General features: G+C 43.0%; 2 protein-coding genes and 1 long non-coding RNA gene across 7 annotated transcripts; all 3 read right to left on the bottom strand.

Annotated features, from left to right (window-relative positions):
* Positions 1–19,782: 19,782 nt before the first annotated feature.
* Positions 19,783–24,786, bottom strand: LOC123111485 (uncharacterized). 5 transcript variants are annotated; one of them, XM_044532284.1, is made up of 7 exons: positions 24,656–24,786; positions 24,437–24,560; positions 23,007–23,075; positions 22,056–22,124; positions 21,453–21,521; positions 21,128–21,196; positions 19,783–20,297 (listed from the first exon to the last, which is right to left on the bottom strand). In XM_044532284.1, exons 1-7 carry the CDS (start codon positions 24,694–24,696, stop codon positions 20,007–20,009), a joined length of 732 nt encoding a protein of 243 aa, XP_044388219.1. In that variant the 5' UTR covers positions 24,697–24,786; the 3' UTR covers positions 19,783–20,006. The 5 variants fall into 5 exon arrangements, with proteins under 5 accessions (XP_044388219.1, XP_044388220.1, XP_044388218.1 ...); XM_044532285.1 differs by lacking the exon at positions 22,056–22,124; XM_044532283.1 differs by lacking the exons at positions 24,437–24,560; positions 24,656–24,786 and adding an exon at positions 23,548–23,741 and having other exon boundaries at positions 21,112–21,196.
* Positions 24,787–28,744: 3,958 nt separating this feature from the next.
* On the bottom strand, positions 28,745–31,134 carry LOC123116010 (uncharacterized). The gene is made up of 4 exons (XR_006456885.1): positions 30,907–31,134; positions 29,663–30,013; positions 29,388–29,506; positions 28,745–29,301 (listed from the first exon to the last, which is right to left on the bottom strand). It is a non-coding gene; the product is annotated as an uncharacterized lncRNA (long non-coding RNA).
* A 1,092-nt stretch (positions 31,135–32,226) lies between these two features.
* On the bottom strand, positions 32,227–40,207 carry LOC123111483 (hydroxypyruvate reductase). The gene is made up of 10 exons (XM_044532282.1): positions 39,929–40,207; positions 37,270–37,403; positions 36,432–36,576; positions 36,194–36,321; positions 35,373–35,444; positions 35,172–35,286; positions 34,988–35,091; positions 34,837–34,878; positions 33,268–33,480; positions 32,227–32,492 (listed from the first exon to the last, which is right to left on the bottom strand). Exons 1-10 carry the CDS (start codon positions 40,041–40,043, stop codon positions 32,424–32,426), a joined length of 1,137 nt encoding a protein of 378 aa, XP_044388217.1. The 5' UTR covers positions 40,044–40,207; the 3' UTR covers positions 32,227–32,423.
* Positions 40,208–72,089: the final 31,882 nt, after the last annotated feature.

Here is a 72,089-nt window from a genome sequence, read left to right as displayed (position 1 = left end):
GCAGCTCAGGAGGCGGTTGCTGCTGCATCTCAGTACGACCCCAGTTACAACTACGGATATCAGCCAGGTGGTCCTTGGTATTAGACCAACTTAGGCCAAAAGCCTAAGCTTGGGGGAGTACGTATTTCTCACCGACTTTACATTCATGTTCACACACTAGTCGTCGGTGCTCACACTCTTTCATTGTATTATCCATGCTAGTTTAAATTTCATTTTTCTCGCTTTCTTCTTGTGTGTTTGTTAAACCTTGAGAAAAAACAAAAAAAATAGTTATTTTAATTTCCATGCTTGTAGTAGTAATTAAATTGAAAACCCAAAAAGATTTCTCGTTCTTCTTTTACTTGTTGGGAGCTTTCCCGTGTAAATAGTTTTATTTTCTTTCCTTTTCTTTGGGGGTCGAGAGTAGAAGACCATATTGAAAATGTTTAGTGGCTCTCATATGCATGATTGTTTATTTAATTAGAGCCCATATTACCTTGTCTTCTCTCTTGAGTTGAATGCTTGCAGATTCCAGCTTAGTCCAATGCATGTGCACTATTATTATTATACACATCATTCGGTCGTGCAAGTGAAAAGCAATAATGACGATATATGATGGACTGATTGAGATGAGAAAAGTTGGTATGAACTCGATCTCTCTTGTTTTTGTAAATATGATGAGTTCATCGTTTCTAGTTCAGCTTATTATGAAGTAAACATATTTGCAATGACATTTAGAGATTGTAGTTGCTTGTGCCATGCTTGATTAGCTATGAGTTATAATGGTTTACCTTGCGTGCCAACATGCTATTAGAATGATTATGATGTGGTATGATGGGATGGTATCCTCCTTTGAATGAATTGAGTGACTCGACTTGGCACATGTTCACGCATGTAGTTGAAACAAATCAACATAGCCTTCATGAGTATTTATGTTCATGGTGGATCATATCCTACTCATGCTTGTATTCGGTGTAAATTAATTTTAAAGCATGTTTATGACTGTTGTCGGTCTCTCAGTTGGTCGCTTCCCAGTCTTTTGCTAGCCTTCACCTGTACTAAGCGGGAATACTGCTTGTGCATCCAAACTCTGTAAACCCCAAAGTTGTTCCATATGAGTCCACCATGCCTTCCTATATGCGGTATTTACCTGCCGTTCAAAGTAAATTTGTATGTGCCAAACTCCAAACCTTCAAATGAAATTCTGTTTTGTATGCTCGAGCAGCTCATGTTACAACTAGGGTTGTCTATATCTTCCATGCTAGGTGGGTTATTCTCAAGAGGAGTGGACTCCGCTCCTCATTCACGAGAAAGGGCCGGTAACCGGGATGCCCAGTCCCATGATCCAAAAAGATCAAAGCAAATCAAAATAATTAAACAAAACTCCCCCAGGGATGTTGTTAGTTGGAGGCACTCGTTGTTTCGAGCAAGCCATGGATTGATGCTTGTTGGTGGTTGGGGGAGTATAAACCTTTACCATTCTGTTTGGGAACTGCCTATGATGCATGTAGTATGGAAGATACAACCATCTCATACTTTTTGCGTTGACAGTGAAAGTATGCCGCTCAAAATGTTATTCAATCTCTATTTTAGAATTGAGCTCTAGCACCTCTACAAATCCATGCTTCCCTCTGCGAAGGGCCTATCTATTTACTTTTATGTTGAGTCATCACCCTTCTTACTAAAAAGCACCCGCTGGAGAGCACACTATCATTTGCATTCATTACTATTGGTTTATATTGGGTATGACTTGACTGGATCTCTTTTACCATGAATTACAATGTTTAGTCAGTCCTTGATCTTTAAAGGTGCTCTGCATTTATGTTTTGCGGTCTCAGAAAGGCTATCGAGATACCATTTTGTTATATTATGTTATGATTGTTTTGAGAAAGTGTTGTCATCTGAGTTTTATTATTATGGCTCGCTAGCTGATTATGCTATTGATATGAGTAATTGTGAGACCTAAGTGTTATTGTGAGTATGGTTAGTTCATAATATTTGCTAAAACCTGAATGATGGCTTTGCATGTTTACAACAAGAGCAAACAGAGTTTGTAAAAGTTTTTCTTTATCACTTTCAGTTTATCAACTGAATTGCTTGAGGACAAGCAAAGGTTTAAGCTTGGGGGAGTTGATACGTCTCCAACATATCTACTTTTCCAAACACTTTTGCCCTTGTTTTGGACTCTAACTTGCATGATTTGAATGAAACTAACCCGGACTGACGCTATTTTCAGCAGAACTGCCATGATGTTGTTTTATGTGTAGAAAACAAAAGTTCTCGGAATGTCCTGAAATCCACGGAGGCACGTTTTGGAAAATATAAAAAATACTGGCGAAAGAATCAAGACCAGGGGGCCCACACCATGTCCATGAGGGTGGGGGCGCGCCCTCCCCCCTGGGCGCGCCCCCCTGTCTCGTGGGCCCCCTGAGGCTCCGCCGACCTCAACTCCAACTCCATATATTCCGTCTCGCGGAGAAAAAAATCAGAGAGAAAGTTTCATCGCGTTTTACGATACGGAGCCGCCGCCAAGCCCTAATCTCTCTCAGGAGGGCTGGTCTGGAGTCCGTTCGGGGCTCCGGAGACGGGGATTCGTCGCCATCGTCGTCATCAACCATCCCCCATCACCAATTTCATGATGCTCACCGCCGTGCGTGAGTAATTCCATCGTAGGCTTGTTGGACGGTGATGGGTTGGATGAGATTTACCATGTAATCAAGTTAATTTTGTTAGGGTTTGATCCCTAGTATCCACTATGTTCTGAGATTGATGTTGCTATGACTTTGCTATGCTTAATGCATGTCACAAGGGCTCGAGTGCCATGATTTTAGGTCTGAACCTATTATGTTTTCATGAATATATGTGTGTTCTTGATCCTATCTTGCAAGTCTATAGTCACCTATTATGTGTTATGAACCGACAACCCCGAGGTGACAATAATCGGGATACTTCTCGGTGATGACCGTAGTTTGAGGAATTCATGTATTCACTATGTGTTAATGCTTTGTTCCGGTTCTCTATTAAAAGGAGGCCTTAATATCCCTTAGTTTCCGCTAGGACCCCGCTGCCACGGGAGGGTAGGAAAAAAAATGTCATGCAAGTTCTTTTCCATAAGCACGTATGACTATTTACGGAATACATGCCTACATTACATTGATTAACTGGAGCTAGTTCTGTGTCACCCTATGTTATAGCTATTACATGAGGAATCGCATCCGACATAATTATCCATCACTAATCCATTGCCTACGAGCTTTTCAGTTCTTCGCTTATTTACTTTTCCATTGCTATTGTTACAATCACTACAAAACCCAAAAACATTACTTTTGCTAACATTACCTTTATTATCATACTACTTTGCTACTAAATACTTTGCTGTAGATACTAAGTTATCCAGGTGTGATTGAATTGACATCTCAACTGCTAATACTCAAGAATATTCTTTGGCTCCCCTTGTGTCCAATCAATAAATTAGGGTTGAATACTTTACCCTCGAAAGCTGTTGCGATCCCCTACACTTGTGGGTTATCAGGACGCGTTGGCCGTGCTTTGGGGCTCGGCAGGCGGCGTCAGTGGGGATGTATCCCGCCACATGGAGCTCCACGATGGTGGCATCGATGACCTTGGAGGCCACCCACCTCCCCTTTAGATCCGCATCGGCCATTGGTGTGGGATGTGGAAGCTTGAGGAAAGATTTTGGCTTGAGAATGGGATTGGGGGTGTGAAGGCTTGGGAGGTTTTGGGCACTGGAGAAGGGGGAGAGCATGGAGAAAATATTCGAAACTCCCTGATCTTTATAAGTCGGTAAAAAGATGAAGTGCCTGATACGTCTCCAACGTATATATAATTTTTTATTGTTCCATGCTATTATATTACCCGTTTTGGATGTTTATGGGCTTTACTTTACACTTTTATATCATTTTTGGGACTAACCTACTAATCGTAGCCCCAGCCCGAATTGTTGTTTTTTTGCCTATTTCAGTATTTCGAAGAAAAGGAATATCAAACGGAGTCCAAATGGAATGAAACCTTCGGGAGTGATCTTTTTGGAACAAACGTGATCTAAAGGACTTGGAGTGGATGTCAAGAAACAAGCGAGGCGGCCACGAGGGTGCCCGGCGCCCCCCCTAGGGCTGGGCGCGCCCCCACCCTCGTTGGCCCCTCGAGCGTCCACCGACCTACTTCTTCCTCCTATATATCCCCATGTACCCCGAAAACATCAGAAGCGACCACGAAAAACTATTTCCACTGCCGTAACCTTCTGTATCCGTGAGATCCCATCTTGGAGCCTTCGCTGGTGCTCCGCCGGAGGGGGAATCGACCACGGAGGGCCTCTACATCATCTCCAAGGCCTCTCCGATGAGTTCTGAGTAGTTTACCATAGACCTTCGGGTCCATAGTTATTAGCTAGATGACTTCTTTTCTCTCTTTGAATCTCAATATAAAGTTCTCCTTGATCTTCTTGGAGATCTATTCGATGTAACTATTTTTGCGGTGTGTTTGTCGAGATCCGATGAATTGTGGGTTTATAATCAAGTTTATCTATGAGAAATATTTGAATCTCCTCTGAATTATTTTATGTGTGATTAAGTTATCTTTGCAAGTCTCTTCGAATTATCAGTTTGGTTTGGCCTACTAGATTGATCTTTCTTGCAATGGGAGAAGTGCTTGGCTTTGGGTTCAATCTTGCGGTGTCCTTTCCCAGTGACAGCAGGGGCAGCAAGGCACGTATTGTATTGTTGCCATCGAGGATAAAAAGATGGGGTTTATATCATATTGCATGAGTTTATCCCTCTACATCATGTCATCTTTCTTAATGCGTTACTCTGTTCTTTATGAACTTAATACTCTAGATGCATGCTGGATAGCGGTCGATATGTGGAGTAATAGTAGTAGATGCAGGCAGGAGTCGGTCTACTTGTCACGGACGTGATGCCTATATACATGATCATGCCTAGATAATCTCATAATTATTCACTTTTCTATCAATTGCTCGACAGTAATTTGTTCACCCATCGTAATACTTATTCTATCTTGAGAGAAGCCACTAGTGAAACCTATGGCCCCGGGGTCTATCTCTTATCATATAAGCTTTCAATCTACTTTTATTTGCATCTTTACTTTTCCAATCTATATCATAAAATACCAAAAATATATTTATCTTATCATATTATCTCTATCAGATCTCACTTTCGCAAGTGGCCGTGAAGGGATTGACAACCCCTTTATTGTGTTGGTTGCGAGTTCTTGTTTGTTTGTGTAGGTGCGTGGGACTTGTGAGGAGCCTCCTACTGGATTGATACCTTGGTTCTCAAAAACTGAGGGAAATACTTACGCTAAAATTGTTGCATCACCCTTTCCTCTTCAAGGAAAACCAACGCAAGCTCAAGACGTAGCAAGAAGGATTTCTGGCGCCGTTGCCGGGGAGGTATTCGCTCAAGTCAAGACATACCAAGTACACATCACAAACTCATCTCCCTCGCATTACATTATTTGCCATTTGCCTTTCGTTTTCCTCTCCCCCACTTCACCCTTGTCGTTTTATTCACTCTCTCTTTCCCAATCTTCTCCTCTCTCTTTCGCTTGCCTTTTGTGTGCTCGTGTGTTAAATCTTTTATCTCGTCGTTATGGCTAGTCCTCTTATCCTTGTTATTACTCCCGAACATGAAATTCTTAATTTTAAGCAAAGGCAGGGAGAAAATCTAAAAGATGCTTGGCATGGAATTTGCAATGCTCAAAATAGATCTACTAGGAAGCTCTCTACTTCCATTCTTCTTTGCAATTTTTATGTAGGCATTACCCCTTGGAATATATGCATTCTTGATACCATTACCGGAGGGAATTTCTTGGATAGCCATACTTTTGATGCTTATAATGCTATGTTAGATTTGTTTGGTCCACCCCCTCTTTTGGTTAATGGAACTATTTTAACTCTAGAACATGTGATGCAAAGGCTTGAAATTATTGAAAATAAAGTTGCCATTGTTGGGTTAATTGAAAATTTGGATAAAAAGATCCACAACCAAATTACCCAATATGGGTCTAGGGTTGGAGTTACTTTTTCCTCCGTGAAAAATACTCCAACTCCCCCTACAAAAACTAACGAATTTATTTATGTTCCTAAGAATAAGGGTGAATCTTCTAGTAAGGAAAATGCGGATCTCAAATCAATAAGTGTTCATCCCAATTGTCTCTCTGTCATTAAGGAACCTTTTGCTACAAATGAATTTCTTGAATTCTTGCCTAAGGGCTTAATCATTGCTAAAAAGGGAGAAACCCCTAAAGATTATAAGTGCTCTGTTGATAAATTGAGTGCTAAAGATGGCACTGCTTAGATCTATTCTCACTTTTATGTCTAGCTAGGGGCGTTAAACGATAGCGCTAGTTGGGAGGCAACCCAATTTTATCTTTGTTTTTGTTTTTGCTTCTGTTTAGTAATAAGTTTTTCATCTACCTTCTGTTTAGATGTGTTTTAATGTTTTAGTTAGTGTTTGTTCCAAGTAGAACCTATAGGATAACCTACGGTGATAGTTAATTTGATTCTGCTGAAAAACAGAAACTTTGCGCGCACGAAAATAATTTTAGTAATTCACAGAAACGTGCTTTTGCGTTGATTATTTTTGCTGTAGATCAATAGACAAATTTCCCAGACTTCCTATTTTTTTAGGATTTTTAGAGTTCCAAAAGTATTCGAGAGTTACAGATTGCTACAGACTATTCTGTTTTTTGACAGATTCTGTTTTTAGTGTGTTGTTTACTTATTTTGATGCATCTATGGCTAGTATTAAGTGGTATGAACCATATAGAAGTTGGAATACAGTAGGTTTAACACCAATATAAATAAAGAGTGATTTCATTATAGTACCTTATGTGTTGGTTTTTCTTTCTTGCACTAACGGAGCTTATGAGATTTCCTGTTGAGTTTTGTGTTGTGAAGTTTTCAAGTTTTGGGTATAGATTTGATGGACTATGGAATAAGGAGTGGCAAGAGCCTAAGCTTGGGGATGTCCATGGCACCCCAAGATATTCAAGGATAACCAAAAGCCTAAGCTTGGGGATGCCCCGGAAGGCATCCCCTCTTTCGTCTTCGTCTATCGGTAACTTTACTTGGAGCTATATTTTTATTTGCCACATGATATGTGTTTTGCTTGGAGAATCTTGTATGATACTAGTCTTTGCGTTTTAGTTTTCCACAATCATCCTTGGTGTACACACCTTTTGGGAGAAACCCACTTGATTAGAATTCATTAGAATACTCTATGTGCTTCACTTATATCTTTTGAGCTAGATAGTTTTGCTCTAATGCTTCACTTATATCTTTTCGAGCATGGCGGTGGCTTAATTTTATAGAAATTGTTGATCTCTCATGCTTCACTTATATCATTTTGAGAGTCTTTTAGAACAGCATGGTATTTGCTATGGTTATAAAATTGGTCCTAGAATGATGGGTATCCAAGTTGGGTATAATAAAAACTATCATAGAAAGTGAATTGGATGCTATGATCAGTTTGATGCTTGATAATTGTTTTGAGATATTAGAGGTGGTAATATTAGAGTCATGCTAGTTGGGTGATTATGAATTTAAAGAATAATTGTGTTGAAGTTTGTGATTCCCGTAGCATGCGCGTATGGTGAACCGCTTTGTGATGAAGTTGGAGCACAATTTTATATTTCCTTAAATCATGATAAATGTTTATTATTCATGCTAGAATTGTATTAACCGGAAACTTGATACATGTGTGGATACATAGACAAAACACCATGTCCCTAGTAAGCCTCTACTAGACTAGCTCGTTAATCAAAGATGGTTAAGTTTTCTAACCATAGACATGTGTTGTCATTTGATAAACAGGATCACATCATTAGGAGAATGATGTGATGGACAACACTCATTCGTTAGCTTAGCATTATGATCGTTCAATTTTATTGATATTGCTTTCTTCATGTCAAATACATATTCCTTCGACTATGAGATTATGCAACTCTTGGATACCGGAGCAATGCCTTGTGTGCTATCAAACGTCAAAACATAATTGGGTGATTATAAAGATGCTCTACAGGTATCTCCGAAGGTGTTTGTTGGGTTGGCATAGATCGATATTAGGATTTGTCACTCCAAGTATCGAAGAGGTATCTCTGGGCCCTCTCGGTAATGTACATCATAAGAAGCCTTGCAAGCAAAGTGATTAATGAGTTAGTTGCGGGATGATGTATTACAGAACGAGTAAAGAGACTTGCCGGTAACGAGACTGAACTAGTTATGAAGATACCACAATCGAATCTCGGGCAAGTAACATACCGATGATAAAGCGAATAATGTATGTTCGACCGATAAAGATCTTCGTAGAATATGTAGGACCAATATGAGCATCCAACTTCAGCTATTGGTTATTGACCAGAGAAGTGTCTTGGTCATGTCTACATAGTTCTCGAACCCATAGGGTCCGCACGTGTAACATTCGATGACGAATTTGTATTATATGAGTTGTGTGATTTGGTGACCTAATGTTGTTCGGAGTCTCGGATGAGATCACGGACATGACGAGGAGTCTCGAAATGGTCGAGAGGTAAAGAATGATATACAGGACGATAGTATTCGGACACCAGAAGTATTTCGAAGGGTACCGGGTACATATCGGGTCACCTGAAGGAGTTCCACCCCCCCCCCCCCCCGGCAAAGATATGGACCTAATGGGCCAAGAGGGGAAACACAAGAGCCAACAGGGGCTGTTGCACCCCCCATATGGGCCGCACCTGAGGAGAAAGGAAAGAGGGAAAGAGAGAAGGAAGGGGAGGGATTCAGCCTCCCCCTTCCTTCTCTCCTCCCTCCTCTTTCCTCCCCCCTCCGGTGAAAAAGGAAAGGGGGCGAATTGGGGAGGAACCCCAAGTAGGATTCGGCCTTATTGGGGCGCCCCCTTGGCTGTTCCCTCTCCCTCCCACCTATATATATGAGGGGGGAGGCACCTAAAAGACACACCAACATCTGTTAGCCGTGTGCAGTGGCCCCCTCCACAGATTACACCCTCGGTCATATTCTTGTGGTGCTTAGGCGAAGCCCTGCACATATCACTTCACCATCACCACGCCGTCATGCTGACGGAACTCATCTACTTCCTCGACACTTTTGCTGGATCAAGAGTTCGAGGGACATCATCGAGTTGAACGTGTGCAGAACTTGGAGGTGTCGTACGTTCGGCACTTGATCGGTCTGAACAAGAAGAAGTTCGACTACATCAACCGCGTTGTCAAAACGCTTCCGCTTTCGGTCTACAAGGGTACATAAACACACTCTCCCCCTCTCGTTGTTATACATCTCCTAGATAGATCTTGCATGAGCGTAGGAATTTTTTTGAAATTGCATGCTACGTTTCCCAGCAAAGCACGGTTTTCTCCTTTTTGAAAAGGCACGCATTTTATTCCTTTTCCGAGAGGCACTACCGTGCCTCTCATGGAGCAAACCCTTGCCTCCACGAGTAGTAAATCTGTGCTACTCGCAGAAGGAAAAAAAGTAAACACATTTTCCCCCTTTTTGGGAGCCATGACCATGCCTCTCACGGAAGCAAATCCGTGCCTCCATGAGAAGTAAACATGTGCCTCTCGCGGAATAAAAAAAAGAAAAGGTTTTTCCCCTTTTCGAGAGGCATGATTGTGCCTCTCCTGGAAGCAAATCCTTGCCTCCACGAGAAGTAAATATGTGCCTCTCGCGGAAGGAAAAAAAGAAAACTTGTTTTTTCCCTTTCCTGGAGGCACGATTATGCCTCTCGCGGAAGCAAATCCGTGCTCCACAAGAAGTAAATATGTGCCTCTCTCGGTAGAAATCCGTGCCTCCACAAGAAGTAAATCTGTGCCTCCTCGCAGAAGAAAAAAAACATGTTTTTTGCGGGGTTTTTTTATTTTTTGTCCAAAACCTAAAAAACCTCGGAAAGCCGGAAAAAAAGCCATCTAAAACCCAAAAACGCATACAGAAAAATAAAATAAAATAAAATCCGTAGGGAGCGTCCAGAGCTCCCAACCCACCCCAAATGACCCTTTAGGCCTCCCGAAGGAGTACTCCTCAATTAGTTGCTCTCGGGGCGCCCCCGTGGAGGTCGGGAGCACCTATTCGTCACCTTCAGCGCCGCAAAGGGGAGTTGGCGCCTACGGTAGCGCCTAGTGGGCGGCCCCATGAAGGCACACGCAGAAAGTATTGTTTTATAGCGTGAAAAACAATCAACAATCAAAAGTGGCTCCATGCGAATCAAAATCGCGCCCTTCCGCTCGTCTTTGAGTTTGCCTAACCGCTACACCTATTGGATGCTAGTGACTCCATACAGTGCCAATTATTTTAAGAACCAGCGTGCCTCGCTGAGATTTTTTAATTCTTTAATGAAAAAATATTGGAAAACATGATTTTTTTTGGAGAAAATAATGTGAACAAATCTGGAAAGTTCAGGAACATGCAAGAAAACGGTGGCCAGTGCAAAAAAAGTTCATGTATTCAAATAGTTCACAACAATAAAAAACAATCATGAGTTAGGAAAAGTTCACGGGTTTAGAAAAACCATCAAACTTTAAATAAAGTTCATTGATTTTGAAAAAGTTCATCGATTTTGAAAAAAAGCATGAATTTGTAAAAAATATCATCGCTTTTGAAAAAAGTTCATAGATTCGAAAAAAAAGTTAACAAATATGAAAAAAATCATCTGTTTTTGAAAAAGTTTGTCAATTTTGAGAATGAGATCACAAAACTGAAAAGAAGTTCATCAAACTTGACAAAAAATCATTGATTTTGAAAAAAGTTCATCGATTTTTAAGAAAACTTCATCAATTTTGAAGTAAAATCACTAACTTGCAAAGATTTAGGAAAAAAGTTCACAAATTTGAAAAAAAAAATCATCGATTTTTGAAAAAGTTCACAAATTTGAAAAAGTCCATCAATTTTGAAAATGTGTTCACGAAATTGAAAAAAAGATCATGGATTTTCAGAAAATGTTTAATTTTTTTCAAGAAACATTGTAACTTAAGTAAAAGAAAAGAGGAAACGCAAAAAAACGGCCAAATAAAACAAAATAATCAGAACAGTAAAAATACGTCATGCTTTTTTTAAAGCTTTACATTTGAAGAATGAGGAGGGGTGGAGTTCGAATCCTCCCATAAGCAGTCCTTTTTTAGGTTGATCTTTAGAAAGAAAAAAAAAGAAAAATGGGCCGAGCCCAGCACGGTGTGTGCGCGCGCCAAGTTGCAAAACATACTGTATCGAGCGCTGAAGGCGCCAAATAGAAATCAACCAAAATCACTAATTGATAAGTGCTCCTTTCGAAGATCACTTCCACCTCCCAGGTTAACAAGTGGTGCGCTCACTTCCACCTCCCAGGTTAACAAGTGGTGCGCTGTATATGTGTCATTTGTCGCAACCTGGGAGTTTTTCCTTTTTTCATGGATCCGTTTATTCAAAACGTTTTATCTCTTAAATCGTGCTCCAAATCTCGAACTGTTTCCATCGTTGGATTCATCGCGTCAGGATCTTCTAAACTAGATCCCATGTTGAAAGGTTTTGACGATTTTTTATCACGAAAAAACCAAACCAAGAGCACATTTCTTTCTCTTCCGAAAGAGGCACGACCGTGTCTCTCACGGAAGCAAATCCATGCCTCTCGCGAAAGAAGAAAAAATTCATTTCCAAGAGGCACATGTCTCTCCGAAAGAAAAAGACGTATTTTTTTTGTTATCGAGAGGCACGGCCATGCCTCTCGCGGAAAAAAAAGAAAACACATTCTTTTCACTTCCAGAGGCACGAGCGTGCATTTCGCGGAAGCAAATCCGTGCCTCTCGCAGAATGGAAAAAAGGCGCCGCGTAAGAAAAAAATGTGTTTTTTCACAGGAAAAAAGAAACATTTTTTCCCAAAAGGTAAGAAAGACCGTTGAAGAACCAAAAAGGCAAAAACATCTAAAAAGCCAAAAACACATGAGAAAAAGTATTTAAAAAAAACAGAGAGAATACCCAGAGCGCGGGGAGACTACCCAACAAGCGCTCCTTAATTAGTTTCTCGGAATCACCGCGGAGGAGTGCCACTGCTCCTACGAACACCAGCCCATTGGCTATTTCCTCATGTTTTGCCCATCCAACCCGCCCAGGCTTCATGCTCCGCCAGACCGCCACTTATGGTGGTGATTGTCTATTAGAGTTGTGTCGAATATTATTTGTACAAGGTAGGTTACAGTTGGACTTAAAGTCGTACGGTGTGTAGACAGGATACTGAGTCATGTCCAAGTAGGACACTTGTATCCTAGACCTCTTATATAATGAGGGAGTAGACACACGATGTAACAAATACCAACATAATAGCACAGTCACACGGGGGAGCCGACCACGTGTGCCGGCGCCCGGGCGGCCAGAGTGTGGTATTGTAGCGGTCTCATGGGGAGGAGCGCCCGTACTCAAGCCCCGGGGATGTAGCCATATCGGTGAACCTCGTTAACAGATCTCGGTGTCGTGCCTCGTGTGTTTGCTTGGTCCTCGGTAGATCAATTGTGCCCCTCGGATTTATTCTAACAAGTGGTATCAGAGCCCACATGCCCGGAATAATTCTTAGTGGACTCACAGGTGGTTGGTCATGCTTGATGGGCCGGAAACACTGGTGTTAGCAGGCCCATGTGTGACCGATGAGCGAGGAGGAGAATGTTGAGTTTAGTCCCACATCGGTTACGGGAGGAGACATAACACTGGACCTCCTATTTGGCGCGTACCGCGCCAAGGAACAGCGAGCGCGCACCCCCGCTTCCCTCGTGGGCCGACCCTTGTGTGGGGGTGGGAAGCACCTTGATTTATTTTCTGTTTTCTGTTTTCACCTTTTCCTTTTTAAAATTAATTCGGAATTTGTCGCACAAAAACATTCGGGTGTTCAAAAAAGGTGCAAATTGTGAAATGTTTCGTGAATTCAAAAATTGCTCATGATTTGGAAAATGTTCTGGAAATGATAAATGCTCAAGGATTCAAAAAAAAAGTTCGATGATTTCCAAAAATGTTCATGATATCACAATAATGATTTTTTTTGTGAATTTTATTGAATATTTTTTAATGAACAAATTTTTATGAGCGTTTTAATAATGATGATCTTTTTTTGTCTTTTATGAACAAATTAATTCGATGAATATTTTTTGAACTTGATGAACAAAATTTTTATTCCAATTTTTTAAAAATAGATGAATAAATCTTAAATTTGATGAACATTTTTTAAATCAATGAACAAATTTTGATATTGATGATTTTTTTTAAATTTGATGAACAAATTTTGAATTTGATGAGATTTTTAAAACCTGATGAACAAAAAATAAATTTGATGAACATTTTTTTGAAATCGATGAATAAAAATTGTTCGTGAATTTGATAAGAAATTTGCGATTTTTTTAAAAAAAGAAAAAGAAGAAAAAGAAGATAAGAAAAGGAAAACATAAAAGAAAAAGAAGAGGAAAAAGAAATAACGGAAGAAAAAACCAGAGAAATGGCCGACACATACATACACCCGCGCTAGGGTGGGTACGCGCTACGTCGCTGGCCGGCGCCCTATGCGCCATATAGGAGCCACCGACATAACACGACTTATAAGGGCAAGGCTGTCCCCTCCTAACAGGCTAGTCTTTCGGGGGGAGAGGGCCCAAAGCCTCCCATAAGTTGATGTTGCTCTCCGGTTGAGCGTGGTGACGCAGATGGGTCGGGACGCTGGTGTTACACCAACTCCACCATGCGACCCCAAACGAACGTCTGTTTTGCCCGGATTCTGTCCGTTTGGGTAGGGCAATGGGTCGTGTCCGGGCCTGTCCTGAGATGCGGCGGCCGTGCGCCCAGCGCGCGGCCGCATCCCTTTGCCCCATCCCGTCAGCCAGGGCCTAAAATGCTCATATTTTCATATCAAAACAAGTTTGCGCGTCCAAATATTAATTGTTTGAAAATTAAAATAGTTTTACAACCGAATCGAAGTTGCCTCTAATAAAAATAGTTTTACAACCAAATCGAAATTGTCTTGAATGAACATAAAATGAACCAATACATCTATTGGTTGCCAATGTGATCCCACACGTGCTCAACCAAGTCATTTTGAAGATCCAAATGAGTGTGCGCCAATCACGCAGCTCACGACGGAACTGGACAAATTGTTCAAACGTGGTCGGTTCTTGGTGCACGGGCTCAACATTGTCACCTTGAAAATCAAATCCTTGGTCGAAGATACTGTCATCACGCTCGTCCTCGACGATCATGTTGTGCATGATCACACAAGCAGTCATCACCTCCCAAAGATTTCTTTCATCCCATGACAGTGCAGGGTTTCGAACGATACTCCATCGGGATTGAAGCACACCAAAAGCACGTTCCACATCCTTTCTAGCACTCTCTTGCATTTGGGCAAATCTCTTTCTCTTCTCACCTTGGGGGTTCGAGATTGTCTTCACAAAAGTTGACCACTGAGGATATATACCATCAGCTAGATGGTATCACTTGTTGTACTGGTGGACGTTGATCTCAAAGTTGACAGGTGGGTAGTGGCCTTCTGCAAGCCTTGCGAAGACTGGAGAACACTGCAGCATGTTGATATCATTGTGAGAAACTGTCATGCCGAAGAAAGAATGCCATATCCAAAGATCCTGCGAAGCCACCGCTTGTAATATGACAGTGCACACTTTGACATGCCCCTTGTACTGGCCCTGCCAAGCAAATGGATAGTTCTTCCACTCCCAATGCATCTATGATGCCAAGCAATGCCTGGAAAGCCTCTAGTTGCATTGGTCGCCAACAATCTCTCTGTATCAGTGGCACTTGGCTGTCTCAAGTACTCAGGGCCAAACACCGCGATCACAGCCTGGCAGAACTTATATATTGACATCAGACATGTCGTCTCACATACTCATCCACCAGATCGCCTGGAATTCCATATGCAAGCATGCGGATGGCCGCGGTGCATTTCTGGTAAAAGGAGAATCCAAGCTTGCCAAGGGCATCCGTCTTGCACTCGAAGTATGGGTCATGAGCAACCACTCCCTTTCGGATACGATTGAGCACATGCCTTGCCATACGAAAACGGCGATGGAATTTATCCGGCTTGAAGAGCGGGGTGTTCGCAAAGTAATCGACATAGAGTAGGGCGTGGCCTCTCTCCCTGTTGCGGTTCAGGTTGGGAGCACGACCAGGGACTGACCACCTGTACCGAGGAAGCTGCCGTTGAATGTGGTCGTGAACCACCAGTGCAGCCACCACAAGATCTTCATCATCCGACGATGAATCGTCCGATGAACAAATGAAGTGGTGGAAGAAAAACTCATCACCACTGTCCATACCTTTGTGGCCAAAGTGTCGAACACCTTGCGATCGTGGTGGCAAAGAGGCCGCGATGATCACCTCGATGCAGGGGTGGTTGGCGGCCGACTATTGGCCGTTCTGGAGCACTCGTCGGAAGCTGCCATGGCCACCGTGGTACGTCGTCTGTGGTCGTATCCATTCTGCCGTCGGCTACGATGGCGACAGCCAAACCTCCTCTGATCGACGGCCTAAACTACGGCGAAAGCGCGGGCGTGGTGGCGGCCATGTCGAGACGTGGTTTGCTATGGACGGCTAGGGGCTGCGTAGAGGAGGCGGCCGGAGAATAGCGGCGGCGCGGTCGGCGGGGCGGAGCGGGAGAGGGGGTAGAGGCGTTGGAATCGAATGGGGCTACTTGTGTCCCCGACACGCGGGCCACGAAGGGACAAGGACGTGCGGCGAGCCCGTCCGCGCGATGTCCGTTTCACCTCAAACTCGACGCATGTTTGGGCCGGGGATGGGTCAAAAACGGACGGAATCCAGACATTTGTCCGTTTGGGGCCGCGCGTTGAGCCGCGCTATTCGTCCGTTCTACCTCAAACAGACGCACCGGAGAAGATGGGGTCGCACGGTGGAGATGGCCTTAGGTCACCTGAGATTGCGCCGCCACTCCTGGGGCTCGCCCGTGTCGGGTGAGCATGTTGGAGCAAAATCAGAGGTGCTGCACACTGGCGCATGAGCTTGCGGGTGCCAGGTCGCAGCTGACCGCAGAGCATGGGCGCGGCTGGAATACATGACCAGGTGGCAGGTGTCGTGCGTGGGAGGGCTCGGGGTCGAGGACGAATGACTCAACCGGCAGGGCGCTGGAGGTTTCGAGGGGCGAGGGAGCTGGGAAGAGGCGAGAGAGAGGGGCACGCCGTGGGCCTGCGAGTAGCTTTGTTGACCATGAACATGTATGTATGATTGTAGTTTTCAGTTCACCCTGTTTCAAAAAAAAAAAAGCTTTCAGTTCCAATGTAAAAAAAAAAAAGGACTGCAATTTGTTCACAATTTGGATACCGCATTTGTTATGACTGCAACTTGTTTACTCGGCACTTGTGGTGGGCGTGGGATTCTGTCTGAATCAGGAATTAGTAGTAACTGCTATTTTACTGAACTGACTTATTCAGTGCTAAGTTTATATAGGCCAGGGACAGCAGAGTTGCAAACTTGCCGGAACCAAAAAAGTTCTCCCAGACAATTTCAGTGCGGTTAACGGCGGGTGTGGATCGCTGGAGCCATACTAAAAAAGGCAATCAACAATGCAGAGCGGTGACGAGGCGCGCCTGAACATCGGGTGTTCAAGTTTTCTGCAGGTTTTCTCTTCGGAGTGAAGCTAACGACAGAAACTAAATGTTAGTGGAGCAGTGAATCGGCAAAACAACGATAAAGCGACCTGGCTGCAACACATATTGCAAAATGTATGTTACGAGGAGCATAATGGAACACAGGTTTACACGAAGAAAATATTAGTGGAGCGGCGAGTCACCAAACCAGCGTCAGTACACGTACAGCAAAGCCATCCAGCCCAGGTTCATCTGAATAAAGAAACCATGCCACGCTGGTTCAGTACCGCAAAGGCGTCCAGACCCATGTTGAGAAAGAAATAAGGCGGAACGAAAGCGTGCCACACATTTTCAGTGTAGCAAAGGTCTTCTGCCCAAGTTCAGGTTCAGACATGAACAACACGAAGTTTGATACTCTCTCCGTCCTAAAATTCTTGTCTTAGATTAGTCTAGATACGGATGTATCTAATATTAAAACATGACTTGATACATCCGTATTTAGACAAATCTAAGACAAGAATTTTAGGCCGGAGGGAGTACAATAATACATACTCCATCCGTAAAGAAATATAAGAGGAAAACGTACCAGCGAACCTGCCCAGAGAAAAACAGGACACTTCCTTCACTAGCTCCCTACAAATATATGACTAGCACATCTCCAGCATTGGCAGCCTTCCTCGCATAGGCTTCAGCATTGGCACATCTGCAGCTAACATAGCTTGCAAAAATGTCTTATGTTGTGGGACAGGGGGAGTAATAAACTGCAAGTGCGTGTACAGGAAACAGCAGAAATGAATGGGAATCTAGAGGGAACTTGAGAAACTTTACACTGTTGGGTTCCGATGGTCATGACGATAGCAACCAATAACACTGTAAGCTTCATCTAATTAAGCTTTGAAGTGGTCCACTCAGAGGAGTATACGTACCGAAAGATCCTCTATGATCTTGAGGATTTTTCATGGTGCGGCATGTGAATCCCCAATCAAGCTCTTCCAGGATCCAAATGGGTGACAAAGAAGTGGCAGTGACGAACGATTCCTCCAATGTTGTAGTCACAACCAACTCCTTCAAGGACAAGACATCCTGTTCTTGCAGCGTCTGTGCAGATGCATGCTCAGCCACATGCTCCTCCATACACCTGAAGTGGAACAAGCAGGCCGGACGATTAGTACAGGAATTTATCTTATTTCAGAAGATGGAGGAGTAATCCACATTATTATCTTGCCATAGGCTGGTTAATGAAAAATACATGCTTTGCTTTCTATTGAAAGAGGTTATTAATAAGACACCAAATCTGGTAAGCAATTGATAGGGTACTTGTACAAGGTAACCAGAGTTGCCGCCAGAAAAGAAAAGAAAGCAGAGCGACACACGAAACTGCACACACGCATGCTGAACCGTGTCCTCTGAAAACTTGTGTTGGTTGCAGTCTGTCCATGAGTGTAACCTGAGTCCCAGACACAAGATGGATCATTTATTCATGTGTTACCAAAAGATTTAAGTGTTAACAAAACTCTACTGAACGCATTGGATCATTCATTCTTTTATCTGTTACCAAAACTCTATTGGAGATCATACAATTGCACTATGCCACTATTAATTGCTATGGCAGACGGCGCAGTGGTAGTTTCTGCAATTTCCTTGTTCTTCTCTAGCTCCATTGCAGAGAACAGAGCTTGCCCCGCTTCTCCCTCAGATATATAGCTCCTTGAACAAGTACTTGAGCGTAGTCCCTGTAATTGTCGCCTTTCGCCCATATTATGAGCAAGAGCAAGATTATGAGAATGCAAGCAACAGCATGGGTTTCCAGTGCATCTTAGTTAGAGAAGGAACACAGATAAGAAACTTAGAGCAACATTAACAGACTTATATGCTTGCAGTCTGCAGCCAATGGACATCTACTAATTTTGGAATATGTACAGGGTTTAAGCATTTATGTTGCATAAGCATATACAATGGCATACAAATGAACAAATATGTGATTTGTGCATGTATCCACTGATGCGGAAAATGGACTTGTGAGAATATGAAACATGGTTGAGACTCAAAAGACACAATAGTGAATATCCAAGCAGTATTTAGTGTTCATATATACCTTGTGCCGTCTAACTGGAAGACCACGTGGAGACATCCAGGTCTTCGCCATGAAGTCCCCTGGTGCTGCTCTCGAAGCCCAGGTACTCAGCGTGAAGGGTTCTCTTGCATATCCTTGCCCAGCCCCTTTACAAGTTCAGACATGTACTTGCAAGTCCTTCACTCGAGGGAGGTTGGAGACCCTCTCCAGGCCTTCACATTTCTCAACTCGAAGGAGCTCAGTGTGCAGTGGGAAGTCCTCCACTGCCTTCAGGTTGTTTGTTCCAATTAATCCAAGCTCCTTCAAGCTGGTGGTGCCCTCCCCGAGCTGGGGAGAGCCTACACATAAATGCTCACTTCAGATAACAAGCATTAGTGGTCTCTGGTGAACAAATCATGAGGGACCATTTCTGTACTTGAACATACAAATCATGTTATGATATATATGAAACTTACTACCTGAAGCTTGTGTAGTATCTCAGCTTTAGGCAATCTTTGAGCTCTAATACCACCAAATGAGGCAGCAGTTGCAATCTTGCAGATTGGTCATCCACTTCAGAAAAAAACTACTACTCCCAGTTGGGCATATCCATGATGAAGAACCATTCAAGTTTAGCAAAAACAAAATGACTCATTGCATATGGAATCACCTTTTCCGCAGCCATCAAATTCAGATCCTACCTTGGTAACTGCATATGCTCCATCAATTCTCAGATACTCAAAGTTGGTACCTCCCCAAGTGGTGAAAGATCAACACATACAGTAAAACTTTTAGGAACAACAGCATCAACGAGGACAAAAAGGTGGTACCAAAACAAGTGGGATACCACAGACCAAACAATTGTGAAATATAAGAAGCAAAAATGTACAGACAACTAAATGTCCCTGAAATAGATAGAGTTCAGCTGATGCTCCTTATTTGTATTTTGAGCATCAGAGAATCAAATATGTCACATTGAAGCAGAGAAATTGCCATTTATGGGTGGAGTCGAATGCCAACAAGAAGCAAAAATATAGAAACAACTAGGCTCACATACTTGCAAAGTGAACTTCAGATTCAGAGACTTAGCTTAATTCCACTTACCAGACCTGAAGACCCATCTTTCTTTTATAAAAGGATTATTATTGACTCAAATGTCGACGAAAGGGATATTATTGACTCAAATGTCGTACTGAGGTAATACAGCCGCAATGAGTACAAAGTGCACACGTACCGATAAAGTAAACGTGGCATGGTTTGACAGAAATACAGAAACATGACCTCACTCCAGGCAAGCACAGTATCAGGTGATAGAGATGCAAGTGTACAATACTTATTATTCTTGCCACAGATGATCATGCAGGCGTCGATTGGTTCTTCCTCACTTCTTGAGCCTGTAGGCAAAGATGCCAACCACGATGCCGAGCACAAGCATAAACACGGACACGTACATGATCTTCCTCCCAGCGGCGCCACGGTTGCGGACGTCATATGCGACCCAGAGTGCGGCCAGCATCTCTGCCACGCCGGCGACGAGGACGATTCCTACACCCACGAGGTACACAGGCCCGTCGCTGCTCGGACGATTGTACACGAGAGCTGCGATGCCTGTCGCGCAGTCAGCAAGACCAGCCAAAGCGGCCAGCTTACAATCGTTGTAGTAGTTGCCATCCTGGACAACAGACCTCACATCATCAGCGCCGCAAATACGGAGGAATGAAATAACAGCGTACAAAACAAACAAGTACTGGTTTTTTTGCGTAAAAAAAATAACCAGAATTCGACTCAATAGTAGCTACACTGTAACCAAATGATATGGAGAAATAATTAAGCATATTTCAACAAATGATAAGTGGAGATAAACATTGATCTATGCATTGACTTGTCTAAGCACTACTACACATAGGGCAATGATATGGAGAAATAATTAAGCATGTTTCAACAAATGATATGTGGAGATAAACATTGATCTATGCATTGACTTGTCTAAGCACTACTACACATAGGGCCATACAAGATCCTTAATCATATAGGATTCCTGAAAACAGATTTTGTGAATACTCATTACAAAAGGTTTTGAGTGGACAGAGGTTTCAGAAAATATCGTTCATAGCGTTTTCGCAGACAAGCTTTTACATTAAACAGTACGAGTTAAGCAGACACGGTAGGTCGACATACTTGGTCTATTACAATTGTTCTTTTGTTTATAATCCGAAAGGAAGGATAATCCAGTCTATCCATTGCAAAGTGTAAAATGGTCATGAACTCTAAGAATTAAGTTCGCCAAAGAGTAATGCACAATAAATGTGCGTCATGTGACACAAAAATCATATCGTCAAATTCATACTCAAAAGCCATTTCCAATTTACAGTTTTTGTGCCACACAACTTACACCTTAGTGGCCTAATTGTTTCTCACACTTAAATGTTAGATTGCGCAAAGACTTTACATTTACCAGTGAAAGGAAATACTATGGAAAGACATACTAGAAAAGGACGACACCTGTGGCCCGGAGTTGTTGTTGGGAACCTGAGGGCTGCCAGTAGCCGGAATAGCCTCATTGTCATAACCCTGCGACAAGTAGCGAAGACAATTAAACAAAGAAAGAACATGGATGCAGTGGTTTGTATAGGGACTACGGAAATTTTGTTTCTGAAAGCTATTTCTAGTTTCCTGTTTTTGTGCCACACACAACTCACACCTTAGTGGCCTAATTGTTTCTCACACTTAAATGTTAGATTGCGCAAAGACTTAACATTTTCCAGTGAAAGGAAATACTATGGAAAGACATACTAATCAGAAAGAGAGAATCAGAAAAGGACGACACCTGTGGCCCGGAGTTGTTGTTGGGAACCTGAGGGCTGCCAGTAGCCGGAATAGCCTCATTGTCATAACCCTGCGACAAGTAGCAAAGACAATTAAACAAAGAAAGAACATGGATGCAGTGGTTTGTATAGGGACTACAGAAATTTTGTTTCTGAAAGCTATTTCTAGTTTCCTGTTTTTGTGCCACACACAACTCACACCTTAGTGGCCTAATTGTTTCTCACACTTAAATGTTAGATTGCGCAAAGACTTAACATTTTCCAGTGAAAGGAATACTATGGAAAGACATACTAATCAGAAAGAGATAATCAGAAAAGGACGACACGGAATAGCCTCATTGTCATAACCCTGCGACAAGTAGCAAAGACAATTAAACAAAGAAAGAACATGGATGCAGTGGTTTGTATAGGGACTACGGAAATTTTGTTTCTGAAAGCTATTTCTAGTTTCCTGTTTTTGTGCCACACACAACTCACACCTTAGTGGCCTAATTGTTTCTCACACTTAAATGTTAGATTGCGCAAAGACTTACCATTTTCCAGTGAAAGGAAATACTATGGAAAGACATACTAATCAGAAAGAGAGAATCAGAAAAGGACGACACCTGTGGCCCGGAGTTGTTGTTTGGAATCTGAGGGCTGCCAGTAGCCGGAATAGCCTCATTGTCATAACCCTGCGACAAGTAGCGAAGACAATTAAACAAAGAAAGAACATGGATGCAGTGGTTTGTATAGGGACTACGGAAATTTTGTTTCTGAAAGCTATTTCTAGTTTCCTGTTTTTGTGCCACATAACTCACACCTTAGTGGCCAAATTGTTTGTCACACTTAAACGTTAGATTGCGCAAACACTGTGGAAAGAGTCTTTGTATTAGCCATATTCCATTTATCGGTACGTTAACTAGGGCCATAGCAAACATATAGCTAAATATTTGTATTAGCCACATTCTGCTTGTCCCTCTACCATCCTTTTCGTCTCGCCTTTCTGCATAAGTCACATTTGGGCTGTCATCACCGCTGCTAAGCTGAAGCCCATTCAGCCCACAAGGGTTCCAGCGGTGGTGCGCAACCCCCCTCTCTTCCCCTTCTCCAGCCGCCACCTTCTTCCTCTCTTCTCTTCTCTTCCCTTCCCCTTCCCAGAGCACGTCCCCAGCTCCTGCTTTCTCTCATTCTGTGTCTCACACCGAGCGCCCATGCATCATTTCTCTGCTTCTCTCCACCCCGAGGGGGCTGCGCCGCCGTGGGAACTGGCCGGCGGCTGCTCGAATCGTGAGCGGGAGAGGAGGAGATGCGCACTGGCTGGAAAATTTTGGCTCTAGTAGGACAAAACTGCATCCCAGTTAATCGCTGTTCACCAAAAATTCGGTCTGACAACCGATTTTTCGGCCTGTCAGACCGATTACCTGCCTGGGCGATTTTCTTAGCCGAATAGGCTCTTTCGCATTGGGCCGCCCTCCGAGACACCATTAACTGGCCAGTTAACTGTTATCTCGGACGATATCTGGAACACCGAAAGACATACTAATCAGAAAGAGAGAATCGGAGAAGGACGGCACCTGTGGCCCGGAGTTGTTGTTGTGAACCTCAGGACTGTCAGTAACCTGAATAGCCACGTGGTCAACACCCTGCGAGAAATAGCAAAGAAAGAGCATGTATGCAGTGAGTTGTATATGGATTACAGAAAATTTGAATCTGCAAGCTATAATATGCGCAAATAAAAGCACTACACAAGTGATTTGTGCATGAGTTTCCTATGACCAGACGACAAATGGCTAAAACCTCAATGCATTAGCCCCCGCCATATATATTGCTCAAGCTATGATTGATGGAAATAAAGTATTTCCTTCACAAAAATTGACAAAACGAGAAGAAGAAAAATCAAGAACGACTAACGTGAGCGAGCATGCGCGGGGAAAAGCGGCGGCAGCCACGAGCACGCGCACGCAGCCTACCGCTCGCCGGAATTGAAGGACAAAGGAGATCACTCGACCGGCAACAGTCGGAAGTGAATTGGCCTCACCTCGTCGGGCTTCCTCTCCTAGGCCAACCACGCCATCGACATCGGGGGGGGGGGGGGGGGGGGGGGGGGGGCGTTACAGCACGCCGTCAGGGTCGACGGATCTGGCCATCACGAACCCGTCTTCACCGGAGTTGATGGTCACGGCGGATCCATGCCCGCCGGACACCTCGGGAGTTCCTCGGGAGGAAGGTGGAGTGGGCGAGAGGCCGTTCCGCGTAGTTCCACCAAATTGAAGAAACGAGTGTGGTCCGGACATTGTTGGAATATATATTCCCTTTCAGAGAACGCGGACCAGGGACGGGTCGGACCGTGACATTTCATACTCTTCTTTTGTTGAGAAAACCGTGACATTTCATTCGGTGACTGAAATCAAACACACGCTTAGATGGCCAACAAGGTGGATCTGATGCTCTGGACATACGGCTGGATGGCGACGCCAGATCCATGCGCATGTCCAACCTGCTAACGCCACGATTTGGCGAGAGACAGCAAGGATCGGCGGAGAAATTCACGAAATTGCTGCGCGACCCAAAATCCCCACCGGTAATTAAAAAACGCCACAGATCTATTTATATTTATATTTTATTTTTTGACCCCAAATCCCCACCGAACCGGACAAGCAGAATGAAGGAGACTCTTTTTTTTTAATGAAAGGAAGCGAGATTCTCTGACTGTTCTGGCCTATCTATTTAGGGGAAAAAGTACTCAAAACGGAAGGCCCAGATTCGACTCTACAGTTCTGTGCGGCCCAAAATTCGTACAGATCTAAACATGGCGGCCCAGATAAGAACCATGAGCGAGCCCAACCGTCTCGCAATCTTTCTTTTTGGAACCTTGTAAAAGAAAAATCTCGCAACCTTTTCGTATACTCATCATCAGAACGCAAAAGTTTGCCTCAAAAAAAAAAATCAGCACGCAAAAGTTTGCTACTAGGGTAGCTTTTTATTTGCTGGAAAAAATATATACCTCCGGGCCGGAGGTGAGCACGGGGTGGCGTCCCTTGGTAGTCTGCCGCGGCATGACGAAGGGAGCAATGGGTGTCTGCTTCCCGGGTTTCTTCATCTCGCCAGTTGGCTCGGACAAGGTACGCCTGCACACGCTCCATCGATCAGGAACTCGGATCCGTGGAGTGGTGAGCTAGCTTCTACAGATAAGAAAGCAGCTAGCTGTTTGTTGGGTGCTTACCGGAGGTTGGTGCCGGTCATGCGCCCCTGCTCCGCCGCCATCGGTCGTGGTGGGAGCTAACAAGTGGAGGCTTTCGGCCGGCGACGAGATTAGTGTAGCGGATCTAGCTGCCTGCTGTGGGCGGTCTGTGGTTCTCTGTCTGGCGAGGATATCGTCCGCGAGAGGTATTTATACTAAGGGGGTTGGCAGCTCAGGATTCGATTTGGTTCGGTACGGGCTCAGCTGCTGTTGTCTTCAACCAAAACAAAGCGAAATCCTCTACTAAAAAACAAAACAACTGAACCCGGAGTACGTTGAGTTTTCTCGTCTAACTTTTGACGAGGACAAAAGCGTGCAATGTCTCTGTTTAACCGTATCCTCCCCGGAAGTTCTCCCCGGGGCTTAATATGTATAAAGTAGCTCCCTTGGATGCCTCTTAAATATCACATACGATCTCGGATGAAGATGATCCCAAAAGAATATTTGTTCGTCTTGACGAAAAGGATAATTTTCCTGTTGCACACTTTTTCATCAGAGGTCATCTTGCGGATGCATTGGGGCGTGCAAAATAGTAAAAGAAAATGTTGTACCTGCACTTTCCACACGCATAGTTTTGGCCCTCGAGGTTGCATATCACCTCGGATGGAGATGGCCCAAACACCGAAATTGCCCGTTTCAACAATATAAAGATTTTTCATGTTGAGTTTTTTTCTTTGAGGTCATCTTAATTATGTTTTCTGCCATGTCAAAAATTGGTGTTGTTGTTTGGTCTATGAAGGGCATAAGCTTATTTATAATAATGCGGATCTCCATAGATAATCTGCTTCAAACGAAAACTAAAAAAGAGGAAGACATGTTGTCTATCGTTCAACAAATAGAGGTGAATATTTCTGGATGTGATCATGTGTTGAGAGACTAAGAAATCAATTATTTTGATTAAGATTCGCCTCCAATTCGATGCGCTAATTTCCCTCCTCTAAAGTCAAGAGAGTGTCTTAATAATAAACTAATAAAATAAATCGTAGTAGTCCAGATGTTGCTTTTTAAAGTCTTCTCCTCTCCGAAGTCATGGGCGGCTGGTTCCGAAATTAATATAGTATGGAGACAATGAAGGTTCGCAAGGTAATATATCTCGCAAAAAAAAAGTTCGTGAGGCAATATATCTCGCAAAAAAAAAAGTTCACAAGACAATATCTAATCTTGATTAGCAGATCATCATTCATCAGATAGATAAATGATATTTAATCGACATTACAGTACTCACTTACTCCTACATATATTTCTACTTATAAAACAATACATAAAAGAACAAATACTGGAACAAGAGCTAGAGTCCCCGGATTACTATCAGGAACTCGGATCTGTGGAGTGGTTACGAGCTTCGCCGGAGGTTGGTGACGGTGATGCGGCCGTCGGAGTCTGGCGAGACCGGCGGACTAGACAGAGAATGGAGCGGATCTGTGCTTGGTCCTGATCCACCAAGTTCTATTTATAGTGGAGGACTGGAGTCCGCAAGTACCTCGACGACGGTTGTACTTTTGCGCGGGCGCACGGCACTTTGACAGTTCGACACGGTTCTAGTAGCAAAACTGATATTTTAGAATTAGATGCGCATATTAGAAAAGAGAGTGCAGGTTGGGTGAGAGGTCCACGTCGCCATGCATATAAAACAACGATACGTGTGCCTCTCGTAGCTGAAATAAAACAGCAATAACATATATATGCCGATGGCGTGCGCGCGTACGGGCGGTGAACCCACAGAGATTTCAGACTGCACTACTTGCAGCTCAACTTTAAGACAAGTCTTGAGATCGACATGAGAAAAAGGAACGTGGCCAGTGCCATTCGGCTACCAATCAGCTGGTGACACGTCCACCTATATCCTGGCACGCACGACCCTCGAGACCGGTCGTGGCCTGGTGTGTCCTTTTCCCAGATCCCGGCCAATGAGTAGCTTTTCAACACGAAATATGTTCGAGACCAAAATCGGCTGCATGCGACGCGACGAGACCGACGTCGACTTCACTTTGTGGCGTTAGCCTACTACTAATAGGTACAGTACTCATTTGTTACGAGTAGGTGAAGAAATGTCTCTTAATTTGGATTTGAAATACCGGCATATATATAGAATGGAGATTTTCCTTCAGATAAAAAATATAAAGAATGGAGATTTTTTTTTGTATATACTACACATGGGGGGAGTATGAAGAAAGATATAAGAAGCCATACAACGATGAAGCTCTGTACAGTCGAATTTCATCAAAACTGTGTACAAAACAAAAGGTAAACAGATGAAATAATAACATCTTCTGTACCTAATGTCTTCTTTAATAAAAAAACTCACTAAATGGCAACAAACGAATGCTTATTTTGTTCATTTTTCAGACATCCCCTGCATCGAATGCTTCAGCCTCTTTATCCTATAAGGCAGCAATTACATCACCAGGATCTTGCCAAAAGTTGACGAAAGAAATGTGAGCAATGCCAACGTCGGCTGAGAATGACATGTACCATAACTAATTAGCGTGGCAGGTTGGAGAGCGGACGTCCTGGACGCAGCGGCATCTGGACGCAGATATCCAGCCGCACGTCCAGGCAAGGTGATCCGCGCAGTAAATGTTTGTTAAAATAGCAAAAGGCAGCATGCATCATTACATACGGGCGAATATGTGCACATCTGACAAAAAGGACCATGCATGCAGGCCGTACTTTTCCTTTTACCACGTGGGACCGACTCTGGATTTACTAAAGTGTGTGGACAATGAAGTCTGGGTTGCGTGTGCGGCGTTGTCGTCCTCCGTCCGCACTAATTATTTGCGTTGGGGCCGCTCGAGGTCTGCTCATGGCGATTCCGGGAGCGACGAAGCCGGCGTCGGGCGCAGGGTGAGTAAAACTCTGCCTTCTTCTTCTCTGCCTGAGGTCGGCGGATGGGCTGTGCTGTTCTTGTTCTCCATATTCTCTCGTCCTTACCAGCTGGCCTGCGTGCCGAATGCGAATCGGCCGGAGCGGCACACACTCTGGTGGTGCGCGAGGTTGCAGAAGCGGGGTATGCCGGTGCTCCCATCCTGCCTGAAGCGCCCGTTGGCGGCGGCACGCCGGAGAGGGGACCAGCGGTTCAAGGGCAGTTCGGAGCCTTGCCAAGACCAAGAGCATGAACAGGCACAACATCACTGTGTTCCTCGCTGCGATGCGTATGTCGTCCATGGCGCCGTCCATCCAGAACATGACGTTGCTTCCCCTCCGGCCACCTAGATGAGTGGGCTTGAGCCAGTCGGTGCTGTCCGGCGACGTGTGCGAGTGATATATCTCTCGTACTGGTTGCAAAGGTCGTCTTCGGCCATGCGCCAGGGAGCGTACATCCTTTGTGTCAGAACGTACTGCCAGGTTGGCCCTTCGAATACGCATAGACGTCGCACGCCGAAAACCAACTTCCAGCTATACTCTTACTAGCACTATATCCTAATACGAATCGCGAAGGGGTGCGCGCCGTCGATGCCCTGCGTGCAGATGCCGCTGCGTCCAGCGCTGCACTTCTCGGCAGGTTGCGGCAACAAACCTGCGCACACCGCAACAGTAAACACCCCACGAGCACCAATCGTAGAGACCGATGCGAGATGAACGCCCCACTGGCTACTGCTTCACCGCCTCGAATCCAAGCAACCAAGAAACCCCCTACCCACACACACCGTCAACAGCTGGGCCAGAGAAGGAAAGACCGTAATACCACCACTGGATGCACACGTAGTAAACCTATAAGGACACACCCAGACACCACCACAGAGCAGAGACCCCACAATGACCAGTCCACACGCAACCAAACAGGCGAACAAACACCCTCAACTAAAACCCCATGGTAAAATAACAACAGCTGTCATGTGGGCATTGGCACAACACAACAGAACAAAGTTACCTCCCAGGACGCTTGGTTTTAGCCAGGTTCGAGGTTCAGAATATAGAGAGCATGGCTGTGCCATACAGATTTTACTAATGTTGAGCAGTACACGGTTATTAACTCATCATTCATATGTATAACACAGGTATATGAACATCTATTTCACAGTATGTGATGATTTCTCACGCAGTGAACACCACCCCTCCAGACCTTACCCGGCATTCAATTGTATGTTTAAACTTTCAAATTGTGCTTTCAGCTGGATGGTGATGAACTTTCATCAAAGGGAACTTTTAAAAAACTGAAACTACTCACTCCTGTCCTTCAAGTAGGGAGTTCAGTTTTGAAAGTTTCAGCCCTCTACCATTACATGCCAGAGTAGCCTACCTACAACCCGGCATGTGCCAAATTACACCAAGATTTCCATCGTCCTAGAAGGTACAATCAGACGATAAGTAGCACTCTAGCACAATATGAGCAGCATACCTCAAAATCTGCCCCAATTCTACACGGTCTACAAGCAAGCGAGAGAGCTCAAACAGGAGGCCCAAAGAGAGTACCGATCAAATTAGAGGATGAGCATGTCGACAAAGTATGCATACCCTATGCCCTAGGGACGAGCACTTGATCAGGGAAAGTGACAGCAGAGTACAAGACGAGTTGGCTGCGTCCTGAGCCACCATCTCCAGCTTCTCAACCCGAGGAAGCAGGACACAACTCTGCAATCCTCGCTTCTCTAGCCTTGTTGGGGTTGGAACTTCAGCTTACCAGTAAACTGGTAACCAGAGTAAGGCCCTTTTCGTTAGAAAACATGAAAAACTTAGAAATAGAAAAAAACATAGAGACAGTATGAAACCGTACCGCAGAAGAACATGCCAATACCAGGTACAGAAATCTCAGCTTCAAACTGCAATAGACATCTAAATATAGATTTAGAGCCATTCGCCTTTTAACTGGTTCATTTGATTATCTTGTGTGGCCTACATCATAGAAGCATGTGCCTGCTTAACTCCTTTTAAATATAATCAATTGCAAGTGTGCACAGAAAACAGGATAAATGGATGAATGGAAATCTAGAGAACTTGAAAAACTAACATTGTTGGATCACAATTGGTCATGACGATAGCAATCATTACCATTGTAAGCTTCATCTAAGTTTTGAAATGGTCCACCCAAATGAGGATATGAGCGCAAAGATCCTCTATGATCCTCAAGATGTTTCAATGGTGTGAAATGTGAATCCCAATGACCCAATCAAGCTCTTGCAGAGCAGCAAGAGCCCATATGAATGACGAGGAAAGGCAGCGCCATGATCATGGTGAGATCTCAATGGTGTCCAGCGGAGAGGACGAGGAAGTGGCAGTGATGGACAATGGCTCGTACAATTCAATCGATATTGTAGTTCGAGCAACTCCTTTAAGCGCAAGACATCCTGTTCTTGCAGCGTCTGTGCAGATGCAGGGTCAGCCACATGCTCCTCCTTGCACCTGAAGTGGAACAAGAATGCTGGATAATTAGACCAACAATTTATCTCTAGGGGATGAAGGACTAACCACATTATAAACATGATATGGCCAAGTTGATTTTAAAACTCGGTTTGCTTTCTGTTAAAGAAGATGATAAGAGGCCATAAAATCCGATTAAAACACATAGACTATACGAGACTCTCCCCACACACATTTCAAAGGCACAATCAATAAATCCCTGTTGATAAGCAAAACAATTTGATGTCAATTAAATCAGAAACAGAAAATGGATGATGAAGCGATTGATAGGTCCATATGGTGCAAACAGGGGCATGGATAGGCCCATCGAACAACGAATAAATCCGTTACCTCTATCATGCACAACACGACATCTTAAACCTTCTGTAAATTTGATGTCAACTGACAACCTTATGGACAGGGGTGCGTGGAAGCTTGCTATCCATGTGCCATAGCCATGAGTTGGTCGCGAGATCTTATGGGTTTCACCTCTAGCCTACCCCAACTTGTTTGGGACTAAAGGCTTTGTTGTTGTTGTTGTTGACAACCTTTTGGATTTGGTGCTTCCAGTTCTCAATTTGACAATAAATGTAGGTTCTTCCAATGCAATTACCTAATAAGGATGGAGTAACGAGATGCATCAATGACACCAAATCCAAAAGGTTGTCAGTTCCAGCTCAGTGGAGACGCCTTTCTCAGATTGGCCTATTGACCCCCAAGCGATTCTCCAAGTTACATCAAATTTTGCACTGTTACACATATGAGAGCTAGCACCCCAGCAGAATACGAGCACCACATCGCAGTTTCCCGCGCCAAATCAAATAAAATCGCCGAACGCGCGAGCAGAAACAAAGGTGGTCCGATAGAGGGGTGTGCGAGTGGGTTGGCGTACATACCCTGACGCCCTGGGCGTGAGGGCCTGGTCGGAGAGTGCAGCGGCGAACCGTGAGGAGGATGAGTTCACCGTGTCCAGGCGGCGCCTGCTGGAGGTGTCTCTGCGGTGGCGTCTGCTGGAGGTGTCTCTGCGGCGCCGCCGGCTAGTCAGAGCGGCGGGCCGAGCCCCCGAGGGGAATGCGAAACTTGGAAGCGAAGAAAGAAGGCAAAAGAGACGAGTCCTGCCTGTCTTTGGCAGGTGGGGCCATCTCGTCAGAATTAGGGTGTGTTTGGATCTTAGGGCATCTCCAATGTTGGTCCATCCATGAACCGGTGAGGACCAGTCCACAGACACTGCTGTACGAGTTGAAAGACAAATTTAATGAAAATATACAAACTTGATGCAAATTTAACACATCAAACGATTTTTATTCGAACTTAGATAATTTTTACATAAAACCGCGCCCGTTTCGACATATTTCAACTAACCCTATTTTAATCAAGTCTAAATGATCGCCAACGCCTGACCACACGCCTTCCTCGTGTCTGCGGCAAACTCGCCGGCCAACCATGAGCTATGGAAACTAAAGCTCCTTATCCATGAAGCCAACAAGCGACTAAACAGTCGATGATGTTGAGCCCGCCAAGCTTCTTTGCGTGCCGGGATGGAGTTGAGGCAACAATCAAATGAGGTGTTCAAAGTATCATAGTTCAATCAGATTGCTTGTCCTTGGTTGAGTTATGGAATGATGACAAAGTTATTCGGAGTGATGGAGTTCAGATCCCGAAGGAGATCAAACAGATGTGTCATGTGTGGTTCTTTCCAGTTCCAGGGTTTCAAAGTTCTTTCGACTCAACATGAGGCAAATTGGGTGGCGCACCTATGTGTTAAAAGAAGCTCTTGGTACTGATATATGCATGTGTTTTGATATAATTCCTGGGTTCCTGACTAGAATTCTTCGGTCAGAGTGTAATCTGTTGCCGATCTAATCCAATAACGCAATGGCTGGATTTAATCTAAAAAGGACTCCAGGATTATATAACATCTTTACGGAAAAAACATTTTTTTACGCGTTTCGGAAAAGAACATCGTCCTGCCTCCTTTGCTAAATTCACCCACCAAAGAGCATACAGTGTTGCTTCAGAGATAGCAACTGTAACGCGCGCGTGTGTGTTGGGTCTTCATTGCCGGATCCATCCATCCAAGGAATTTTCACTTCCCTTTAAAAAAAAAAGAATTTTCACTCCCAAACCCCAGCGGCCACCATCAAAACTGTTTCAGGTTCTCAGTGGCCTTGAAGCAAACATGGCATTCTAACAATGTTGATTGTATGCAACAGAGATGCAGAAATTTGCTGCTAACGCTTCACATTTTTGCAATCAGACAGACAACAATGCTTTATACATCAAATAAACCGGTTGAATTCCTATGATTCTCCAGTAATGCAATCGTCCATAACATTTGCCTTTATTTGGTAATTCTGTTCACTAGTAATACGTCTTAAATTAAATCAACAATAACGCCATCTACTCAGTTTGCCTAGTTCACAAATTCTATTTCGGTGAATGGCTCTCCTGCATGAAGCTTGAGAGCGACATCACCAACAACCTGCACCCAAAGGCAGAGCAAAATTCAGTACGAGAGGAAATGGTAAATGGTCACACAAGTCAGTGAACTTTCGTTCTTTTACATCGAGGATTTCAATGACAATACACACGGTTAATTATGATGGTGATGACTTCGTTTATTAAGAATGAAATGATAATGCACATGACACGCCTATCTAAGCAGGGGTTGAATGAGGTGTCCTTCAGTTCAAAGTAATTCTAGGATATCGAAAAAAGGAAGCAACAATCCACAAGGAAAATCACGAGTTTATGAGCAGAGAAAGAGGAGGTTTGCTAAGTGGCTAATATCATTTAATTTCGTTTAAGCATATATCTTCTTGTTTACTGATGCTTTTAGTCATGAGAAAGAAAGTTCTTCCAACAGAATACTGCTTTTTCATACCAAGCCTGTGGCCAGGAAAGCTGGTCATCTAAATTGGCACTGCGATGTTTAAACAGTGTGCTCACGAAGCCAATGAGGTAGCTCATAAACTAACTAGTTCTCATATGATTTTAGTGCTAGTTTTGTTTGGAAAGATGATCCACCAGACGTATTCTGGAGGGTAATGTAATTGATGCTACTTAATGATATTAAAATGTCGTAGTTGGCTCAAAAATAAATAACAAATGTGACGCTTCTGAATCTAAAAGTTCTTTTAACACAAATATTATAATGTAACTACAGGAGTTAACAGACAAGATATAACTACTAGCAACAAATACATGATTGGTAAATGAGAAGTAACTTTGTGCATTGCAAAGAAACAAGTGCAAACCTTTGCCATGGTTCTGTAAGAGTATTCTGTGATTCCTGCAACATGTGGTGTTATAATAACATTTGGGAATTTCAGAATTGGATCCTCTGGATCGAATGGCTCCGTCCAAGCAACATCAATGCCCAAACCACCTAAATGACCTGACTCAAGGTGATTAAACACAGCCGTATAGTCCAGTAGGCGTCCTCTGGCAATATTGATGAGATATGATCCCTACAAGAACATGGCAGCTATTGAGAACAGGAGTTCTGCTGTCAGGCGTATATTTCACAGTTTTCCAAAAATCAAAAACAGATCCTATATGTAGATTGCAAAATAATTATGCACTCTAAGTTTTTGTCATAAAATATGTCCATTTATGTGTGTGCAAGCCTGCAAGGAGAGAAATACTAAAATATCAACTCTATGCCACGAGCCTTAGTTCATGATGGATAATACCGCCAGCTCGGTATGGCTAGGTTGATAATGGAGGAGAGGCTCGAACATAAGGCTGATTATTTCTTGTTTCATTCATATATTCTAAGAGGGTCTTCTTTACATAGAGCCAAACAATAAAAAGCAGGATTATCTTATTTCTGCTAGCTTAAGGGCCAGGTTACAAGATATCTTCCTAATTTAAATAGTTAAAACAACCCATAATTTGTGCCAGTTGGGGTCGGTTATGCCTGTCACATGTGTTTCTGCAGCAAGGTTTTTTTTTCGATACCTTTTTTTAATGGGCCGGAAGAACCGAATTCCGATCTTGGAATTATTCTGTCTGAAATTATTCAAACAAGTTCTGAATTTAAATTTTTTGCGTCACAAAATGTAATTTTAACCTGGCACACACACATACTCTCACTTATTCCACTGGTCAGCTTACACATGCCTTTCTCCGCGTGGGGTGCGGGTTCGAACCCTCGCTGCTGCACTATTTTGCTATGCACCGTTTACAGCTGAAGAAGCTGCAAACATTGATGGGACAATAGGGGAATCCCCCAAGACGACCTCCAAGGGTGTAAGTTATGGGCCTCACCACCACACGAGGCAGTGAGTTGTGATAAGATATGCATACAGAGCCTATTTGACAGTCTTAGCATTTGAATTCAATTTTTTTCAAAAAATTCAAACGGTAGCGCTGTTTCTTGGGGGTCAGCGAAATTTCTGGTCGGTTACCACTGGGAAAAAACCTTGGTCCGCAGTGGTGCACACACACGACACCCTTTTTGCGGGGAACACACAGCACTATATGTATAGAGTATCATTCCACAAACGTTTATGAATATTCTTGATATCTTTTCCTTTTGAAACTTTAGCAGCACGTGTGTTCTTTGAAACAAGAACATATGCTCCTGGGATCATTTTGCCATTTTCTGATGGTTATTCCAATGCATACACCAGCACAATCTGATCCTCCAACACTATTCTAAGATTAACATTTCCTCATATACAAATTTTCTTCTTACAGGATGAATCAAGAATGATGGCTTATTTATTCCGTAAAGTAAATAAATCTCAGAAGAAGATTTAAGAAATAAGATGTAAATCTCCTACGATGCAGACAAGTATATTGGAGAAAAATACACATACCTTTTTCAAAGCTGACAGGAACTTGTGATCCACAATCCCAACCTATAAATATTTATAGCTTTAGTGCCTTAGTAACCGCCTAACTGAAGTCGAATAGAGATATTTCTGGCAGAATTTTTTATTAAATAAATAAACATAGAGAAGAATTAACTGATTCATTGTTTAACGTCATGCAAGTTATAACTATGTCAGCTTCTCTAGCGAGTTCGTACATATCTTCTGGACCACCTTTCTTGTCAACCAGCCCATCAAGATCTGAAATAGCAATATTTTGAGAGAGGAAGATAACACAACATCTAATAATTCACTCATAAGGGAATGATCCTGCAACTTACCACAAGACACTGTATATGATGACCAGTTTCTTTTTGTAGCAAGAATTTTCACTCCAAATGGTCTTAGTCTCTTGGCAATTTCCATGCCAATGGCTCCGAACCCCAGGATAAGTATCTAGCAAAGTAAATACAAATTTCTACTCAAATGGGATTTTTCTTGTGGAAAGTAGATAAAAAGTAACTCATACACGAAAAGCATACTGTTTTCCCGAATATTGTTTCTCCAACTGGAAGGCCCAAGTCCTTCTGAATGACAGCAGTATCCATTTCCTTCTGCAAATTATGGCCAAAGTCCAAAACATGAATATTCCATTACAACTAACAGAAGCTAACTTATATTTATTAAACTAAAAAAACTTATCTTCCAAATGATGGCAGCTAGAAGGTAGCTTATTTAACAAAAACTGAGTGAATATTCTGACAAATATATGCAACATGATGAACCATGGCTCGAAATCAGTGTCCAATTGCCTAAATTGTTCGATATTGTACTAAGTAGGATCCACGTGAAACAGAAACCATGTTTAATACGCTTATCATGTATTTCTTCCCAAATTTCTGCAGCTTGCAGGCCCTTTTATCCCAGGGTGGAATGTTTTAGAATACTGGTCATTTCCAATATCCCCATGCGTCATTATGACGTTTCAATTTTCAAGACCTATGTAATGACAACTACAAAGTGCAAACCTGAAACTTAGTACTTAAGCCATTATGTTTCATGTGCTGCAGAATACTATATCTTCACTTGCTTCACTTTTTAAGTACTGGTAATTTTACAACCAAAGACCTAGTGGCGCAGAATATTATATGCTCGCCTACTTCATATTTGCATCAATTTTTCACCGATCGTGCAGGAATATCAACATAATTAGGCGTGCTATCATGAGAACTGAGAAACTCGGTACTGTATACATGAGTGGATGTAGTGAGACAAGAATGAGATGAATGTTCATCAATAGGAGCTCCACGATATAGAGAGCAGCACTTCCAATAGGTCAAAACTGCTAGTCATGTGACTTTACTTGCTTCCGCAGAACACCTAGAGTTAGATAGATAGCCATTTCTGCGCAAGCAATTGCATTTCCTGTAGTACTCCCAGGTATCCGTGCAACTTTGATTTTCTGTTCTGTAGCAGCATTTATGTCAACACCTATAAAAAATTGCATACTCCATATAAGAAGACCTAGTTATGTCGATGGATCAATCAGAATGTAAGATAATACGTCAACACCAGATCCACTAATCCAGGCTTATAATCACCTTCTAAACCAACACCATACTGCATAATAATCTTCATCTTAGTTGCTTTGGCAATGATATCTGAATCTATACATTTATTTTTCACTACACATATATGGTAGTTTTGAATAACATCGGGTACGTGCTCAAGACCTACTTCGTCAACCTGAAAAGTGCATTAAAATGTGGTCAGACATAAGTTCCTACATGTATACAGTCACATTTCGCAGACAGAAAACACTCTCAAGACTAAAATGTAAGCACATCATCAACTATGATATCAGAAGAAGAAAATCAGGATTGTGGATTTTTTTTCCCAGCACTCCAAATGGAGAAATAATAATGAGAAAGCAAGGTGGGTACACATAACAGCGCATGTTACAAGAAAACCAGGAACCAGTACAAACTAATTTGCAAAGCTTTCAGAAATACCAAACTCTTGAGATCTACATTTTATATCAGCAAGAACAAAAGATAAAAATGTGTATCCTGTATCACTGAGGCATTGACAAATGGCATACGTTATTATCAAAACATCATCGTTGGGTCCTTGCATGATCCTTATTTGACCAGATTGCTTGTTAGTCCTTTTACCGGAACATGGAATGGAAAGCAAAGTATGTGCTCTGTATCCATTCTTATCATGTGTGCCCTCTCAAAGTCAAGCGTCATGCTACAACGGCCAATAGTACTTAAAACAACAGTCATCTGAAGTTCTGAAGATGCCTCACCATGCAGTATGGGTGGCTAACAGAAGATAAATTAATGATTTATGTGGCATTGGCGTTATAGAGTTGAAAAGTTTTACATTTCAGTTAAAGTTAGAGGACGATCAACTAAGTTCACATGCATCACTAACCTGAATAAATGGATAGTTTTGCAAGTACTCCTTCGTATAAATAGTAGAAGCAGGCCAATAGTGGCCACAGAATAGCACCCGTGTAACATCACTGTAGCCATTGCCTCCAACTGAACTAGCCATCTTTGAATAATCTGCAGTGCAAAATAAGCACACACACAAAAAAACTAATGTGAACAAATAATATGTGGTGTCAGAGGCTGAAAATTTGCAGGATACAAATTATATCCATCTATCAACTGAACTATATAAATCTAACGAAAGCAATATTTCCCTGATGGACATACTATAGTCCTAAGAGTTGTAACTAATGACTAGTTTAAATAGTTAATTTCCTATGTAAGATTACAGCAAACACTGCATCATAACTAATACTGCCTTATATTCATTGAATGTAAAGTCATGAACACTACAACTAAGTTAGGTCAACAAGGAAGTAGAGAAAGGGAAGAAAAGAAAATGCCATTTAGGACTCAAAGAGAAGGCTGATGAGGGACAAAGGAGATACCGAAAAATGTGAAATGCAATAAGAGCATCTACAGCCGGGCGCCTCAAACCCCCTCATACGCCCGGGCGGACGGCCCGGTTAAAAAAAAACCCGACCCAGATGGGCGCTTCAAACGGCCCTCAAACGCCCGGGCTGACCGGCCCCCTCATATCCAGCCCAAATATGGGGTGGATATGGGGCTGACCGGGCGCGTCCGCCACGTCAGACTTGACAACCCGACCCCAGCAAAAATTGCACCAAATCCCCTCCGACCTACCCGATTTCACTTGCACCGGACTGCACCTTGCCCTCTATGTATTCGATACATTGTCCGACTAGCTTTTTCGTGATTTTTCCGTAGGAGCTTGATGAGAATGATTGAATAAAAAGTTCTCATACTTAAAAAACGTTCTTATTGTTAGTAGTGGCCATCAATGTTCGCCTTGTGAAGGATATGAGCTCCTTCACAAAGCGAGCATTGATAGCCCCTATTAAGAGAGAGTAGCTTAACGCTTTTGCCCGACGCGGCTATTTAAGCCAGTCGCGGCACTCCTCCGGCGGCGAGGTGGAACAAAAAAAAACCAACCACGCCGGCCCAACACGGATGTTTCTATAGTGGAAATCTTACGAACAATTCTTTGGCGTTTACACAACCCCGCCGGCCCAACACGGACTAAAACATCCAAAATGATCGATGTGCATGTCTTTGCATGTATTAGGTGTTTTAGATATATAGGGTTTGTGGTTGCAAATGGGAAAATTCGAGGCCCGCCTGGTCACCATCCGCGGGCGCGTCCAGGCGTGACCGCGGATGTATAGGGACCCGGATTTGCGTATCTTGGCTGTAGATGCTCTAAGACTGGCTAAATTTCTGGCATGCTCACTTTGCCAGGATTCTAATATCTTAACTTGCTCACTTACTCTTCTACTCTCCATCTAGATTCAAAACTTACTTTCACCAATGGTTGCTTGCTGGTATAAGTTACGATCACAAAGACACAAATGAGTCTGCGCTGACTAGCTCCCAAAAAATCTGAACTGACTAATTTTAGCATTTAGATTTTATATAGATACTTTGAAGGCAAGAAACTGACATGAATCGATTGGAATATTCATGGTTTATGCATGATTTGTCATTCTTTCTTCACCATATTTCTTAACATGAAATAGCATTGCTGATTCTGTGTATATATATATATTTGATGGTAAAAAATTCAGAAGTGTTTCATAAGATAAATGTTTCTCATTTTGAATGAAGTATCTTCCATGGAATTGGTTTATAGCCCAGACTACACAAGTCAATCGATTGCCTGCAAGGCTGCAATACCAGGCATAGGTATACTTTGGAACCCTATCACAAACTCTTTTGAGAACTGGGCTGCAATCAAATGCTTGTAACAACTTAAACTTCACAGGTACATTACTTTGGTAAAAAAATACAGTCTTTCAGAGTACGTTTGGATGAGAAAAAACTGTTATAGCCTTACCAGGCTAGGAGATGTGTTTGGTACGACAAAAATTTTGCGGGCGAGCTAGCATCGGAGGGCAAGAAAAACCTTGTCAGCTCTGGGGAGCTGATTCTGCTCGCTCTTGACGGCGAACATATCTCGTAAAATAAAAACCGTTCCTAGCCAATCAGCCAAACGTGCAGGAAAGGCAGACTCAGCAAAGTCAGTCTGAGCTACTGTAGTTGGCAATGAAACCAAATACTCTCTCATATTCTAATGAGTTCTAAAAATAAGATTTATTCCAAGAAATGTTCTGCTTTGTTTTAGCAGGCGACCTCTAATCCTCAGTTAGGAAGGACTTGAGCTATTTCAAATGGAATTGCAAACCTGGAAACTTTCAAGTGGAGATGGGCATTAACTAGGTTAAGAGTAACATCCATTGAGAAGCTATCTACATTGTTGTGCAACAACACCCTCATTTCATTTGCCATACTTCCCCAAACAAACCCGAACAGATAGTGTCAGGCCGTCAAAGAGCCTACATCCCCAAAAGGGCCGCTGACGAGCAACCAGGCGGCCGATCAAGCGCCGAATCTACCGGGCAAAATCAGGAGGCACCCAAGCTAGTACTATTACATTTACACCACGAAACCATAAGGGGTCAAGACCAAGAAATATGCAGTATGCGGAAGGTAGATAGATAGAGGGGAGGAGTCAGCCGTACCTCTCGGGGGGGAGGGGAGATTGGGATGGCGGGTCGCTGCCGCTGCGGCGGCGCGAGACAGTAGGAATAGCGAAGAGTGTGTGAGCCTGGTTGCCGCCGATCTTGCGCCGGCCATATACGAAAGAGACAACAGAGAGGCGGGTTTGGTTAGGCGGAGGAGACGGGGACGTCACACTATCTGCGGGGCGGATCCATCAAAGTTGGAAAATAAACTGAACACGAGAGATCCGACACCTGCAATTTTAAGTTCCTAAAATCTTAAAAGTGCACGCCAACTGTTTGGCGAGATCGAGCGGCCGGCTGAAAGCCGCACGATTTCTATCACGCTCCTGCGTCCCACTTCAGGTGCCACCTGGTCGGCAGGCGGCAGCCCACCCGACTGACAACCTTTTTCTCTATCCCTCACGGATCTGGATCGGAGGGGGCTCGCTGGCCTCTCCCCTCAACGCCGGCCACTAGGAGCCACTACCAGCTGACCGCCAGAAGCCCTCAACTAGCTGGCCACCACGCTGCACAGGCGGATCGGCGGAGGGGAGGACCACCCTGCGTGCCTCTGCCCCGAGGTCCTCGTCGCGCCACGACGACGATGGTTGGCTAGGCCGCACCACCACCATCCCAGTCCACCACAACGGCCCCAAGGTCCTCGTCGCGCCACGACGACGATGGTTGGCTAGGCCGCACCACCACCATCCCAGTCCACCACAACAGCCTCCCCAACCGTCCGCTGCTCACTCCCCTACTGGATCCAGCCCCATCGTCGTCGTTCCCTGCCGTCCTCGACGAGATGCGGCCTCTGCATCGGCGGGGGTGCCCATCATCCTCGGCGAGATGCGGCCGCCCTCTCCTTCCTCTGCTCGAGGCTGGCCGAGCTCCTTCCCATCCGTCTCTGATTGAGCCGATTCCCTCCCGTCTGCATGCTCGGAGATGACAAAATCGTAGGTCTAGCATTGGATCTGATTACCATCTCATAGATTACACTGGATTTTTTTTGTCTTCTGTTGTTGACGCATTTCTGAACACAGGAGTATTTGTATAGCCTAGGCGTAACTCATCGGGATGTGAAGGTGTGTAAATTGGCATCTATAATAGTTTTAGTTGCACGCATAATTATTTTTGGTTGGATGGACACGATTATTGGGAAGTTACACACATGGTGATCATTTTTGTTGGCATCTATAGTAGTTTTAATTACGCACATATTTGTTCTCAGTTGGATACGATCATTGGAAAGTTGCACACACAGCGATCGTTTTTTATTGGCATCTATATTACTTCTAGATATTACGCACATAATTGTTCTCAGTTAGATTCGGTCATTCGGAAGTTACACACATGGTGATCATTTTTTATTGGCATCTATAGTAGTTCTAGTCGCACACATAGTTGTTTTTAGTTGGACACGATCATTAAAAAGTTGCACACACGGGGTTCATTTTTGATTGGCATCTATAGTAGTTCTAGTTGCACAAATAGTTGTTTTCAGTTGGACACGGTCATTGGAAAGTTGCACACACGGAATTTATTTTTGGTTGGCATCTATAGTAGTTCTAGTTGCACACATAGTTTTTTTCAGTTGGACATGGTCATTGGAAAGTTGCACACACGGCGATCATTTTTTGTTGGCATCTATAGTAGTTCTAGTTGCACACATAGTTGTTTTCAGTTGGACACGGTCATTGGAAGTAGTTGGCAGGGGCAATAGAAGTAGTTGCACAAAATCTGCTAGGCAGTTGGCCAGGGCAACAGATAAAGTTGCACATCTCACTGACATGGTTTTGTTGAATGGTGAAAAAATGCACATCCATAGACCATGAGGGTGCAGAAAAGTTGTCTACATGGAGTTGCACACTCTCGTCGGTATAGTCACACATGCATGGCCACAGAGTTGCACAATCTTATCGGCATAGTCGCACATGCATGACCATAGAGTTGCACAATATCGTCCGGATAGTCGCACATGAATTGCCGGGGGAGGTGCTCACGCCCGGCCGCGGAGTTGCGCACTCTCGTCGGTATAGTCACACATGCATGGCCACAGAGTTGCACAATCTCGTTCGCATAGTCACACATAAATTGTCGTGAGAGGTGCTCACGCATGGCTGCGGAGTTGCACACTCTCGTCGGCACAGTCGCACATACATGGCCATGGAGTTGCACAACCTCGTCCACATAGTCACACATGAGTTTTTATGGGAGGTGCTCATGCCCGGCCACGGAGTTGCACACTCTCGTCGGCATATTCACATATGCATGGCCACACAGTTGCACAATATCGTCTGCATAGTCACACATGAATTGATATGGGAGGTGCCCACGTCCGACCACGGAGTTGCACACTCTTGTGTTCATAGTCGCACATGCGTGGCCGTGGAGTTGGGACATTCTTACAGGATAGTCCCTCAAACGCGGTTGTAGAGGCTCACACGCGCGATGACTACCAGGCAGTTGGCCAGGGCACCGGGGCAGCAGATGAAATTGCACATTTCAATTTTAGAGAGTAGTATGGGGTGGTGCCACTGGTGAAAACTGCATGGCCTGGGCAACAAACGAAGTTGCACATCTCACTGGAAGGAGGCAATTTGGGGATGGAGGTACCATAGAGGAAAACTGCATGTCTATGGTGTACAAGAAAAGTTGCACATCCCTGTCAGGTAGTTGCACATCGACGGCTAGTCAGTTACACAAAACGGGGACAAAATTGCACAAAAAAAAGTTTGTCAAAACATACCCATGCGGAATCTAGTTTCGAAGAGCACATCGCGAGGATTTCAGTGGTGAAAGTGGATCTTAATTTCGATATTTGGTTCAAAAGTTATGGCTTTTTTAAGAAACAAAAATTAAAAAGCAAACCAGATGGTCAACTTCCTTTAGTGTACAACGGACCACGTACTTACCTTTTCCACCGGCCGCTCCCAAACTCTACCTGGCGCTTGAGCGCCCACTAGACGACTCCTTTTAAGTTTTTTATACTCCCTCCGGTTTCAAAATAGATGACTCAACTTTGTACTAACTTTAATATAAAATTAGTATAAAGTTGAGTCATCTATTTTGAAACGGAGGGAGTATTTATTAAGGTACATTTTGTTTACAAAGCTAAATACGCTTTGCTATCTGTATTAGCGCGAATAATATTATCACTTTACATGGCCTTTACATTAATAAACATTTTATTGCACTGTATTTGTAAATTTAATTTTTCTCATTCACAATTGATTTTTCACCAATAGCGAAAAATGCCTAGCCAGATGGACATCGATGTATACCCCTCTTGAGCATTGCGGTCTTGGAGTTCCAGAGTTACCGAGTAATGCCATGTGTCTAGTGACGGAGCTTCACGGAGGACAAAGGGGCCAATTGCATCCCTACACTAAAAGAACTCTTAAGTGTACCTAAATTATTAGCCTTGGATATTCAAGATTTCTCACAGTTCATGCATAATTTGTTTTCTTTGCCCTCCCCCCCTGCCATGTGTCTAGTGACGGAGCTTCACGGAGGACAAAGGGGCCAATTGCATCCCTACACTAAAAGAACTCTTAAGTGTACCTAAATTATTAGCCTTGGATATTCAAGATTTCTCACAGTTCATGCATAATTTGTTTTCTTTGCCCTCCCCCCCCCCCAAATCTTCATCAAGCTCCGCCACTGCATGTGCCTCCTACATGTCCATGAACTGGTACGATGCGAGACAAGCCCTGACAAGGTTTTTACATGTATATCGGGCACCTATGTGTTGGACCTTTTTAAAGAGAACACTGATGCATGTTCCCTGACTGGCCTTCACTCTGACTGGTGGCATATCCCTATCGTTGATCTTGACCAGACCCTTAGTCTTCGTGGGCCCGGGCTTCTAGTTGGCCTTGGCCTTAAGTCGTCGTGGGGTACACTTGGTGGGTAACCTTGTCGAGATCAAAGTCTCCGGGTCCAAGCGGAGAGCACCCGAAGGGTCCCCTAGAAACTCTGGGACCGGAGCCATCACCGAGCTCTTGCCAACCGACTGGAGCCTCCGCCCTTTTGCAAGGACACTGGGTCCAGGGCGACGACCTAGTTGACCGACCGTGCCCAGTCTAGTAGTTGGAGCCTTCGGGTTGTTTCACGTGGAGTTCTCCCCCCTCCCCGCAACTCAAACATATTTTTTCATGAATCTTGCCTCACATGTGTTGGTTGAGGTATTCTCCTCCCATACATTGTTATTATGTTGGCATAGATATATATGTATTAAGTTCATCTGTTGTATTTGTTCTTATGTGAATGTTGACGTGTATCTGATGATAATGTTGATTGTGTTATGTAGGATGGTGAATGCATCTTGGTATTATGGGCTTGAGAATGTGTGCGACCTCATACAAAGTGCATGGTTTATTGAGAATGGTGACATAGTAAGCAAACTTGTTCAAAATTACTTTTGTTTGCATGTATGAAGTTAGTACCCCATAACTTGTGTAATTTTTACAGGTCCTACCACCTTCGTAGGAGGGGCCACCAAAGGTCGACTACATTGCCCTCACAACCCTCTTGGAGGCATGAGACAAACATATTCCACCTTCCTGTGGCGAGATGATGGTTACCCTACATGACTTTGCCACAACCACTAGCCTTCTAATAGGCAACGACACTCTGAACGGAAAAGTTGAGAATGCAGGATGATGTACCATAGTGGCATCTCTTATCGGTGCTTGTTGTCCCTGTATATAGAAGGACAAAAAAGGGAAATAGGTCGTTCAATGTCCCTTTCAAGTGGCTACGACAACACAGAGTGTGCGCATGCAAGGTGCTGAAGTGATGGTTGTGTAGCACTGTGCACGGCCATACTTGTCGTATCTTTGAACTCGGGTGGTCTTTCTAGATGGTTTAGCAGACACCACCTCTTGGATGTTTCTGGACCCTGTATGTGGTAGGGCTGCTAAGTACAGATGGGGATCCGTTTGGTATAGCATTTTATACCGACAAGAAAATCTAACTGCATTAGTCGCTTATGCATGTATTTTCCATTGAATATTACAAACTGATGATGAATTGTGAACTTGCAGCTTGACGATGTATGTCGTATGATTACATCTAGATCCTCAATGTGCGGATGTGTTTGGCGCCTCTTAATGTGTGACGATGCCATGGACCTTGGTATGACCATGGAGAGACGACTCAGCCCAATGACAGCACCCAAGCACATAATACGGATTATACCTACCATACGGGAGTGCATCATCAACATGGAGTACACACTTTATATTCTACCTGATTTAGTAGGTCTTGTTGTATCCACATTCAAAATACAAGATCGTCATAACCGACTTAGAATGATTGTAACCATTACCTTGTCCACCTATATAAGGCAGGGCAAGGAACTGCTGATCGGTACCATCAATCTTGTACGGGACGCTAAAAACCTAGCTTGAAACGTTCATTTTGCATCATGTTTTCCTACTATTATTTGTTATGTTTTAGGTCATTATTTCACTTTATGATGCTATTCCAATGCCTATTCTATCCTATTTTGCAGGTTTCACATGAAGAGGGAGATTGCCGCAGCTAGATGAACCTGAAAAGCCTACAACAAAGATAGTTATTCTCCACAACTCCAAATGACCTGAAAATTTATGGAGAATTGTTTTGGAATATATGAAAAATATTGGCGGAATGTGACAGCATGGTTTTTTCCCTCTTCTCTTTTTTTGGATTTTCTTGTCATTTGGTTTGAATTTGAATTTTTGAATCAACTCAGATGGACTTAAACACTTGGGCATACCCTTGATATTCACCCAAGTGACTCATCTCCCTCAAAACCATCATTCTTTCTCTGATAAATCCCAAAATGGCCATAGGAATATTTTTCATAAATGAAAAATATTCATTTTCTCTTCAAAACCTCACTTCAGCAACTTATGCTCCAAAGCAACCCTCATTTTTCTTGCCCATAAAAATCTGAGATAATTCCCAAATATTCTTTGAACCTTGGAGCACCTTCCTGAGCAAGAATATTACATATGTTTTTGGAATATTTTTGCTACAGAAAATCATTTCTGTTTTGGACAAAAAAGGCAGTTTCTACAGGAAGTGCATTTTTCCTTGATCAAATGAGGCTGAGATTTTTAGGGCTTCATTACCCTCCTAAGTAAGTACTAACCATCAAAGCTCAGCCCTAAAATCTTCCTGGATTTCTCCCAGTTAACCTCATAGGTTACTGTCCAGAAACTTACCAGGAAGAAACTCACTCGCACAACTCTCTTGTGATCAACTAAAAGCAGTGGCGCAACCCAAACCATCAAGGATTACACGCCGGACATCAAATTGAGATGAAGTTACTTATCGAAGATCACAACAGACATGGCATTTATTTGATGTTTAAAACCAGCAAGCTCTTCAGCTACCAGCTTAAGAGTCATTTCTGCTTCCTTGATCCTCTTCAATAGAGCTGATTTCTCTGTTTCCCAACCTGCCTGGTCAGCCTTGAAGTATTTCTTCAACTTTACCATCTCTACCAAGGCGGTGGTCAATTCGTCCTTGGCTTTGGAGGTTTCAAATTGCTGAGACTTTATGTTCTCTTGAAGATCGACGACTTGGGATTCTTTGACATTAAGTTCAGCCTGCAGGATATAAACAATAGGTGGGGTTACAATCATCTTATTTAAAAGTCCCAAGCACAATACAAGTATTTCACTTGGCACTTGGGGGCTAATGCACATTGCTCTTTTTTTAAGACAATTTTATGATGACCCGGCTACATTATGGTGACTATAGCCGATTCATGGGGGCTACAGGTGCGAAATTGAATCATTAATATTCAAAGTCCCAGCTCATCTTGACAGATTAAGCTGGCCCTTGGGGGCTACATGTGCGAAGTTGAAGTATTACTATTGGAAGTCCCGGTTTTATCTTGAAAGTATAAGCCGATCCTTGGGGGCTACTGGATTTGATCTACAAGGCTATTTAAAGTCTACATTACATTCCATTCTATCATGTCCAGTAAACTTTGCGGCTAATGGAAGTATATTCTTATGAAGAAGGTTATAGTATTTACCTCAAAACGCTCCTTCATCAAGTTGGCTAAGTTGGCTTCAAAGTCACAGCTTGTGTGCAGACGGTTCAAGTACCCAGAGTGGATCTCTTGAGCACTGAAGTGGGTATAACTCTCTAAGTTGACTGACCACTTGCCTTTGTCAGTAATAGAAATTTCTTCCTTGGCACTGTGCTTTGATAAGACAGTGGGATTGCCTGGTGCTGTATAACCAAGCCCAGTGATGATAACATCATCAACCTTTTCTTCAGTAGGCTTGATGGGGCTTGGCGGCTTGATGGGACTTGGCGACTTGGTGGTGATACGTCTCCAACGTATCTACTTTTCCAAACACTTTTGCCCTTGTTTTGGACTCTAACTTGCATGATTTGAATGAAACTAACCCGGACTGACGTTGTTTTCAGTAGAACTGCCATGATGTTGTTTATTGTGTAGAAAACAAAAGTTCTCGGAATGACCTGAAAATCCACGGAGATGAGTTTTGGAAAATATAAAAAACACTAGCAAAAGAATCAAGGCCAGGGGGCCCACACCCTGTCCACGAGGGTGGGGGCGCGCTCTCCCCCCTGGGCGCGCCCCCTGTCTCATGGGCCCCCTGATGCTCCACCGACCTCAACTCCAACTCCATATATTTCGTTTCGCGGAGAAAAAAATCATAGAGAAAGTTTCATCGCGTTTTACGATACGAAGCCACCGCCAAGCCCTAATCTCTCTTGGGAGGGCTGATCTGGAGTCCGTTCGGGGCTCCGGAGAGGGGGATTTGTCGCCGTCGTCATCATCAACCATCCTCCATCACCAATTTCATGATGCTCACCATTGTGCGTGAGTAATTCCATCGTAGGCTTGCTGGACGGTGATAGGTTGGATGAGATTTACCATGTAATCAAGTTAGTTTTGTTAGGGTTTGATCCCTAGTATCCACTATGTTCTGAGATTGATGTTGCTATGACTTTGCTATGCTTAATGCTTGTCACTAGGGCCTGAGTGCCATGATTTCAGATCTGAACCTATTATGTTTTCATGAATATATGTGAGTTCTTGATCCTGTCTTGCAAGTCTATAGTCACCTATTATGTGTTATGATCAGACAACCCCAAAGTGACAATAATTGGGATACTTCTCGGTGATGGCCATAGTTTGAGGAGTTCATGTATTCACTATGTGCTAATGCTTTGTTCCGGTTCTCTATTAAAAGGAGGCCTTAATATCCCTTAGTTTCCACTAGGACCCCGCTGCCACGGGAGGGTAGGACAAAAGATGCCATGCAAGTTCTTTTCCATAAGCACGTATGACTATATTCAGAATACATGCCTACATTACATTGATGAATTGAAGCTAGTTTTGTGTCACCCTATGTTATAGCTATTACATGAGGAATCGCATCCGACATAATCATCCATCATTGATCCAATGCCTACGAGACTTTCACATATTGTGCTTCGCTTATTTACTTTTCCGTTGCTACTGTTACAACTATTATAAAACTATTATCTTTACTTTTGCCATTGTTACCTTTACTATCATACTAGTTTGCTACTAAATACTTTGCTGTAGATACTAAGTTATCCAGGTGTGGTTGAATTGACAACTCAAATGCTAATACTTAAGAATATTCTTTGGCTCCCCTTGTGTCGAATCAATAAATTTGGGTTGGACATTCTACCCTCGAAAGCTATTGCGACCCCCTACACTTGTGGGTTATCAAGACTAATTTCTGCGCAACGTTGCCGCGGAGCATAGCTCTATTATTTGAGTCACTTGGGATTTATATCTATTGATCACTATGAGGAACTTGAAAGACGAAAGAACTAAGATTTTGCCCTCAACTACGAGGGGAGGTAAGGAACTGCCATCTAGCTCTACACTAGATTCTCCTTCTATTATTAGTAAGCTTGCGACACCTAAACCTGCTACTGCTATGAATTCTGATATGTCGCATGTTATTGATGATGCCACTTCTGCTATGCATGATACTTATGATGAAACTACTTCTGTGCGTGATACTACTTTGCCATTAGGTGAATTTCTTGATGAACAACTTGCTAGGGTTAGAGAGAATGAAATTATTGAAGATGCTATTATTGATGATAGTGATGATGAAAGTTCTCCCCCTGATTATGAATTACCTGTTGTTCCTGAGGGTTATGTTATGGATGAGGAAGCTGCTAGAGCTATCTTTGCTTGCAAGGATAGATATGATCTTAAGAAGTTATTAGCTAAATGGAAGCAGCAATTTCTTAATGCTAGAATGAAACCTGACCCTGCTTTTGCTACTTCACCTATCTGTGTTACTGATGGGGATTATGAATTCTCTGTTGATCCTGAAATTATTACTTTAGTTGAATCTGATCATTTTTATGGCCTTGAATCTGAAATTGTTGTGGCACATCTTACCAAGTTGAATGATATAGCCACCCTGTTTACTAATGATGAGAAGTCTCGCTATTATTATATCCTTAAGATATTTCCATTCTCATTAAAGGGTGATGCTAAGACTTGGTTTAATTCTCTTGATCCTGGTTGTGTGCGTAGTCCCCAGGATATGATTTATTACTTCTCTGCTATATATTTCCCTGCTCATAAGAAACAAGTTGCCTTGCGGGAAATATATAATTTTGTGCAAATCAAAGAAGAGAGTCTCCCACAAGCTTTGGGAGCTTCTCCGATTACCTAATGCTTTGCCTGATCATCCTCTTAAGAAAAATGAAATACTTGATATCTTTTATAATGGACTAACCGATGCTTCCAAGGACTACTTGGATAGTTGTGTTGGTTGTGTTTTCAGGGAAAGAAGAGTCGACGAAGCTGAATTACTATTGAATAATATATTGACTAATTAAAATAATTGGACTCTTCCTGAGCCAATTCCTGAGCCAATTCCTGAGCAAATTGAGCCAACTCCTGAGCCTATTCCTAAACCACTCCGAAGAAGAGAGGTGTTCTATTTCTCAGTCCTGAAGATATGCAAGAGGCAAAGAAATCAATGAAAGAAAAAGGTATTAAAGCTGAAGATGTTAAGAATTTACCTCCTATTGAAGAAATACATGGTCTTAATATACCGCCTGTTGAAGAAACACATTGTCTTGATAACCCGTCACATGTAGTAAAGGTAAATTCTCTCTATAGATATGATAAAGTTGAAATTCCCTCTACTAAATTTCATAGCCCATGCTTAGATGAATTTGATGACTTTATGGCTAGACAAGAAAGTTGTAGTGCTTATGTTGGTAGAGAATTAAAGAATAATGCTTTCGAGATAGGACGCTTGAGTGATTATATGGCTAGAGTTAAAGGTGAACTTAAACTCATTAGCAAATATGCTTCTATGGTTACCACTCAAGCTGAGCAAGTACTTAAAGCTCAAAATGATTTGCTTGATGAATTAAATAATAAATATGACTTTGTTGTTAGAGTGGCTACTAGAACTGGTAGAATGACTTAGGAACCTTTGTATCCTGAAGGCCACCCTAAGAGAATCGAGCAGGATTCTCAAAGAAATAATTTAGAGGCACCTAGTTCTTCTAAAAAGAAGAAAAAGAAAAACGATAGGACTTTGCATGCTTCTAGTGAAACTGTTGTAGACACACCTGAGAATCCCAATGATATTTCTATTTCTGATGCTGAAACACAATCAGGTGATGAACATGAACCTAGTGATAATGTTAATGATAATGTTCATGTTGATGCTCAACCTAGCAAAAATAATGATGTAGAGATTGAACCTGTTGTTGATCTTGATAACCCACGATCAAAGAATCAATGTTATGATAAGAGAGATTTTGTTGCTAGGAAGCACGGTAAAGAAAGAGAACCATGGGTTCAGAAACCCATGCCCTTTCCTCCTAAACCATCCAAGACAAAGGATGATGAGGATTTTGAGCACTTTGCTGAAATGATTAGACCTATCTTCTTATGTATGCGCTTAACTGATATGCTTAAAGTGAATCCTTATGCTAAGTATATGAAGGATATCATTACAAATAAAAGAAAGATACCGGAAGCTGAAATTTCCACCATGCTTGCTAATTACACTTTTAAGGGTGGAATACCAAAGAAACTTGGAGATCCGGGGGTACCAACTATACCATGCTCCACTAAAAGAAATTATGTTAAAACTGCTTTATGTGATCTTGGAGCCGGTGTTAGTGTTATGCATCTCTCTTTATATCGTAGACTTGAATTGAATAAGTTGACACCTACTGAAATATCTTTGCAAATGGCCGATAAATCAACTGCCATACCTGTCGGTATTTGTGAGGATGTGCCTATTGTGGTTGCAAATGTCACTATCTTAACGGACTTTGTTATTCTTGATATTCCCGAGGACGATAGTATGTCGATTATCCTTGGTAGACCCTTTTTGAATACTGCAGGGGCTGTTATTGATTGCAACAAATGCAATGTCACTTTTCATGTTAATGGTAATGAGCATACGGTACACTTTCCGAGGAAACAATCTCAAGTTCATAGCATCAATTCTATTGGAAAAGTTCCAACTGTCATTATTAGAGGTTTTGAATTTCCTCTTCCTACTGTCAAGAAAAAGTATGATATTCTTATTGTTGGGGATGTTCATATGCCCGTTGAGGTAACTTAGTGTTATTCGAAATTTCTCTGGTTTCGTGTTATTCAGAATGAGTTTGTTAACAAGACTTGATCAACCTTGTTAGTGGATTCATTTTGATGATCATGAGATGGATGAAACTAGAAGGCACAACCTTCTGTACCCTTTTTTACTTTTTGTTATTTATAATAAATAAAGCAAAAATAGTATTATCTGTCTATCTTCTAATTTATCCGTGCAATAAAAAATATCCCGAAAATAAAAGTGCTCCAAATGCCCTGGAAATTTAGTATGATTTTTTATGGAATATTTGAGGATTTTAGGCGCTGAAAACACTACAGGAGGGCAAGCACCTGGCCATGAGGGTGGAGGGCGCGCCCACACCCCCTGGGCGCGCCCCCTGTCTCATGGGCCCATGGTGGCCCCCTCCACTTATCTCTGCACCCACACACTCCATCTTCTTCCCAACAAAAATTCCCATCCAGCTCAAGCACGAGTTCTAGCTCATCTTGCTGCGATTTTTGATCTCCTTGCTCAAAGCTCCATTCACAAAACTGCTTTGGGAGATTGTTGCTTGGTATGTGACTCCTCCATTGATCCAATTAGTTTTTGTTCTAGTGTTTTATTTCATTGCAATTTTTTGCTGCATAGGTGACCCTGTTCTTGAGCTTGCATGTCAAATTTATGAGGTCCCAAGTAATTCTAATGCATGATATAGGCTCTAGGCACTTGTAGGAGTAGTTGCTACCAATCTTGTTTAGTTTTTGTTGAGTATAATGTTTATTAGGAAAGACGAGATAGACTAGGATTTGTTCTGGCTTGTCTTGTACTCCAAGTAGATGATTGTACTCCTATATATATGCCCACGAGGCTCAAGCAATACAACAAACAATTCCACCAATCCTCTCTCTCCTTTCTAAAATGGTATCTATCGCAGGTCGATCCTAAACCCTAGCCACCACCGCTTCCGCACCTGCGCGCCGCCCCCGGGGCGGTCGGCCTCCATGACTGCCGCCGGGGGCCGTGCCGCCCGTACCTAGGGTTCGTCCGCCGGCCGTGTTGGCCGGCTGCCCTAGAGAGTCTTTTTTCCCGATCCTTTGATCCGGGTTTTCTCTCTCTCGCCGGTCGATTTGATCAGCGTCTACTTTTTGGATTTCCGGTCTGTGTGATCCGGTTTGCGTCACCCACCGCCGCCGTCGACCCCGTGCGCCTCTACTCCAACACCGGCGCGATTGGCCGGCTTCTTCACCGACCCGGCGGCCTCGCGCGTCGTTCATGTGTCTGCCCGTCGGTCGCTCTGACTCGCTGGCCTCGCGCGTCGTCCGCGCATTGGCCCGCCGGTCACCCCGACCTGGCGGCCTCGCGTCATGCGGCGGCCCTTCATCGCCGCCGTTCGCGCGACGGCCCGCCCGTTGATCTATGCCGGCCGTAACCGCCCTGCTCCGACCGGGACTCCTGCATCACACCGACTCGCGGCCTCACGCCATGCGGCGGCCAATCATAGCCGCCCTGCCACCCGCCGCCATCGGCTTCATCTCGGACTCCGCCGCCACCACGCCTCCATCGAGCGGCGTCCCCGACCTCGCATGCGATAGACTTGATCACCCGCTCGCCGCCGCGATCCGCCTCATCTACGCCGTGCGACCGACCTGGCCCGTCGATTACGCGCGCCTCCGCAGGTCCCGTGAAGATCGTCCCCGAGTTCAGCGCGCCTCTCCATCGATCGAGCATCGGGCTACCGCTGCGTCACCCCATCGGGCCGCAGCGCCGCCACCCCGTGGTTCTTCTCCTGGCTGCACTGACCCGCGTCACCGCTGCGTCGCCCCTTCGAGCCATAGTGCCACGGCCCGCAGTCCCCCGCCGCCCCGAGGGCGTCCGCTCTAGGCCGTCCCGTGGCTGCATCGACCCTCGCGCCGCCGCTGCATCGCCCCGTCGGGCCGTAGCGAGCATGGCACGCGGTCCATGCCGCCGTCCCGAGGCCGTTCCCGCGGTTGCACCGACTCGCGAACCGCTATTGTGTCGCCCCTTTGGGCCAACGCCGCGGCCCGCGGTCCCTGCCGCCGAGAGGTCTTCCCGCCGTCGCCCCGACCCACTTGCCCCCGCTGCGTTGCCCCTTCGGGTCGTAGCGCCGCGGCCCGCGGTCCACTCCGCCGTCCCCGCGCGTCAACCTCCCGTGGTATGCGCCGCGCCATCTCCCTTGGCACGGGAACACCACCGTCCGCGCCGGTCTTCGTCATGTTGTCAGGGTTCTTCGCCTACTTTCAAGCACCAGCCCGTCGCCAGCATCACCGTCATCTACTCCGACCACCGTTGGTGACATCGGCCCCGCGTCGATGGACACCGCAATCATCGTCGAGTTCTTCTTTGTTGGCTCCTCCGACTTCTCCGACATGGCGTACAGCTCGTGCAGGTCCCTCGTCTACGCATGCCCGGTGCTGGCAACACCGATGTGTGCCTTCATCCACGATGTGTCCCCGGGCCTGGCAAGCCTGGTCGGTGCTTCGTCAACTTCGTCTTCGTCCATCTACGCATGCCCGATGCTGGCAATACTGGTGCGTGCCTTCGTTTATGATGTGTCCCCGGGCTTGGCAAACCCGTTGTGATGCGTCGTCAACAACATCTTCTTCCCGGCGCACCACTACTTCGACATCACTGCACCTATGACTAACACGGCGCCTCCTTGCGCCCGCGGCTCCACGACGACTTCCTCGACACCGGCTACCGCGACTCGACATCGACCACGGCATTCTTCGCACGGCTACCTCGACCATGGCTCCACCACCTACGCTCTCGGCTACTACATCGACAAACAGCACAAAGGGCTACTGCCTTGTTTGAGAAATCTCGTCGGTTTCCACTCCAGCCACGACTTCCATGATGCGTCGACCGTTACGACTGTGGGGAGGTGTCCATCAGCTTACCTTCGGATTCTTCTCCAGTCTCACCGTCTGCGTCGCTACCGTTGTGACTGCGGGGGGATGTTGAGTATAATGTTTATTAGGAAAGACGAGATAGACTAGGATTTGTCCTGGCTTGTCTTGTACTCCAAGTAGATGATTGTACTCATATATATATGCCCACGAGGCTCAAGCAATACAACAAACAATTCCACCAATCCTCTCTCTCCTTTCTAACAGTTTTATTCACTTTTATTTTGAAGTTACTAAAATTTCAGAAAATTTTCAGAAAATAAATATATCTAGGAGGATGTATCAAGGTGGTTCCTCAATAAAGAAAGGACCCAGTCTTGCTATGCGCGAGCAAGATGATGAACTACCAAGGGACGCAGAAGTGCGAGCTTGTGAGTGGCCATCAGACGATTTTATGGTCAATGCATGCATTAAGGATGAATTTGACGCATATGTGCGTAATGCCGATCTTGAGGACTTCTTACAAGATAAGTGTCCTCATCAATTGACTGATTCATTTGTGAGAAGGTTAAATATAAATGTTCATGAAATTCTCAGAGTGTCCTGTTTGATATTTATGATAAATCTTATACCATGGACTTAGAGGATTTTACAACTGCTTGCAAACTTCCGCAGTGGGGCAATGTTAATGATCCCCACAAATCTAAATTTAGAGACTTTCTTGCTAGTATTACTGTGGGAGAATCTAGGGATATAGCACAAGCTACTATAGGGAGCATTCATTTTCCTGTTATACATTATTTTGCTCTCTTCATTGGTAGATGCATTAATGGTAAAGATGAAGCATGTCATATGTGTGTCCCTAATCTTTGTGTCCTCAAGAGTGCCGTGTTAGGTAATAAAGATTACAACTTGGGGGCAATAGTTGCACGTAGGTTGCATACTAATGGTAGGACTGGAGATTTATTTGGAGGAATTTATGCAACCCATGTGACTAATTATCTTGGTATAGCCCCACGAGAGGGGGATATGGTGTTGCCTCCTGCTTATTTAGATTATGACGCTATGGTCAAACATCGTTTTCTTTTGAGGAATGAGCAATTCCTCCAGTATTGACTAATCTTTGACAGACATAGCTCTGTCCATGTTACTCTCCCTGCTCCTTTCCTTTTTGATTACCAGGCAAAAGGAAGATATGTTGTTACTAGGGAGGAGGCAGCTGAACACGAGGGGAGAGCGGAGGCGGCTCCCCAGCATGCCGCAGATCAGGAGGCATTTGCTGCTGCATCTCAGTACGACCCCAGTTACAACTACGAATATCAGCCAGGCTACCCTTGGCATTAAACCAACTTAGGCCAAAATCCTAAGCTTGGGGGAGTACGTATTTCTCACCGACTTTACATTCATGTTCACACACTATACTAGTCGTCGGTGCTCATACTCTTTCATTGTATTATCCATGCTAGTTTAATTTTCTTTTTCTAGCTTTCTTCTTGTGTGTTTGATAAACCTTAAGAAAAACCAAAAAAAATAGTTAGTTTAATTTCCATGCTTGTAGTAGAAATTAAAATGAAAACCCAAAAATATTTCTTGTTCTTCTTTGTACTTGTTGGGAGCTTTCCCGTGTAAATAGTTTTCTTTTCTTTGGGGGTCGAGAGTAGAAGACCATAATTAAAATGTTTAGTGGCTCTCATATGCATGATTGTTTATTTAATTTAGAGCCCATATTACTTTGTATTCTATCTTGAATTGAATGCTTGCAGATTCCAGCTTAGTCCAATGCACGTGCACTTTTATTATTATACACATCGTTCGATCGTGCAAGTGAAAGGCAATAATGACGATATATGATGGACTGATTGAGATGAGAAAAGCTGGTATGAACTCGACCTCTCTCATTTTTGTAAATATGATGAGTTCATCATTCCTGATTCAGCTTATTATGAAGTAAACATATTTGCAATGATATTTAGAGATTATAGTTGCTTGTGCCATGCTTGATTAGCTATGAGTTATAATGGTTTACCTTGCGTGCCAACATGCTATTAAAATGATTGTGATGTGGTACGGTGGGGTGGTATCCTCCTTTAAATGAATTGAGTGACTCGACTTGGCACATGTTCACGCATGTAATTGAAAAAAATTAACATATCCTTCATGATATTTATGTTCATGGTGGATTATATCCTACTCATGCTTGTACTTGGTGTGAATTAATTTTAATGCATGTTCATGATTGTTGTCGCTCTCTCAGTTGGTCGCTTCTCAGTCTTTTGCTAGCCTTCACGTGTACTAAGCGGGAATACTGCTTGTGCATCCAAACTCCTTAAACCCCAAAGTTGTTCCATATGAGTCCACCATACCTTCCTAAATGCGGTATTTACCTGCCGTTCCAAGTAAATTTGTATGTGCCAAACTCCAAACCTTCAAATGAAATTTTGTTTTGTATGCTCGAGCAGCTCATGTTCCAACTAGGGCTGCATATATCTTCCATGCTAGGTAGGTTATTCTCAAGAGGAGTGGACTCCGCTCCTCATTCACGAGAAAGGGCCGGTAACCGGGATGCCCAGCCCATGATCCAAAAAGATCAAAGCAAATCAAAATAATTAAACAAAACTCCCCCAGGGTTGTTGTTAGTTGGAGGCACTTGTTGTTTCGAGCAAGCCATGTATTGATGCTTGTTGGTGGTGGGGGAGTATAAACTTTTACCATTCTGTTTGGGAACAACCTATAATGCATGTAGTATGGAAGATATAGCCATCTCATAGTTGTTGTGTTGACAGTGAAAGTATGCCGCTCAAAATGTTATTCATCTCTATTTTAAAATCGAGCTCTGGCACCTCTACAAATCCCTGCTTCCCTCTGTGAAGGGCCTATCTATTTACTTTTATGTTGAGTAATCACCTTCTTATTAAAAAGCACCCGCTGGAGAGCACACTATCATTTGCATTCATTACTATTGGTTTTATATTGGGTATGACTTGACTAGATCTCTTTTACCATGAATTACAATGTTTAGTCAGTCATTGATCTTTAAAGGTGCTCTGCATTTATGTTTTGCGGTCTCGGAAAGGGCTAGCGAGATACCATCTTGTTATATCATATTATGATTGTTTTGAGAAAGTGTTGTCATCCGAGTTTTATTATTATTGCTCGCTAGCTGATTATGCCATTGATATGAGTAATTGTGAGACCTAAGTGTTATTGTGAGTATGGTTAGTTCATAATACTTGCTGAAACTTGAATGCTGGCTTTACATATTTACAACAACAAGAGCAAATAGAGTTTGTAAAAGTTTTTATTTATCACTTTCAGTTTATCAACTGAATTGCTTGAGGACAAGCAAAGGTTTAAGCTTGAGGGAGTTGGTACCTCTCCAACGTATCTACTTTTCCAAACACTTTTGCCCTTGTTTTGGACTCTAACTTGCATGATTTGAATGAAACTAACCCGGACTGACGTTGTTTTCAGCAGAACTACCATGTTGTTGTTTATTGTGTAGAAAACAAAAGTTCTCAGAATGACCTGAAAATCCACGGAGATGAGTTTTGGAAAATATAAAAAATAGTGGCAAAAGAATCAAGGCCAGGGGGCCCACACCCTATCCACGAGGGTGGGGGGCGCGCCCTCCCCCTGGGCGCGCTCCCCTATCTCGTGCGCCCCCTGATGCTCCACTGACCTCAACTCGAACTCCATATATTCCGTTTCGCGGAGAAAAAAATTAGAGAGAAAGTTTCATCGCCGTTTTACGATACGGAGCCGCCGCCAAGCCCTAATCTCTCTCGGGAGGGCTGATCTGGAGTCTGTTCGGGGCTCCGGAGAGGGGGATTCATCGCCGTCATCATCATCAACCATCCTCCATCACCAATTTCATGATGCTCACCGTCGTGCATGAGTAATTCCATCATAGGCTTGCTGGACGGTGATGGGTTGGATGAGATTTACCATGTAATCAAGTTAGTTTTGTTAGGGTTTGATCCCTAGTATCCACTATGTTCTGAGATTGATGTTGCTATGACTTTGCTATGCTTAATGCTTGTCACTAGGGCCCGAGTGCCATGATTTCAGATCTGAACCTAATATGTTTTCATGAATATATGTGAGTTCTTGATCCTATCTTTCAAGTCTATAGTCACCTATTATGTGTTATGATCGACAACCCCGAAGTGACAATAATCGGGATACTTCTCGGTGATGACCATAGTTTGAGGAGTTCATGTATTCACTATGTGCTAATGCTTTGTTCCGGTTCTCTCTTAAAAGGAGGCCTTAATATCCCTTAGTTTCCACTAGGACCCCACTGCCATGGGAGGGTAGGACAAAAGATGTCATGCAAGTTCTTTTCCATAAGCACGTATGACTATATTCGGAATACATGCCTACATTACATTGATGAATTGGAGCTAGTTCTGTGTCACCCTATGTTATAGCTATTACATGAGGAATCGCATCCGACATAATCATCCATCACTGATCCAATGCCTACAAGCTTTTCACATATTGTGCTTCACTTATTTACTTTTCCGTTGCTACTATTACAACTATTACAAAACTATTATCTTTACTTTTGCCACTGTTACCTTTACTATCATACTAGTTTGCTACTAAATACTTTGCTGCAGATACTAAGTTATCCAGGTGTGGTTGAATTGACAACTCAACTGCTAATACTTAAGAATATTCTTTGGCTCCTCTTGTGTCGAATTAATAAATTTGGGTTGAATACTCTACCCTCGAAAGATGTTGCAATCCCATACACTTGTGGGTTATCAGTGGTGGTTGGGTCGACATCCATTTGATCCATGGATATGTTGAGTTCGACCAGTGGTGGTTCATCGGCTGTGGCTTCAGGGGCATGGTGGGAGGTCCCTATTGACTGCTGCCGGTCAGAAGGGTTTTCAGTGGTTTTTGTCACCTTCATTTTCTTGCTGGGCTTTGCCATAGCTCCATGAATGAAACACAAGATGAGGTTAACACGACAATTGAGTATATGATTGAAAGCAGAGGTTTAATATTCTTACCCAGGCACAGTCTTGAAGACTGGGACATGAGTCCCCCTTGAGTCACCAGAGGAGGAATGAGATGTTCCCTGATAATTTGAATCAGAAGGATTAAGAGGTTGTAGAAAAAGACCGGCCTTGGGACAAGTGAAGTCAAAAATTGTTGAGACCTCTCGACGATGCTTGCAGGGAGCAGGAGTGTTTGGTAAGCCAGAGGAAAGGATCCCGCCTCCGTTGTTCCGGGTTGTGCGGCGAGCTTCATGTTGCTGCTTCTTCAAAATAAAGTTGGGATCCAAATAAGCCAAAGGATGAGAAAACCTTACTTTCCGGCTTGCTTGTCGAGTTTTCTGTTTTGGCAGAGATTCTGAGCCGGAGGAAAGAACAATTACCTCTTCATCACCCGCACGGCTAGCTTATGATTCATCCTCGTAATAGTCATTGTCAATGAGATGTACAAAAAATGAGCCAAGAGAGTAAAGTTCTACCTCCGACTCATCATCATCACCATCATCATCCAAGTCAAGTAACTCGGAGGGGTTGGTCTTCTTCTTGGCAGGATTTTTAGCCTTGGTCTTGGTCCGGGTCTGCCTGGCTGGCTTATCCTGCAGATTTTTCTTCCAAAAAGGGGAATCGTCCTATGGAAGTCAGATGATTATAAGAGGACAGTGTTAATGACAACATGATTTAAAATGGAAGGATTGTGTGCATCACTTACAACTGGCGGCTTGTTGAAGGTGCAGAAAGGACTAAGTTTGGTTTTACTGCACTTTGCCCAACTTTTATTCAACAAAGCCTTGGTTGCTTCATTGACTTCTGCGCCAGATAATTGGATTTTGCAGTGGCGTTGTGGATCTTTCAAGTCACTGGTGTACTCGCACATTAAGCCGGGGAGATGATGACCCACAAGTATAGGGGATCTATCGTAGTCCTTTCGATAAGTAAGAGTGTCGAACCCAACGAGGAGCAGAAGGAAATGACAAGCCATTTTCAGTAAGGTATTCTTTGCAAGCACTAAAATTGTAGGTAACAGATAGTTTTGTGATAGGATAATTTGTAATGGGTAACAAGCAATGAAAGTAAATAAAGTGCAGCAAGGTGTCCCAATCCTTTTTATAGCAAAGGACAAGCCTGGACAATTTCTTATAATGAGAAAAGCGCTCCCGAGGACACATGGGAATTATCGTCAAGCTAGTTTTCATTACGCTCATATGATTCGCATTCGGTACTTTGATAATTTGATATGTGGGTGGACCGGTGCTTGGGTACTGCCCTTTCTTGGACAAGCATCCCACTTATGATTAACCCCTATTGCAAGCATCCGCAAATACAAAAGAAGTATTAAGGTAAACCTAACCATAGCATGAAACTAGTGGATCCAAATCAGCCCCTTACGAAGCAACGCATAAACTAGGGCTTAAGCTTATGTCACTCTAGCAACCCATCATCTACTTATTACTTCCCAATGCCTTCCTCTAGGCCCAAATAATGGTGAAGTGTCATGTAGTCGACATTCACATAACACCACTAGAGGAGAGACAACATACATCTCATCAAAATATCGAACGAATACCAAATTCACATGACTACTAATAGCAAGACTTCACCCATGTCCTCAGGAACAAACATAACTACTCGCAAAGCATATTCATGTTCATGATCATAGGAGTATTAATATGCATTAAGGATCTGAACATATGATCTTCCACCAAGTAAACCAATTAGCATCAACTACAAGGAGTAATCAACACTACTAGCAACCCACGGGTACCAATTTGTGGTTTTGATACAAGATTGGATACAAGAGATGAAATAGGGTTTTGAGAGGAGATGGTGCTGGTGAAGATGTTGATGGAGATTAACCCCCTCCCGATGAGAGGATCGTTGGTGATGACGATGGTGATGATTTCCCCCTCCCGGAGGGAAGTTTCCCCGACAAAACAGCTCCGCCGGAGCCCTAGATTGGTTCCGCCTCGGGGTGGCGGAGTTTCGTCCCGTAAGCTTGCTTATGATTTTTTCCAGGGTAAGAGCCTTCATATAGCAGAAGATGGGCACCGGAGGGTCACCAAGGGGCCCACGAGACAGGGGAGCGCGCCCAGTAGGGGGGGCGCGCCCCCACCCTCGTGGCCAGGGTGTGGGCCCCCTCTAGTACTTTTTTTGCTCAATAATTCTTATTAATTCCAAAAATGACTTTCGTGGAGTTTCAGGATTTTTGGAGCTGTGTAGAATAGGTTTCCAATATTTGCTCCTTTTCCAGCCAGAATCCCAGCTGCCGGCATTCTCCCTCTTCATGATAAACCTTGTAAAATAAGAGAGAGTAGCCATAAGTATTGTGACATAACGTGTAATAACAGCCCATAATGCAATAAATATCGATATAAAAGCATGATGCAAAATGGACGTATCAAATCCCCCAAGCTTAGACCTTGCTTGTCCTCAAGCGGAAGCCGATATCGAGAAATATGTCCACATGTTTATAGATAGAGGTGTCGATAAAAAAATAAAATACGGACATGAGGGCATCATGATCATTCTTATAACAGCAACATATATAGATTTTGTCATATGATTTCTTATGCTCAAGTAACAATCTATTCACAATGTCAAGTATGGTTCAGAAACTTCATTGAGAACTAGCAAACTATAATCTCAATCATTGAAGTAATTGCAATTTATCATAACATCAGAAAGAGTCAAGAATAGAGCTTTTCAGCAAGTCCACATACTCAACTATCATATAGTCTTCTACATTGCTAACACTCACGCAATACTTATGGTTATGGAGTTATCGAACCTGAGAAAGATAGGGGCTTATTATTTCTCCTCCCAACGTATTCACCTTTGGGTGATGTCAACAATAATAGTTCATGCTAACTTACATCCAATTGGATATATATATATATATATATATCAAGATCTTTCCAACACGAGGTGCTTGCCAAAGGATAAAATGAAAAAGGGAAAGGTGAAAATCACCTTGACTCTTGCATAAAGTAAAGAACATAAAGTATAAGATAGGCCCTTCGCAGAGGGAAGCAGAGGTTGTCATGTGCTTTTAGGGTTGGATGCACAAAATCTTAATGCAAGAGAACGTCACTTTATATTGCCACTTGTGATATGAACCTTTATTATGCAGTCTATCGCTTTATTACTTCCATATCACACGATCGTATAAAGCTTATTTTCTCCGCACTAATAAGTCATACATATTTAGAGAGCAATTTTTATTGCTTGCAATCATGACAACTTACTTGAAGGATCTTACTCAATCCATAGGTAAGTATGGTGGACTCTCATGGCAAAACTGGGTTTAAGGATATTTGGAAGCACAAGTAGTATCTCTACTTAGTGTAAGGAAGTTGGCTAGCATGAGGGAGAAAGGCAAGCTCAACATGTTTGAATGATCCATGACAATATACTTTAACTGAGATGTGAGAAAACATAACCCATTATGTTGTCTTCCTTGTCCAACATCAACTCTTTAGCATGTCATACTTTAATGAGTGCTCACAATTATAAAAGATGTCCAAGATAGTATATTTATATGTGAAAACCTCTCTTTCTTTATTACTTCCTATTAATTGCAACGATGACCAAAACTATGTTTGTCAACTCTCAACAACTTTTATGCCTCATACTCTTTATATGTGAAGTCATTACTATCATAAGATCAATATGAACTCTTTTATTTCTTTTTATTCTTTCTATTTTCTCAAGATCATAGCAAGATAGCAAAGCCCTTGACTCAACACTAATCTTTATTATATAGCTCACGGACTCGATTACATAAAGGAATCACAAAGCAAACTCAAAACTAATTCATACCAACACTTTATTCTACTAGATCTAGATATTACTAAAAGGATTGAACTAAGAAAAATGGTAAAGATAGGAGTGTGATGGTGATACGATACCGGGGCACCTCCCCCAAGCTTGGTAGTTGCCAAGGGGAGTGCCCATACCCATGTGATTATGTCCCCGGAGGTGGTGAAGAAGGAGTTGTTGATGATGTAGGCTTGTCGTCCGTCTTCCAAGGCATGGATCACTATAATAGAAGGATGATTGAGTCTCCGGGATCCTCAAATCTGCAGCCAAACTCATCCTTTTGAATCTATATTCATACTCACAGTTCTGGTTTTGCAGGTCATAGATCTGGGCTTGGAGGTGCTCGATTTTCTCATGAAGCTTGAAGATGGTCTCCGCAATGTTCTTGGCGTCCAGCTTGTGGTTGTTGGTGAATTCTGCGATCATCATCTGGTTGGCGTTGAGTCCACGCTCCACCATCCCTTGGCACTTGAAAACTTGCTGCTCCATAGCTTCGAGCTTTGTCTCCACGCTTCCGATACGCCTTGGTCCCTCCACGTCGTGGATGTGCAACACCCCCTCATGCATCTCAATGGTTTGAGGTGTTGCAGCACCTCCGCGAGGTAGGGGTTGATGACCCTCTCGAAAAACTTGTCCTTGGGAGCGCTTGGAGACGTCATGGTGATCTAGATCTGTCAGAAAAATAGCTCGAAACGAAAACAAAAGATTTTTGCGTGATACGGTGGTCAAAACCTTCGGGAGATTATATAATGAATTTTTATCGACCAAAAGAAGTAACGTGCAAGAAAACAGAGTCTGGGAGGCACACGAGGTGCCCACGAGACAGGGGGGCACGCCCAGTAAGGGTGGGCGCACCCTCCACCCTCGTGGAGGCCTCGTGTCCTTCCCGGATTACTTATTGCTTTCCAAAATTCTTAAATATTCCAAAATAGAGAAAAATTGCCATTAGAATTGTTTTGGAGTCGGTTTACTCACCGTACCACATACCTATTCCTTTTCAGAGTCCGAAATGTTATGGAAAGTGTCCCTTATGTATTCCTCCGGGGTTACGGTTTCAACAGTTTCAACATTTATAGGATTACCTGAGATATAATGTTTGATTCTTTGACCGTTCACCACCCTCGGACTTGTGCCCTCGAAGTTGTTGATTTTTATGGCACTGGAACGATAGACCTCCTCGATAATGTAAGGACCTTCCCATTTAGAGAGAATTTTTCCTGCAAAAAATCTTAAATGTGAGTTGAATAGCAACACATACTCACCTACATTAAATTCTCGCTTTTGTATTCTTTTGTCATGCCATCTTTTAACTTTTTCTTTGAACAGCTTGGCATTCTCATAGGCTTGGGTTCTCCATTCATCGAGTGAGATAATATCAAATAACCTCTTCTCACCGGCAAGTTTGAAATCATAGTTGAGCTCTTTAATAGCCCAATATGCCTTATGTTCAAGTTCGAGAGGTAAGTGACATGCTTTTCCATAAACCATCTTATACGGAGGCATACCCATAGGATTTTTATATACAGTTCTATAGGCCCATAATGCATCATCAAGTTTCTTGGACCAATTCTTTCTAGATCTATTGACAGTCTTTTGCAAAATTAATTTGAGCTCTCTATTACTCAATTCTACTTGACCACTAGACCGAGGGTGATAAGGAGATGCAATTCTATGATTAACATCATACTTAGCAAGCATTTTACAAAAAGCACCATGAATAAAATGTGAACCACCATCAGTCATGAGATATCTAGGGACTCCAAACCTCGGAAAAATAACTTCTTTAAGCATCTTAATATAAGTGTTATGATCAGCACTACTAGTTGGAATAGCTTCTACCCACTTGGTAACATAATCAACATCAATTAAAATATGTGTGTATCCATTAGATGCAGGAAAAGGTCCCATATAATCAAAGCCCCAAACATCAAATGGTTCAATAATAAGAGAATAATTTATAGGCATTTCTTGACGTCTACTAATATTACCGATTCTTTGACATTCATCACAATACAAGACAAACTTACGAGCATCTTTGAAGAGAGTAGGCCAATAAAAACCGGATTGCAATACCTTATGTGCAGTTCTATCTCCAGCGTTGTGTCCTCCATATGGTTCGGAGTGACACTTGCGTAGGATATGTTCTTGTTCATGCTCAGGTACACAACATCTAATAACACCATCTACTCCTTCTTTATAAAGGTGTGGGTCATCCCAGAAGTAATGTCTTAAATCATAAAATAACCTTTTCTTTTGCTGGTATGTGAAACTAGGTGGTATAAATTTAGCAACAATGTAATTAGCATAATCAGCATACCATGGAGCAGTACGAGAAGCATTAATTACTGCTAATTGTTCATCAGGAAAGCTATCATCAATAGGTAGTGGGTCATCAAGAACATTCTCTAACCTAGATAAGTTGTCTGCAACAGGGTTCTCACCTCCCTTTCTATCAATAATATGTAAATCAAATTCTTGGAGCAAGAGGAACCATCTAATAAGTCTAGGTTTAGCATCTTTCTTTTCCATAAGATATTTAATAGCAGCATGATCAGTGTGAATAGTTACTTTAGAATCAACAATATAAGGTCTGAACTTATCACAAGCAAATACAACTGCTAAGAATTATTTTTTAGCAGTAGCATAATTTCTCTGGGTAGTATCAAGAGTTTTACTAGCATACTGGATAACATTTAATTTCTTATCAACTCTTTGCCCTAGAACAGCCCCTACAACATAATCACTAGCATCACACATGATTTCAAAGGGTAAATTCCAATCAGGTGGCTGAACAATAGGTGCAGTGATCAAAGCTTTCTTAAGTATTTCAAATGCTTCTACACAATCATCATCAAAGACAAAAGGAATATCTTTTTGCAATAAATTAGTCAGAGGCCTAGAGATTTTAGAAAAGTCCTTAATGAACCTCCTATAAAAACCGGCACGACCAAGGAAACTTCTTATACCTTTAATGTCCTTGGGACATGGCATCTTTTCAATAGCATCAACTTTAGCTTTATCAAATTCAATACCTCTTTCAGAAATTTTATGCCCCAAGACAATGCCTTCATTAACCATAAAGTGCCACTTTTCCCAATTCAGGACGAGACTAGTGTCTTCACATCTCTGCAAAACTCGATCAAGGTTGCTCAAGCAGTCATCAAAAGATGATCCATAAATGGAGAAGTCATCCATGAATACCTCACAAATCTTTTCACATAAGTCAGAGAATATAGCCATCATGCATCTTTGAAAGGTAGCAGGTGCGTTACATAAACCAAAAGGCATACGTCTATAAGAAAAAGTACCGAAAGGGCAAGTAAAAGTAGTTTTTGATTGATCCTCCGCTGACATAGGTATTTGAGAGAAACCAAAATAACCATCTAGAAAGCAGAAATGTGTATGTTTGGATAGTCTTTCTAGCATTTGATCAATAAAAGGTAAAGGGTAATGATCTTTCTTAGTAGCTTTATTTAATTTACGGAAATCAATTACCATCCTATAACCTGTAATAATTCTTTGCGGAATCAATTCATCTTTATCATTAGGAACAACAGTAATACCTCCCTTCTTAGGGACGCAATGAACATGACTTACCCAATCACTATCAGCAACGGAATAAATTATACCTACCTCAAGGAGCTTTAGTATCTCCTTTCTTACCACTTCTTTCATCTTAGGAACCGTCGTTGATGATCTCTAACTAGTTTGGAGCCTTCGTCCAATTTAATTTTGTGTTGGCATAGAGTGGGACTAATGCCCTTAAGATCATCAAGAGTATATCCAATAGTAGCATAGTGCTTCTTCAGAGTTTTCAATAATCTTTCCTCTTCTTGCTCTGAAAGGTTAGCACTAATAATAACAGGATATATCTTCTTTCATCAAGATAAGCATATTTAAGATTATCAGGTAGTGGTTTAAGCTCAAACACGGGATCACCCTTGGGTGGAGGAGGATCCCCTAGGATTTCAACAGGCAAGTTGTGTTTCAAAATAGGACACTGTTTAAGGAATAATTCATCTATCTGCCTTCTTTCATTCATAAACATATCATTTTCATGGTCTAACAAATATTGTTCTAACGAATCAGTAGGAGGCACGATAATAGAAGCAAGACCAATAATTTCATCCTTACTAGGCAATTCTTTATCACGTGGTTGTCTACGAAACTTAGCAAAATTAAACTCATGAGACATATCCCCCAAGCCAATTGTAACAACATCCTTTTTGCAATCAATCCTAGCGTTAGTAGTATTCAAGAAGGGCCTACCAAAAATAATGGGACAAAAGCTATCTTGTGGGGAACCAAGAACAAGAAAATCAGTAGGATATTTAACTTTCCCACACAAGACTTCAACATCTCTAACAATCCCAACTGGTGAAATAGTATCTCTATTGGCAAACTTAATAGTAACATCAATACCTTCTATTTCAGCGGGTGCGATATCATGCATAATTTCTTTATATAGGGAAACAGGTATTGCACTAGCACTAGCACCCGTATCACATAAGCCATGATAACAATGATCTCCTATTTTAACAGAAATAATAGGCATGCCTACAACAGGTCTATGTATGTTAGCATTTGGTTTAGCAATATTAGCAGTTTCACCACAGAAGTAAATAACATGCCCATCTATATTATCAGCCAAGAGATCTTTAACCGTAGCAATACTAGGTTCAAATTTAATTTTCTCAGGAGGTGTAAATGTTCTAGTATTACTCTTACGAACCATAGTTGAAGCTTTAGCATGATCCTTTATTCTAACAGGAAAAGGTGGTTTCTCAACATAAGTAGTAGGAACAATAGGATAAGTATAAGTGATAGTCTTTTCTTCAACTGTAACAGGTGCAACTACTTTTACTTCAATGGGAGGATTATATTTAAACCACTTCTCCATAGGGAGGTCAACGTGAGTAGAAAAATATTCACAGAAAGAAGCTACTATCTCAAAGTCAAGTCCATATTTAGCGCTAAATCCACGAAAAGCATCGGTATCCATAAAAGATTTAACACGATCAAACTTAGGTGTCATACCTGACTTCTTACCATCGTCGGAACCCCAATCTTCAGAGTTGCGTTTAATTCTTTCCAATAAATCCCACTTGAATTCAGTAGTCTTCAGCATATAAGAACCGGCACATGAAGTATCAAGCATGGTGCGATCATTGAGAGAAAGCCGGGCATAATTTTTTTAATAATCATTTCTCTTGAGAGCTCATGATTGGGGCATGAATATAACACTGACTTAAGGCTCCCCCAAGATTGAGCGATACTTTCTCCTTCGCGAGGCCAAAAATTATATATATAATTACGATCATGATGAACAAGATGCATAGGATAGAACTTCTGGTGAAATTCCAACTTCAAACGTTTATAGTTCCAAGATCCTGTATCATCACATAGCCTATACCATGTCAATGCATCTCCCTTCAAAGATAAAGGGAAGACCTTCCTCTTAACAACATCATCGGGAATACCTGCAAGCTTAAATAATCCACAAACTTCATCCACAAAGATAAGGTGTAAATCGGGATGCAATGTTCCATCTCCTACAAAGGGATTAGCTAGCAGTTTCTCTATCATACCCGAAGGAATTTCAAAGTAAACATTTTCAGTAGGTTCAGTAGGTTGAGGAGCAACTCTTTGCTCTACTGGTCGGGGCGAAGATGCACCGAACAAGCCCCTCAAAGGATTAGTTTCCATAGTAACAAGTGACGGAAAATTTCAGCACACTATATAAATGTTTCCTTACCAAGTTCCACTCACCAAAGGCGCTTGACTCCCCGGCAACGGCGCCAGAAAAGAGTCTTGATGACCCACAAGTATAGGGGATCTATTGTAGTCCTTTCGATAAGTAAGAGTGTCGAACCCAACGAGGAGCAGAAGGAAATGACAAGCGGTTTTCAGTAAGGTATTCTCTGCAAGCACTGAAATTGTAGGTAATAGATAGTTTTGTGATAGGATAATTTGTAATGGGTAACAAGCAATGAAAGTAAATAAAGTGCAGCAAGGTGGCCCAATCCTTTTTGTAGCAAAGGACAAGCCTGGACAATTTCTTATAATGAGAAAAGCGCTCCCGAGGACACATGGGAATTATTGTCAAGCTAGTTTTCATCACGCTCATATGATTCACATTCGGTACTTTGATAATTTGATATGTGGGTGGACCTGTGCTTGGGTACTGCCCTTTCTTGGACAAGCATCCCACTTATGATTAACCCCTATTGCAAGCATCCTCAACTACAAAAGAAGTATTAAGGTAAACCTAACCATAGCATGGAACTAGTGGATCCAAATTAGCCCCTTACGAAGCAACGCATAAACTAGGGTTTAAGCTTCTGTCACTCTAGCAACCCATCATCTACTTACTACTTCCCAATGCCTTCCTCTAGGCCCAAATAATGGTGAAGTGTCATGTAGTCGACGTTCACATAACACCACTAGAGGAGAGACAACATACATCTCATCAAAATATCGAACGAATACCAAATTCACATGACTACTAATAGCAAGACTTCACCCATGTCCTCAGGAACAAACATAACTACTCACAAAACATATTCATGTTCATGATCAGAGGAGTATTAATATGCATTAAGGATCTGAATATGATCTTCCACCAAGTAAACCAATTAGCATCAACTACAAGGAGTAATCAACACTACTAGCAACCCACAGGTACCAATTTGTGGTTTTGATACAAGATTGGATACAAGAGATGAACTAGGGTTTTGAGAGGAGATGGTGCTGGTGAAGATGTTGATGGAGATTGACCCCCTCCCGATGAGAGGATCGTTGGTGATGACGATGGTGATGATTTACCCCTCCCGGGGTGAAGTTTCCCCGGCAGAACAGCTCCGCCGGAGCCCTAGATTGGTTCCACCAAGGTTCCGCCTCGTGGCGGCGGAGTTTCGTCCCATAAGCTTGCTTATGATTTTTTCCAGGGTAAAAGCCTTCATATAGCAGAAGATGGGCACCGGAGGGTCACCAGGGGGCCCACGAGATAAGGGGCGCGCCTAGTAGGGGGGGGGGGCGCCCCCACCCTCGTGGCCAGTGTGTGGGCCCCCTTTGGTACTTTCTTTGCTCGATAATTCTTATTAATTCCAAAAATGACTTTCCTGGAGTTTCAATTTTTGGAGCTGTGCAGAATAGGTTTCCAATATTTGCTCCTTTTCCAGCCAGAATCCCAGCTGCCGGCATTCTCCCTCTTCATGATAAACCTTGTAAAATAAGAGAGAATAGCCATAAGTATTGTGACATAACGTGTAATAACAGCCCATAATGCAATAAATATCGATATAAAAGCATGATGCAAAATGGACGTATCAGGCAGCGGCTTAAGGGCAGAATCCTCCAGGAGACCCAGCACCGAACAAGGTCGATGTCGGTTAAGCCGTTAGCCATGAAGGCTCTGATCTTTGAAAAAATGGGCGCATACTTGGCCCATTCCTTCGTGCTGATCCACTAGGGGAGCTGATATGTATTGCTGAGCTGGTGTTCACGATAACCCGACAAGGGATTCTCACCTTCTGGAGATGTATCTTGGCAATAGAACCATGTCTGGTTCTAGTCCTTGGGATGACTGGGCGGCTTGGCATATGGGAAGGCGACCTCTTTCCGTTTCTGAATAGAAACTCCGCCTAGTTCCAAGCTGGGCCCGTCGGTGAACTCTGTCTGCCAGTTCAAATAATAAAATTCCCAGAACAGTTCGACAGTGGGTTCCTCTTGAAGATAAGCTTCGCAAAAGACTTGGAAGTTGCAAATGTTGGAGATAGAGTTAGGCCCAATGTCTTGAGGATGAAGTTGGAAGAATTGTAGCACGTCTCAAAAGAATTTTGAGCCGGGCAGGGTAAAACCCCAGATCATATGATTAGTGAAAATAATCACTTCTCCTTCTTTGGGTTGAGGAGGATTTTCAGCGCCTGGGACCCTCCAATGGATGTTGTTTTTCTTGGCTAACACACCAGTTTGAACAAAGTTGTTCAGATTGTCCTTGGTAACCCGGGACGGTACCCAGTTATAGGAGGTGAAGGTCTTGGTCATTGTTGATGAAGGTCTAAATGGAAAATATTGTCGGTTTAAGATTATATTGGTTAAACCGGTCATTGTTCAAAGGTAAATAAACATGCAGTATGTTAAGCCGGAGGTTAGTATTGAGACATGTAGAGAAATTTATTGGTGGCTTAAGAGGGGACTAATGGTACCTGGCGGGTTATGGTTTATAAGTTAAGCCGCCTACACAGCTATCAATTTTCAGATCTATGAGTGAAAAATTGGTAAGTGTTGGAAAAATAGCTTTCACATATTGGTGCTATAATTTTGGATCTACAAGATTTCATATAAAGAAGAAAAATTCTAAACCTAAGTGGCGGCAGCGGAACAGTTCGTGTGCACAGATAAGATTTCTTACGGAAAGGAGGCATTCAAATATCAAAAACAAGTGCTAAACTGCTACCGCACAAGGTTGGTGTTGTGTTTGGATTAAAAAACTACAGGATCTAAGGGGAGACAAAGATGAATGGAGATGAACTCTGACGAACTCGAGCAAACCCTAATGGGATCTACGATGAGGGAAGGAGAAAAGATTACCGGGGCTGTTGGACAGCGGAGGCGCGCGGAGAAGCTCTACTGCGTTCAGGTTGATGCATTGGCCAAGGTTGAGGCAGTGGATGAAGGTTGACAATGGCGACGGAGCTCGGGCACTTGAGGTGTTATGAGGAAGAGGATGAAGATGAGGATGCAAGGGGGGAAAATGAAAAGGACCCATGTCCCAATTTATAAGGCAGTGGATAGATGGTATGCGCGGGAATAAAGGAGGTTAGAAAATGGGTATGTGATAGCACAGATGCCTCGATTTTCGGAGATTCATTAAAAGTGAAGGCATATTGAG

Source organism: Triticum aestivum, chromosome 5B (genome assembly GCF_018294505.1).
Source record: "Triticum aestivum cultivar Chinese Spring chromosome 5B, IWGSC CS RefSeq v2.1, whole genome shotgun sequence".
NCBI lineage: Eukaryota > Viridiplantae > Streptophyta > Magnoliopsida > Poales > Poaceae > Triticum > Triticum aestivum.
This window is presented reverse-complemented; position numbering and strand designations above follow the sequence as displayed.

Bases quoted from the DNA above. Each gene is read 5' to 3' on its own strand.
- LOC123111483 (XM_044532282.1), bottom strand. From the start codon at position 40,043: ATGGCCGGCGCAAGATCGGCGGCAACCAGGCTCACACACTCTTCGCTA. The intron at 36,322-36,431 runs GTGATTATAAGC...AATTTTTTATAG, and splicing joins GTATGGTGTTGGTTTAGAAG to GTGTTGACATAAATGCTGCT. The intron at 34,879-34,987 runs GTTAATTCTTCT...AAATATTTATAG, and splicing joins TGACGTTAAACAATGAATCA to GTTGGGATTGTGGATCACAA.
- LOC123111485 (XM_044532283.1), bottom strand. From the start codon at position 23,726: ATGTCCGGACCACACTCGTTTCTTCAATTTGGTGGAACTACGCGGAAC. The intron at 21,522-22,055 runs GTGTCGTCCTTT...TACTTGTCGCAG, and splicing joins ACAACAACTCCGGGCCACAG to GGTTATGACAATGAGGCTAT. The intron at 21,197-21,452 runs GTGTCGTCCTTT...TACTTGTCGCAG, and splicing joins ACAACAACTCCGGGCCACAG to GGTTATGACAATGAGGCTAT.